Raw genomic sequence first — 72,089 nt, forward strand, 5'->3', positions numbered from 1 at the left:
AACTGCAGGTATTCTGATTTCACTTATGAATGGTTCATCAAGAATTTACAAATTGCAAGAATTGTGATAATGCAACATCCATCTACTGTAGTTCAGTTAGTAAAATAAGTAATAATACTAATAACTCATTGTTCAAGGTGTGTCCTCACTTTATAGGGAGGAATAATGAAAACAAAACTTAGAACGAAGCCAGCTCCCTGTGTGGGGGTGCTAGAGACACAGGGTTTGGACTGGGTGTGCGGGGGGATAGCCCAGAGTGCACCACATTGCCCCCCGCCGGCTGTTACCCAAGGGGCGCGTGACAGAGCCGGCCAAAGAAAACTAGGATTACACAAAATGAAAACAAAACTTAGAACGAAGCCAGCTACCTGTGTGAGGGTACTAGAGACGGGGTTTGGACTGGGGTGTGCGGGGGGGAGAGCTTGGCGTGCACCGCTGGCTGTGACCTGAAGGCCGCACCACAGAGCCAGCCAAACACAGACACCCATTCACCTCCAGTGATTTTTACCTCCGCCCCAGTGAATCACGAGTCCCTCAAACATGGCCCGGACCACCATTCACCTCCATTAATTTTTTTGGACTAGGATAACACAAAAACTACCAGACTGCTTTTCATGAAACTCGGTGGAGGGGTGTAGCATGGGCCAATTTAGAACCCATTCAATTTTGGTGTGCACAGAGCCATGAAATGCATTCAGGGGTGGAGGTATGTGCTCTCTGAGCTCTATTTCTAGTTAAGAGGTAGCATGCCCCACTTTGGGTAGATCCTTGTTGTGTAAGAGCTTGTGTAAGGTTAGGGTTTCATTGATCATTTATCAACCAAAAGGGAACCAAAAACCTGTGTTACAAGGATTGTGCTCTAGCATTGATCTTGATACATACAGTACAGCACCATGCTGAAAAAATGAGCAAGTTATTCTTATTTGGTAGCTCATTTTGTATTATGTTACTGTATTCTCTATTTGTATTATGTTACTGTATTCTCAGTAGCAATACTGCTACTGGTATGCAACCAGGCTACAGATGGTATTTAGTTCTGCAATGCAATGAGGCTTAGCTTCCTTCAAACGTTTATGCTCCACACTTTCTGCTGTGCCCCATTGCCTTCAAAACACCTGTCCAATCAATGTCTACACGTTTTACAGTCCACATTAGGTGACGTTTATGTCATACGTTTTATGCATGGTCAGGTGTTCAATCTGTATGTACTTTGAACCCTACAGAAGTGCTTTATAAATAAAATGCATTGTTGTTTCTGCTATTATTATTATTACTATTATTAATATTATTATTATATAATTATGAAAAACTATACTGCTCTTTCAGTGCACCATGTTAGCGCGCACCCACAATTAACAAGCGACATTTCTATGAATAGAACAAGGACGCTCTGAGAAGAAAAGCAGCAGGAAATAACTTTAATGCACATGTTCCAACATATATGAATACAAGATACAAATTACTATACAAGTGATGATCACAAGGATGGATACATAGAAAGAGATGGATACTCATACAATAAGGTGTTAACAGCCACAATGCATATCATAGTCTTTTTCTATACATTCAATGGGATGTGACACAAAGCTTCCAGATGCTCCTGCCATGAGCATTCAGGTTAAACAACAGTCTCTGATTGAAGTATGTCTGAGACATGATGATGGGTCAGTCATCATTATGAAGCTGTGAATCCCAGGATCCATTTGCAGTGCTGACATCTCAAGCATCTCAGGTTCGTCTTCTGAAGAAGGTGAGACAATCCATTTAGCGAGAGGCACAAACACTCAACTCCGGGAACGTGATTGTTGGCGCTGTGTCCAAAGCCCGTCTTACCGGGGAGGATTGTAGTTGTTAAACAAGACAATTCAAGTCCTGAGGTGACATATTGGAGAAAGAGGAGACAAAGAAAATAAGACCAATATGAAAATCACAGCATTATGAACTTACTGAAACTTTACCTTTTACAGGAGGAATCTAGTTAGGTTAGAAGCATCTCAAAGTTATTTTGGGGGCAATCAATAAATTAAAAAGGGTATCCATTTTTCAGCTGGCCTCCATTATTAGGGAGCTAAGGCCCACATGGGCTGGAACCCTATAGTTCTATAGTAGAGAGTTATATTGGAACCCTATAGTTCTATAGGATATATTGGCTATTTCAATGACACATGGCTTGAGCACTATGTTGATATCATATTAAGAGTACAAGGAAGAAAACATTTCAGTTTCCCTCTTGAACAAAAACATGGTGTATGAATGAATTAGAGTAAACCCACTTTAAAAACATTTACAGCTATGGAACTTTACATGGGGTGGGAATATAAATAACGGTCATTTGATACTTTGCTCACTGCAGACTTCACCATTTTGCAAATGCTATTATGCTTTTTTCTTTGTTTTTTTATGCCTTTACTGTGGTCAAGTAGCTTGACGTTGAGTCTTTCCACACAAATGGCACTAAACAAACTGGTGGCACTCTATGACACTTTAAATACAGACCTACACAGAACTCACTCAAGGATTGCCAAGTCAGTGTCTTTGCCAGCAAAACATAACATTGCTGCAGATTTGTCTGATAAGCAAGATCTACAACTAGCATGCCAGGTAACACACACATTTCAATGACGGCATTCACTGTTGCACATTTGGGACACTCATTTGTTGCCGATATTGAACCCTGGAGACCCAAACCCCCTATAGCCCAGTGACCATCTCTGGGCAGATTAAATGTATCCCTGAACTAAAAATAAGTCTAAGAAAGACAGGGGCCGTAGCTCAGGAGACAGCGTTATTTCTGAGTGCAAGCTTACAAATGGGTGCTACATTTACATTTACAGACACTTAGCAGATGCTCTTATCCAGAGCGACCTTACTGTTAGGGATCAATGTTAAAAACCATCAGTACTAATTAAACCAGGTGTCATTTCTCACCATCTTTCACCTCCATCTCAACATCAACATGCAAACTGAAAACCTCCAACACTGCCGTATTAAACTTAATGTACTGTATTTGACTGGAACTGTTCAGGAAACCAATTGATATTAATTACTACTAGTACTTTTTTGAAACAATATGGCCTTGTATACAGGCGTCTCATGGGAATGCTATTGGGATTATAGTTGGGTACAAGGTGCAAAGAAGAGGCAACACAGAAGAATTAAATGTTGACACGTTTAATAAAAATAATGTCCCAGCAAACTAACATACATAAGAACACAGTAGGAGACAAAACCAAGTGGTGGTGCAGTGAGTCGTCATACCATGCACTAAAGAATGCAATCTACTGGCTTTTTTTCTTTACACAATTCTGTCAATAAGTCCAAGGCTGCATCCATCCACTCACTCGGTTGATCGGTTACTGGTGTCTGCTACTGACGGCTACAACACAACGCTCCAGTCGACCTCCAAAACTCAACCTTAAGAACCTGTAAGGAACAGAGCGGACACAGGTGCATGCACACAAACTCTCTCTCTCTCCTCTCTCTCTCTCTCTCTCTCTCTCTCTCACACACACACACACACACATGCATGCATGTTCACACAAAAACACACAAACGTGCACGCACGCATGCAAACACATACACACACACACGTACGTGTACACACACACATGCGCACACACACACACACACATACGTGTACACACGGACACACATACACACGCACGCACGCACGCACACACCGGAGAGCTCTAAGAGATCCTTAGTATTCTGTAAAATTAATCTGCAATTATGTATAATTCCTTTGGAATACAAGTTTAACATCATCCATATTGCACCTACATACTATGAACACAATTTTGTAATTTCTATGCATTTTACACCCACCTTTGTGGCAACACCACTGGATACTATAGGCTGCTTTGAACAGTAATAGTGATACAGTCCAATGTATTTTGGAGCTATGGAGGATCATACCAATCCAAAGAGAGGGGGAATTCTCATGCCTGGACATTTAGTTCCTCTGAAGAGGGTGACTGGAGTGGGAAAAATAGATCCCTACTTTCAAAACAACTATGTAACATTTGCATGACGTCCATATGGCTTTTGGAAAAAAAAACATAATAGTCTTAAATATGAGGCCAGCTATTCTTATTCCCCTCACACACGCGCACACACACACACACACTCACACACACACACACAAACACACACACACACACACACACACACACACACACACACACACACACACACACACTACCATCCTTCACAACTCAATGAGGCCCCCTAGAGGTAGGCACATATGCAGTGGTGTAGTGGAGGGTATACAGAGTTATACGGATATCTTTATCCATGGACCCACGGTATACCCACTTCTTTAAACACCACTTATGTAAAAGCTAACATCTCTGCTACAGTATACCCACTTCTTTAGTCACCACTAAACCCCTGCCCATATGGCCCTGAACAACACTGGATAACTTGTTTGAGTTCTGCCTTGGAGTCTAAGTTTGGAATGCAAAGTCATGGTTTTCACATTTCCTAGAGTGTCCTTGGAGAAATTAAAATGATCCAGTGGTGAGTGGTGGATGTCATCAAGTGTGCTAATCAACAACAAGAGATGTTGGCCAAATGTCATACAGTAGCCTATCCATAAGTTAACTTTGACTAGCTTTTAACACACATGCTTAGATTAAAGGCTATATGCATCAATTGGTCCCCCTTGACATGATCAAATTGATTTAGATCATCTCACAATGAAATGGAAAGCACCTCACAATCAAATGGAAAGCACTTTAGGCAACTCTTGTTGTTTTAAATGTGCTCTATAAATAAAGTTGGATTGGATTGGAAAAGTGCTTTATAAATAAAATGAATTATAAAAAATAAAAATAAAAAATATTATTATTATTACTATCATTATTATTGTTAATAACAATAACAAATACAACAACAACAATAATAATAATTATAATAATAAAATCGAGGCATGCAACTACTGGTATTTTTTTCAACCAGGCTGTAAACCATTGTAGGAGCTTGGTGATATCTGAAGAGTTTGTTGGCAAAGGTAATGGTTGTGCTCATCTATGAGTAGGGTGGCCAGGAGTGACCAGTCTGACCACCTGAGCTGAAGATGTTGAAGCTGAAGAAGAATAGTGGCGATGTGTGGATACTGACAACTCAACATCACTATTCACCATAATCATTATCATCACCACCAGAATAATCATCATCATCTAAATTCCAACATCAAAAGTGTAAGACATCAATTGCTGTGCCATTTTTTCAGTGTTACAGTAACCAACATCGCATATTGATATTAAAGTTGGTTAGACCATATGGCATGGGCGATATTGAAATTACATCTATAAACCTCTGGCTCCATCTTGTGGCAAAGAGGTGTAACAATTTCTTTCCTCTATTTTTGTATGAGCCATTCCTGCTCTCTCTCTCTCTCTCTCTCTCTCTCTCTTTCTCTCTTTAATATCTGCACTGTGCCACGGCACGGTAGGCGAATCTAATCTGGATCTGCTTTAAGGCAATAAAGCTAGATTGCTTCCTTTAAATGAAAGCCCCGTTTATTATAGCGTTGAAATCCTCGTTTATTTGGAGATGAACACGATAGTGGATGATTTATGTCGAGTTTCAAATGGTCAGGATGACGATGATCCACTGGGACCTAAGTGCATATTTCCTGAAGTATTCTGTTCTAAGGCGTAATGGCTTTATCCAAGGGGGTGAACCAAGGAGGTTTCAATGTTGTTGAGTTTGTCCCTTTTAGCAATGTTCTCCCTTTATAAGCAATTTCAGATACAGCATTGCTACTGTTTTGTCAATGAGAAGCTGCATAAAGCTATTTTATATTGCTAATACAAATGACTCAAATGCCTAATGCAATTTTTGCATGGAAATTATTAATAAAGTGCATTCGTTAATATAGCCTACTTAATACTTTGCGGAAGCCAAGATGGCCTATAGGCTACAATCACTATATAATATATAGCCTATTAATCCAGCAACATAAAACATTGAAAGAGAATAATTGCTATTAGGCAATCACAGACACATTCCTATTGATTTCTGCTCTCCCTGACAATAGGCTATTAAACAACAAAATAGGCTCCCCTAACAACCCAGGAATCCATGTACGATATTAACAATTATATAATGTTACGAGGCTATATTATCAATGAACTAACGCAGGTTGGCATGTTCAACCAGAAAATTTACTACATTTGCGTAATTTGCTTAATTCCATAGGATATGTTTTATAGTAAACAATAGCTATTCTAAATCAAAATATCTCTGGAAAATGGAATCGATTATAGTCTAGGAAATTATTGCATGACGTCTGAAATTCCTGACTTTGTGCCCGCGTGTCATATATAGACTGCATTCACAAAACGTGTCAGATTTTTCCATGGAGCTTAGAAATGTGAACAGCCCTACTTATGCGACTCTTGGACAAAGCAAACAGGAAACAAGACTGTCTGAAATGAAGAGTTTTAAAATAGTTTGGTTGAACAGTGACCATACACTTTTAGGGACAGACAATAATCAGTCATTCAGTTGGGAGAATCGAGGGGAGAGAGAGGGGAAGAGAGACATGAGAGGGCCGTTGTTGTCATAGCTCTATCAAGGAAGAAGGACTCCCTGTTATCTGTGAATGGGGGGGTTCTTTTTTCCAGAATAGATATAGCTAGAATTTTTAATTCGTTTTTCTTTGAGAGACAACAATGCTTTATTTGAGAGCTGGACACAATTTGGGTTTTGTGAGGGATCCTTTTCTCCTTGCTCGAGCCCAGCTGTCCATATGGAATACAACGTGTGCTACAACGATCACAATGGCACCAACTGACAGCACGACAAAACCCCAAGGATACATCCCCTGACTCGGGGATGCACTGGTCCAGATAAAGGAGAACTGAATAGCACCAAGAACCTCACTATCCACACAGTCTGCATTCCCACTCTTGCTCCTACTTAATATGGACGCCTCTAACCTCCAGGACAATCGGCTCCAGGGCTTGTGTGTGTTTTTGTGTTGTGTACTGTATATTGTGCAACGATAGAGTGCACAAAACTGCCCAGTCACAGTGGTAAATCTTAGGGGACCGAGGTTAGGGCCACAGAAATCAACATGTTTTATTGACTGGGAGGAATGTAAATGATGCCGGAGTGCACTATAGCAAACGGGCTGCTAGAGTCAGAAGGGTTATCCATCGCCGTCTTGTTCTCTTTTTATACTCTCTGTGTAACAAATTTGTTTCATTTCGCGCATAAGCAACCCAATCAACCCGCATAAGATAATGTGTCAAATAAACGTGAATATATGATCAGAATCTGTTTATTGCCATGCAGTTTTTCATAAGGGCACCATCATTCTAGAGTAGCCTCTCAACAATATCATTCTCTAATTCAATGCAATTAATGAGTTTCAGCCTATTATTGTTCGTGCGATTTTCTTATTCCGAGCCAAACTGCAGTATCATAAACTTCGACGAGCCGAAGCTGTAAGGCAACTGGTTTTAAACCTCGGCATCTCCGCAAGGGGAAGCTTTTTTAATAAATCAAAGTAAATCTAGCGCAATAATATGTCACTGCTTAACCACAAAATAAGATCGTTGAGCAACAGAAGGTGTGGGGATCCTGTTTATCACGAACTCCGCTTGCTAATGTAAACAGGGTTGCATACATACAGCCCTCTCTAACCAGAACAAATTGAGTCTCTATATACTGGACTAAAAGCGGTGCCCCCTTGAGATACAATTCTGTAAATAATTAGCAATTCGTATCAATTTAGTTGTTTGTTCAATGATAATACAGGCGACTCTAACATCTGTTCTAAGATGTCCGCCCCGGAAGAACACAATGCATAAGATTTTGGACAGGTTATCATATTTACTCAAGATATCAACCTGAGTCTGATAATCGTCAGTGCTTTCTGAGAGTCACTTGGGCCCCATTCGCCCTTATGTGTTGGTTGCCTTTGATGTACCGTTTTTTCATACACTAGTAATCATTCAGCCTACTCTTACCAAATGAACACTGGTCAGCCCATCCATAAATGTAAGATCGTGCTTCTATTAATTTGATTGAGCTATAGGCCTTCAGCGCTGTGCGATTAGGCCTATTTGTATAGGGTAAGTCTATTGTATTAGTTTTGTTTATTTGTAATTTTTGACATTCAATATTCAGGCCTATTTGTGACGCTATGTAACAGCTATAGACAGACTTTATTCCATCATTTCAAAAAAAAAAAAAAGCCTATATATAGCCTACGCTAGCCACTTCAAACCGAAGGAGTAGGCCTACGGGAGTTGGATGTGAAAAGGAGAGCTTTTGACTCAAAAGCTTCTTAGCTGAAGAAGCCCTCTTATATTAAGTGAGTGGATTTTAGCCCCATTTCACAAGTGACTTTAGCCTCTTTATTACTAACGTGTCCAAATTCAGAAAAATTCAACGGATTAATTTTGGCTCAAAAGAGGGAATTCAAGTGTGACAGGGATTAATTCACACAGGCACACCTCCATTCCGTGCCACTTAGCCTATGCATCACGCATTGGGCCTTTACCTTTCCCCAATATGTTTACGCAGTCTATTCAAACCTAATCAAATCCAATGGGACGCAGTTAAGACACGCAAACCAAAAGCGTTATTTCTGAATCACAGCATTTTATTAAAATCCTTATAAAAACTGGGATAGTTCCCCATCAACGCGCGATGTAACTGTTATTCACATAATCATATGGGATCTGTTACGGCAGTCATGACATTTTCGTCACATATTATTCCTTTCTTTAAAGTTGGAAATATGTATATCTCCAGCTAAACGCTCCTGAAAGTTTTATAGGTTGCAAACAATTGCCACATTATATTTACAAAAAACAAAACAAATGAAAAAAAGCTAAAAGGCGCCAATGTTTATTCATGGCCATAAATATTTTCGGTCCATTGTAAAAGAAGCAAGAAATAAAATTTTCTATAATTATAAAGTGGTTTTGTACGTGCTGATAACACGAAGGACAAAAAGAAAACATATCTACAACACACAAACATACTTTACAAAATTTCACAAGAGCATTGACATTCTTAAATCTAGGGAGAGGCTGGACCCAGTTCTCGTAACGAAAACATGTAAACACGGCGCACACATTAGCCCCGAAAAAATGGTATATGGGTCAAGCTGAAAAATGAAAGTCTTTATTTTGTTGTGAGCTCCCTATCGTGTTCTCAAAAGGTAGCCCCGCCAGTCTCTAAGGGTTTCACCAAGTCCACTGTTGCGTTTGCACCAAGTGATGTGCTGGGAATTGTGGCGTGGTGGCGGCGCCGTACTGGGCATTATATTGCAAGTGTTGAAGGGACTGGGCGCTATACGCTGAGAAGGGAATTCCAGCCTGAAAAGTGGCCGCCAAGTCCTGAGCTTTAAGAGTATGACAAGGCTTTCCATCCCTGACTAAGACAGGCACGGCCACGCGCCGGGGAGAGGGGAGATGGGTCACTTCCATACCTTTTTCAGCGCGGGCTCTCTTCATTTTGTACCGATGATTCTGGAACCAAATTTTCACTTGAGTTGGCGTCAGACGAATCAAACTCGCGAGGTGTTCTCTCTCTGGTGCGGATAGGTATCTCTGTTGCCTAAACCGACGCTCAAGTTCGTACGTCTGCGCCTTGGAAAACAGCACTCTTCTTTTTCGCTTCTTCCCGGAGTCGCTGCCGTTGCTTGAAGTTTCCTTGTCATTGTCTGGCGATTCATCTGCAGAGGGTTCCGGGGACTTCACTGAGTCTTGTGAACTAGCTGATAGGCCATGCACTGGGTGGAAAGAAAATGTATATAGTCAAATACAGGCTGAAAGGCAGGCAATGTGCAACCTGTCAAACACTCATGAGAAATTAATATCTGCAGAGGTTTAAGATCATATCTGCAGAGGCTGAAATGCAAAAGTTCTATGCTTGTCGCCTACATCAAAATGCATAGCGTTTTCATTTGGTGTTTGACATGAGCTAGGTTGGACCGCGCGTAAAAATGATTTCCATCACAGTCTCCTTCAAGAAAATGATTCACTGGAGCAGCAGACTAAGCATTGTCTTCCCACAAATCCTCATAGAATGCAGGATCACATTTCTCAAGTCAAATCAGAGTTTCATACTGACCCACGGTTGTCTATCGATAACATTATAAGGTCACATTTTAAACTGCGTGTTATATGTGTGGATAACCTGTAAAGAACGGTTTCTCTATGGCGTTAACGCCTTAAGACGAGCACGGTGCACGGTGAATAAAGATGACTGCTGCACATTATCCAAGGACACCACTGAGCCCCGACATAGTGGAATCGATTCGGCATTCCATCAATCTTAGCTTATGAGAACACAGCTTTTCGACGATTAGCCTAAAAGCCAACGACAAGATCAACAGCTATTCAAAATGACTTAAGATTCTTAAACAGTAGCCTACTTACGTGAATACTGAATACTGTCCGTAGTGGCAAGCCATCTTGTGTAAGGGTTGTCACTACTATCATAAAAGGGGTTCTTTAAAGGCAGATTTTGAACGTTTTCTAGTGGACTTTGCACCAAAACTCCTGACGTTTTTGTTGTCTCAGATCCTTCCGTATCTTCCTCCGCTCCAGTGATAGATCCTTCTTCATCATTCGTGTCAGGGAGGTCCAAAATGTCCTTTACAGAAAAGCCCGTCTTTGTGCTGGTCAACGACATATTCTGGGTAAATGTTGGCAGGAAAGTTGTTGCACCAGGTTGGCAATCCGCTGTTTTAAAACAGAAAACACAATCGAGGTTTCAGAAAACGGATCACTTGCGGTGGACTAACAAAGCAAATTATGAGCCTATATCGATAACCATTGCCTAACGAAGTACCCGAGGAAGCCGTTCTGTAAGTCCAGGAAGAATGCCAAAGTGTCTGAAGTGCTATATCTGGCTCATAGATACTGTGCTACTGCCGGGTGCTAGGGGGAAATAAGCCATTACCGGTCCGATCAGTCCATATAAGGTTGGTCTCAACACATGAACCTGCAGTGAAAAAGCATTAAAAACGCTAAAGGTTGGCCACGTGTGGGCGGGTCTTGGGAGTCAAGTGGATGAAGACAGTGTTTGCAGATGTGAAATTGTGGGTTTTGGGGAGATCCGAGCCTCTACCATTGGTGCTTCAGAACATGATGAGTGGTATAACGTGTCAATTAATTACAAAGATGGGGAGGGCCTTCTTTACTCCTTATTTACATACAAAGGACCTCCAAGTAGCTTTATACTCCGAATACTTGAATGCGCGTTTTAACAAATTGCTCCTGAAAAGCTTTTGCTTTGTAGGCTACTCTCCGAATACAAAATATTGAATCAAGCGAAAACTTTTTTTTTTTTATGGTTGGTGCAACTCTGCGGCCATGCAGGAAGCACTATCGGTGGATTGTTTATTGCATAGCTTTCTAGAGACAACATTGTTCACATTTTAATGACTAATTTATGTAAACCTTTTGAGTCAATATTTTGGCCCAGGCTTAAGGACAAGGAGCTTACATTACATCTGAAGTCCTATTCTATTTGATTAAAAAACAATGACAACAATAACCATGCTTGGATCCCTATGATGACGATGAGGATGGGGATAATGATAATGACATTGACAATAATGCAAATGATATCGACAACAACAGCAAAACATAATAATAGCCTAATAATAATAATAATAATAGTAATAATAACAATGATTGTAATAATAACAACCATAATAGTCATAATACATTCGTTATCGAGTTAGACACTCGTCTGATGCATCTATAAAATTATTGGTCTAAATATTATTAAAAACAGTGTGCACCAATATCATTAACTTAAATTATAGTCTTAAATTAACATTCTCTTAAGCCCGTTCTAGTGCTCCATCGTCACCTCTTGCACGGATAGCGAAGTATCATTGTAGACTAGTTTATTTTCCCCCCTTCAAGGATTTATTCGCTTCTCCCCTTCTCTCTGTTTCTGCCCCTCTGCCTCCTATCTAGTATGTGATGTGGGTGACAATGTTTCACTTTTTTGCAAGTCCTCTGCGCATCCTGGGTGGTCGGACCCGGGCAAACACAAATACAAACCGATTGCTAAGCTGCAGACAATGGGGGAAATGTAGACAAATGTCCGGCTCCTGTTGGAAGCTTTTGTCCGGTCGCAGTTTTTGCATTTATTTCAGGGGCGAAATAATAGATGATTGACGCCCCTGCACAATGCTTTCTAACTGTTTGGAATAAATCTGAGCTTGTTCCTAGTTGTCATGGCATTCAACTGCTTTCAATGGACTATCTCTTCATTCAATCCTGAATCCCTCCACAATATTAAGGAAAGTCCCTTCATCTCAGCTCACACACAGACATAGCCAACACACTCTCTCCCTCCGTCTCTCCTCCTTCTGTACGACGCAGACGAGACATTTTTTTTATTTGGTGCCTTAACATGCCTTTTAGTTCACTTTGTTAAAACAGGCCCAGCCTTGTAAAAACAATATCCCAATATTTCCTACACTGCACAGAAGAATAAAGGTGTCAATAACAATATTGCCTAATAATACTAAAGATAACAGGAATAACCGTCATAACTAGGCTATAACAACCATAGACTATAAGCCTAATTGTAATAATAATGTTGGCATATTGTGGCTATAGTTTACATTATCATGATCCGTGGGCTATAACAACGCGGTAAACTCGTATCAGTCTAGACGGCTGACCTAAGGTAAACATTTCACAGTTTTGGTATTAATCACGCTGTAGTCTCGCCCACCTACAATGGTTCCATTGAACTGAACGGCGTATAGGCAAACTCGAGCTGTGACATAGCCCATGAAAGAGAGGTTAGTCCCTGACCTGTTCTACCGAGTAATAGGCCTAGGCTACTGCATAACTAAACCCGACGAGTGAGGATGTCTCCGGGGGCATCCATTCTGCTGCGTGTGGGGTAAACATGCAAAAGAAGTGGGGTTAGCCTATACCGCGGTGGAATGTTTTAACAACTACAGCCTATGAGCATTCCATTAAGAAATTCAATTTGGAATCTATGCTTTTTTTTTCTTTTTTTTTCTTCCATTTTTCTTCTTTTTTATTTATTTTATTTTTTAAAGCTCGAGTTATTTATTTTCGCAAAACTGTATGCACAAGCCTCTTTGTATTCATGGCGTTCGAATAATAGGCTACCATCCGTGTCATTCAGCTTAGCCATGCTTCTTTGTGGCAAAAAAAGAAAAGAAAAAAAAGTGTGTCGCTGTTTTTGGTGACGAGTGCGGTCTGTGGGCAGTTATTGTGGATGTATTTGAACAATTGAACTGAGGGTTTCGGCAAGAAGAGGAAAATGTGCACAGGCTAAGTGGCCGTACTTCACTTCGAGAGCCATCTCCTTGTGTTTACCTGTTTACTTTCACAGGTAACTCAAACAGGCTGCTTGCCTTTTCACTCAGGGTAGGCCCTAGTGGTTGGAAAAAACGAGTTAACGGAACCGAATAACTAGCCTAGTACTAGGCACAGTCCAACCAATCCGCTGCATGAGTTATATCAAGGGCAACTAACAATATTAGTTAGCTATAGTCTACTTGCTATTTACAGTAGGCTATTTGTTTTATAAAAGGTTGAATCAATTGTAGACTATTAAGGCTGGTCTATGGCAACAATTCGAATCGATAGCCTACAATTATAATGACAAGAACATTAGCTGATGATGATGGTTGTTGTTGTTGTTAGTAGCATATCTTGTCGCTATTAGTGTTGCCATAGGTCCTATTGGTATTGTTGTTGTTGTTGTTATTATTATTATTATTATAAAGCTATTATTATTAGGCTACTATTATTGTTACCAGGCTATTATTAATATTAGGATAGCCTATTATGCTTCCTCGGCTGTTATTATTTCTCATATGTAGCCTAAATAGCCTAATCATAATTATGGTAATAATCGTCAGACACATCAAACAGCCTAACTCATACGAAGACGTGTCCGGTACCGAAGAACGGTCCTTGCCACGCTAAAGGCGCCCATCTTCAGTGATGCTGGGTAGAACCATGGTAATGATCGCTGCTGCAGAAGAAGCGGCTCATAATGGTGCATCAAGGTTCAGCAGCCACGATGACACTTTCACTGTTCTGACAAAGATAGAACGAGAGCCGGCGCGCTTTTCGAGTAGACGAGAAGCCTGTTTGCTTTACCGCCCAGATGAGTGTAATTGTCGCTGAAGGCATGGGTAGCTACACTCCTGAACAATAAATTACATTTCCCAGGAGGATGCACTAAGATTTTTATTGAAGCATGGCTATTCATTTTGCCCATACACGTTTGGGTTAGCTTGTAGTACGTGTAACAATAGCACGTATAGCCTACTTTAAACTGGTTAGTATGATAGCTACAAAAGGGCACAGCAGACTGTATGGATTTTTCATCACCTAATTAATTTTTTAATAAATCAAAAAGACGTCGGACGAATATGGAGATAATTCTTAACCTTCCAAAATGTTAAAGAAGTATTGTTCACAAATGAATGAAGAAAGACCTTTTATGCACTTGATTAAATAAATCCTCCGATTGAATGTATTAGATGAATGCCGCAGGATGATGTAGCCTATAACCAGGCTGATTATTTCTTCCTTTAATCGCTGAATTTCAGCGAGTTCTGATGCCGCTGGCTGGCAGTTAGGCTTTGATAAAGGTAAACCCGTTCGCCTGAGGGTGCTCATGGTAAATGTTTTTGGTGACAAGACCCCTCTATGATTAAAAAGCCAGCCTATATATAATATGCAGGTAAACCTACATCCGGTTTATTTATAGGGCTTAGCCATGGCCCCGGGAGAGTGGCCCAAGGCACAAATCATTTGGAGCGGTTTGATTCCAGAAATCCAAGCACCTTTCGCTTCCAGGCAAACGCAGAGCCTTTATTCTTCTCCCTTCTGCTAATGATTAAACATGTCACACCGAGATTAGCACAGCGCCCGTGCCCCGAGGAGTTGCCTTCATTTGTTAAACCACCCGTTTATTTGTAACGGTGAATTTCATGCCGCACTAAGGCGTGCCATGCCTTTATCGGCGACGGTGAGACAAATCGCTGAAAGCTTTATTCTAGTTCCGCAATTCCAAAACACACAGACGACTGAGGAATAGCTTGCATCTCTGCGACCCGCTGAAATGAATGTGTGTAACAACTCTGTGTAGGCATCCACATTATAGCCTACGATTAGGCATAGGCCTATGACTACATGAACTTTACCCAAAGCAACTCCCATCACATGTACCGAGTTTCAAATGTCTCCTGCAATCACTGAAATATGGCATAGTCTGTGCGTGAGCACGACGTCCTTTACTGGGGAGCTTAATGGGCCGCTGATGTAGGCCTGGTTCGATATGTGCAATACTCTAGCGGTCTCTACTGGGGAAGCTGCGTAACTACAGGGCGCAGGGGAGGGGGGGGTCACAACATTGTAATGAAGGGACATCATGTCAAGCATTTCAGCCAACGTTTTGAAGGATACGCATTTCCATAACATATAGTTTAACTTCACATAAATAGTCTAAAGCTTTTCTGAAGAAAACCATGGACACATGAACACAAATAATTTATTCGCCCCCCTCCCAAAAAATAAATAAATTATCAAATCATGCAGGCCTAAACGCTATGTCCTTAAACTTATTCAAAGTAGCCTAAACTCTTAATTTACAAAACTGTTCTATCTCGGTGTGTGTTGATTTGACTTTCCGCAACACATAAAATATAGGCTACAATATTTTGTCTTTCTTACTTTTGCACGAGTCGTGTGTTACCCAGCGACAAGAGAAGACAATGAAGATAAAGATAATAATTAAAAATAATAGCTTTGTTTCATATGGGAAGCGCACTAGGTAAACATAGTTAGCCAAGTCTGACATTGTCTCGGAACACTAAAGGATATCATACCATTGTAATTCGAATTGTGTATTTTACATCATCTACAAAAACGAACCACATCCCTACATGAAGTTCAAATAATGTTTGAGTGACCTAAACACAAGCTGGCATAATCGTGAACCGTCTGCGTAGTTTTGCACGATGCTTCTTCGAAAAGGTGTGACGCGCACGCACAAACATGAAAACAGAAAATAAATAATCAATATAATGGGCTATTATAGAAATAATATCGTTCACAGTATCTCTTGAATTGAAACTAACAGTCTATTACGCTCACCTGGAGACGGGAAGGGGTTGAGTGGTGTTGCCAGCGTTAAGACAGCGCGCGCGAGTTAATGAAATATCTCCAAATGGGAGTCAGGAGTGCGTGCAGAGATAAGCCTGATGTGCTTTATATACCCAGAAAGCAAGTGCTCCTCTTCTGATATTGTCCAAGTGCGTTTGCATAGCTGGCCAAGTGGCTCTGCTCTTGCTGACTCGCTAACATCGCATGATGTTTGTTTTCCCTGCTATGACGTGAGACAAAATATTGGCCATATGTTCGTCGGCAATAAATTGGTCATGAGTGCAAACACGGCTCCCTTAGTGCTTTCAACTGATCCAACCAGATTTCCACGTTCAGATGGCTGCAAGGTTACTCAACAGTTTAAGGTGTTTCTTTTAAAATGTAGTTTTAATATGTAGGCCTAATTCAGTTGCAATGCAAAGTAAGTCGTATAACGTGGCTATCATTTGGACCGTGACTCGTGGTCTAGCTGGTGCACAGAGGGGTCTCTCATAAATCGCTCGGTAACCAAGAAGCGCAATGCCAATTGAGCAGATGTGGCATGTTAGCCACGCGACTCCGGCGTTTACATTAGATACCCTGAAGCAATGATTGATAACCAAGGTGACAATGATTGAAGTCAATTGAAAGTCATTTTCTCGTGATACAGAATCAGTAATAGGGGCCTAGCACAATACTAAGTTCTCACCAAAACTCTGTAAATATGTATAAGTTAGAATAGTAGTACAGTAGCTTATAAGAAAGGCTAAAGAAAAAAATAGAAAGAAATGATAGTCTACCCCATAACCGATAAAAGCCTCCGCTAATATACTTCAGTCTGAGCATCACAGAAGTGTCTGTTAAAATTGAGTTACTCTTAAGGAATTACAGACTAATAATGATATAATAATAATAATAATAATAATAATAATAGTAACACTTACTGCCTAATAATCATATTAATAATACGAATAATATTAGGCTAATAATAATATTATTATTAATAATAATAACAATAATAATAACAATAATAATATATATTCTACAGTCAAGATAACGATACGTAGAAATATTCTGGACAATCAATTAAAAGGAGAATTTAACCAGCCTCCAGTAGGCTATTAATACACTGGATCAACACTAGCTTTTATGAATTGTCAAAATCAAAACTACATCAGGAGTCTAGTTTGCCTAGTAACCTAACAAGCAAAACATTTGAATTACTACAAACATAATATTTGTTCACAGCAATCAAAATGTATGCACAAATTCAACGAAACTCTGATTCGACAGACAACTGCATCTACAGTAGGCTATTCAGAAGCTTTCCTTTTAATCGATTCACGACATGCGTTTTTATAAAGTTAGTAAAATGGGGTTTTAAGCAAGTTAGTTTTTCATTTCAGTGGGCCTATAACAGGAGAAGAGGGTTTGCGTGGAAAAGTACTTTAACCTGTCCCTAATGTCAATATAAGCCGAATGAGTTTTCATGAGCGATCATTTAAAAGTGGTTTCAAATAACTCATGAAATCCTGATTGATACTTCTATAGCCTACTTTCTCTAAGTTAGAGCGGTGAGCAACTAATGAGAAGCTTGGCATTGTCAAATTTTATCACTCTTCACACCCAAAAAACTCATACTTTTACCTAAATTAGGTCATCATTAAGGGATATATTTTTTAAAATAGGTTTATGTTGTTCAACTTCTGTCCAATAACAGACAGTTTCGTAGTATAAAACTTTTTGAGACAAAATTACAAAAACTGTAGCCTATTACATCATCTCAGTAGTAGCCTGTATAATCTACCTGTTGTTCAACAATTTCCCCACGCAGATCAATAAAGTATCCATATATCTATCTATCTTGCATGAAATGAGAAGTTTATTTAGTTAAGAACACATCACAGAGTATGGCAACAGGACTAGTTCATGTTTGTGGTGTAAAGATGATGAGGGGATGCCAGTGATTGCTTAGTAGATACTAATATGAACCACACATCAGCTGTGGTATTATGACACCTCAGGGAGGGACTACTTGAATCAAGGCACAATGATTTTATTGTGGGCAGTTTGGAATCTTTGCATGATAATATGGTGTTGCCTAGTACTGCAGGAGCGCCCATCAATCAATACAGAAGAATACATTAGTGATGGGTTTTGTGCAAGACCACTTTACTGATGAAAGACAGAGATTATACTCCCTACTATCACTATGTTCAAGACAGGAAATACAAATAAATAAACTGGCCTCATCCCAGGTTTCAAATTCCACATTAAGTCAAAGTAGTTAGTTGGATTTTGAATGTATTCATGAGCACCTGACAAGTGAGAAATACCTTCCCCTCACCCGCTCCGAGAATACCCTTCTGCTGTTTGAGATTCACCATAAGTGTTCTGGAGGCTAAATACTAGACCCTCTGAACAAGGATGTGTAAGACAAGCGCCGGTCAAGCTATTATCAATCCCTGGCCTAAAGCTTGATGACTAAGACACTTCAGATGTAGTCAACGGCCGCACAAAGACATTGATGGCACAGCATTCTCATATCAATCAGTTCAAGTTTTAATATATCGACCACTCGAGTAGAGCCGGGAGAGAGAGAAAGCTTCTCAGCACACAAATGTCAGGGAGAGTGGGGTTGATTTTCCACGGAGGATGCACTTTCAGAAAAAAAAAAAGTAATTAAACCCAAGGGCACACTTGTTGGGTTTTGTGCAAGTCAGCCAGAGTGGCTGAGACTCCTGATCCAGGAGTAGTTAATATACATTACCTTTGGTTTGGGTGATAGCAAGCCCTCTTGTATTAAAAGCCCTAGTAAATGTCCCTCCATCAATACATGCACTTAGCGAGGTGCAGTATCAGAAGCCTTAGCCCCTGGTACTGGGCTGGATGAATGGGAGTCTTTGGCTCATTAAGAGCCGAGAGACACAGTAGAAATACAGCCCTGTTTTTCTCAGATTGAGACAAAAGTGCTTGGTTCAAAAGATGGTTGGATTCAGTCTTCCTGCGTGACGATGGTCGAGAGAGGCAGAGCTGTCGAGTGTCGGGCGTAGGTCTCAACATTCTCGCCTCTCGTGGTCTCTCTTGGGAAGGGGACGACAAGGAGATTCTTGAGTTTGAGAACAGTTGAGAGGTAGAGGTTTAGCAAAGCTAAATTAATTTCAACACTTACACAACACGTCTGCCATTTCCACCCAAGCACCAGAATGAAGCTTTGCCGTTTTAGATGGATGTTTTGAAATGAGTAGCCTAAGTCACAATGCGGAATGTTTCTTGGTCAGAGCAACTGGCCTCGGCAGTACAGTATGTGTCAAAGACCAAGACCAATGAATGTGATGAACAGGAGTCTTGGGCCCCACATTACATAAAGCATTACATACAGTACATACCAGCCCCAAGGACATGTTAATGCCTTCCAACTCAAACCGAAGAGTGGGGACATTTTCTGGTTCACACCAACCTTTTACCTACAGAGAACTATAGTTCACATACCGTTCAGAAAAGCCAACAACTGTGGAGCGCGTTTTGCCATCGAGGTAAGTACCGGAGGTGCAAGGAGCATCAAAAGTAAAAAAAAAAGTAAAAGGACCGGGCCTAGAGGTACATTCATTAACACCATATCTGGTTGGAACAAAAGTACCTTCACATCCTCCCATTGAATCGACCGATCAATGGAAAACAAGCAATGCACATGCAGTGGAATGCTGAGAATGCTTCTAAGATTGTAGCATGGCGGTCAATAGCTGTAGGCTTTCAGGACGGCTGTATTCAACAGCCACTGCATAGGGAGCATTGTGCAGTAGTCTTTCATCACGCTGAGGTAGAAGGTCGTATCGACAGGCAGTTTCCATCAAGATAGGCCATAACCATCTCCCAAGGTGAAAGCAGTGGAGCGATATCAAGCCACGGTTACGACCGTCTCAACTGTGAAGCGCTCTCCATTGAAGAGGCCTTTTGAGCGGGTGGAGAAGTAGATTCTGGGGCAAATAAAATAGACTGAAGAGCGCAGATTGCCACGAAACGAAATGGAGCCGCTGCAATCTGACGGTAGCCTACTCAGGACATTTTCTACACAAGGCAACTTTGATCAATTCCGGAATGAAGCTATGCGGTGTGAGAGGAGGGAATAGAATAGGGAGTAAAGGAATGAAGAGAGAGCATAAGAGAGAGAGAGAGAGAGAACAAGATGTTCTCTTACCTGGCCTTCGCCATTTAATGGGAACACTTGCTTCTCCCAGGTCAAGGCCACATGTCCCAGGCAGGTGAGGATGTCTTCGCTCTCAGTCTCGCCTTGAGGACCCTTTTGGAGTTCAACTTCAAAAGATGGGCAGGGATCAAAAAGATTTGACTAAAGATTTACTTGCAGCCCAGGTGTTAATGCAGCTTTCATACAACACATAAACCCTCATACTGCGTGTGTGTGGTAGACATGAACTTCATGTTTAGAGTAGCAGAGGACATGTAAACTATGGACAATGGTCAGTAAAATGCATGTTTTTGTAGTGACAAGGCCAAATTCTGTTATGAAGTGGGTGTTGTGGGTACAGACGTTCATTTTTAAAATCTGCCTTCACCTTCACAAAACTGATGTTTTGTTCTTCCCTTTGATACTCCTCATCTTTATTCCTGGATTAACAGATGTGACATATGCATACATGAACACAAATCATTATGCAAAGAATAGATGCTTTTTGGTATTGATAATACCAGAATCACCGGATTCTTCTGTGGTACACTGTACTTTCATTTCCTGAGCAGAGATGGCAGAGGATATCGCCAGGATGGTAATATGGAAGCTTTACTCAAATGTTCATTGAGATGGATGCTTTCACTAGAGCCTAGATGGGTATCGTAGTCTAATTCACAGTATTACAAACATATAGTACACTATGAATATCATTTATCATTATTGTTTGATAATGTTTCATTTGCAGATTTGACACTCCAATTGGAGCACTTGTTTTGGTTAACTTGTGTGCTTTGAAGATATACAGTACTTAGTCACTTGATAGCAAAGTCATGAAACAAAAAATGCAATATCTTTTCCTGAATATACACATCAAAGAGTTTTGAAAAGTGGCTTCAGAGCTGTGGCTTATACCCTTTGAAGGTAGGAAAATACTCATAGACTTTGTTCCTTAATACAAAGGGGTGTCTCATGAAATGTTTCACTTGAAGGAAGATTAAGCAAGGAGTTCCAAGGGCCTTTATGACAATGCCCTAGTCCAGATAACAGATCATTGTTCAACGATGACAAGTAATGGAATACCATTGAAACAGCTCTACAGGGGGCCTGTGATCAGTTTGCCTTGTACTAGAGATGAGTCTCCAGTTTATGAGACCAGATCACATCATGGTTGTACAGTAAACTGTTGTTTATTAGCTGATGTTGACTTTATTTTCGTACTCTTTTATGTATTCTTTTTTTTTTCCTTCATAACACCTAAGACCACTTTAAAGCTTCCTCTAGTGATAAACTAGCACATTTGTTGAAACCTTGTAGTGTTGAGAACACATCAGAGCTTTGGGCTTAAGGTAAATGTCATGTTTCACAGTGTACTAATTGTCAAGGACATGTTTTAATGAACCAGTGATCACCACAGCAATGAACACTGAGCCACTGTAGACTTCCAACACAAACCCTGGCTGTCTGTGGGAAAGACCTGTGTGTGTGTGTGTGTGTGTGTAGGCAGAGGTGCAAATCTTTTAGACCCAAACAACTGCAGCGTTTTTGGGCAGCGCAAAACCTCCACCCACAGAGCACAATGGAGGCAAACAGAAGGGCCTAGAAAGATGGAACACTCACCTTGAACCATAGCACTCCTTGAAGGAACAGCGATTCTCCATCTGCACATTTCTGAAGCCTTTTGATTAGTAATGTGTCCAAAATAAAAGCAGAAAAGGATAAAATGCAATTTAAAAATTTCAAGGTGGTTTTCTGCAGATGGGTAGCCAACATATCTAGATAATTAACTTGTAGATATCCTCTTTATACAGAATACAGGGCCCATGATGGTAATTAACATGTTTTTGTGAAGGGGTGAAAACTTTTTTCGACGGTGGAGAAGATGGATGGAAAACCATTAGAGGAGGTCATCAAATTTGAGTCCTATTCTTATGCACTGAAAGGAGGCTTTCATAAGGTGATATCAATTGAACAATAAGCGCCCAAGGGCATATACATGATTAAGAACACATCTTTAATTAGCTTTCTATGTTCATAATACAACTCCAGAATAAAGCTAAGTCCCGTCCACGTTTCCATTGACTGTATGGTGCGCCTCTCTCGAGTTCGGGTTGCAGAACGCTAAGCTGTTGCAATGCTGACCAAAATGGACAATTTAGTCTCTTAGCAATCCTAATCTACAAATTGTGCACTCTAGGATCACCATGATCCCATCCAATCCATGCTCTATACCAGATGACAGAAGCAACTCTCTGAAGAAAACACTGTGAGTTTGAGCGTTATTTGCTATACTGTTTATCTTTAGCATTTTGCATGTTACTAGATGGACCTTGCATGCATCTACTTGCAGCACAGGCATTTCAGGTATACATAGGCCTAAGGATTGATTTTAATTGCAAAATCGAACATTTCCTTGTCCAATATAGTGTCATTATATAGCAGCAAAAGTTAAAATGGCAGTATGTTCATTAATTGCCTGTATCCATTTCCCTGTATAATCAGTGTTTTTACCCAGATGACTATGTTTATCATTATGGCAGCCCTGAGGGCCAAGGCCCCTCTCTGTCGCCACCTAATGGTGGGAGATTATTCATGGCGCCCATGCAGCTGAGGAGGACCGTGCACCACCACATCCTCCATCTATCCCTCTCTCAGGTAATTACGTCTTTTATCTGGCAGCCACGCACAGCTACTTTCACGTTGGACATTCAGCCGTTCTAATGGCCCATTATTCAAATAAACGGGGGGTAACACGGTGGGGTGGGTGACCCCCTCGCAGCCGCAGGGCCCTTCATCCAGGCACACCTGCTGAGACAAGGTAGCGTTTATAACTGACACCTTCGCGGGCCAGAGACAAAATGGCAGGCGGGGTCAGCGTTGGAGGAGCACGCGGGCTCTGTCATATTGCAAACATATCCATTTGGTCCAGCGTTGCTCTTGTGGTTGCCAGGCTACGGGCTAATATAGGGAGGCCGAGCGTGCGACAGGAAAAGAGAAGTAAGATGTTGACTTTGAGGTAAGTACCTCTTCAAATTAAACAGCGCCATCGCATTGCATTCAAAATAACATTTCCAGAGGTCGCCTTTAAATGGTGTCCCATTTGGAAGGGGAAAAAAAAATCATAGTGTTCTTTAAACTCTCTAAAACACCAAATTTGCATACCAGTGACGTTAGTTGGGGGCAATTAATTATTAATGTTTTAATTGCACGGAATGGAGGGGATAATATCACTGTACTGCAGTTTTGCGGTCTGTGTGCTCATGTCCACGGAACACTCGGATGTCTCCTTATTAAAGTACACAAAAACATAATTATGTCCTCGTCTGTCCAAACATTGTCATGGTGCTGCACTAGAGAACCACTGCTGAATTGGATACAGGAGAGGGTTAGGCCTTTTATGGTTAATGTGATCGGTCGCACATACAGTACACAGGCGTGGTCAAGGCAAGTGAACTCTGCCTCTCGCACCGTTCCTGGGTCTAGGTTCAGGCAAATTGTTTTGATGGTACTGATTGCACCACTAACTGTGCTCACTCGAGTGAGCTGGCCACCGGCCTGTTGTAAAGGAGCCAAGGCAAGAATGAGGTAGAGTTGTATTGGGAAGGTGAGTACGGAATTCCCCGCACCTCTTTTGAATGTTTTTCAATGTAATGGGACTCTTTAGTTAAATTAATGAATTATTCCCATTCTTAGTTAATGATCAGAGGTTTTCGACGGACTCTCTGTTCTGTTCTATTGTCGTTTTTGTTGTTGTTGTTGTTGTTGTCCTTAAAGCTATTCTCAGTGCCAGGACCCATATGCTCAGAATCCTCAGAATAGAAAACAGACCAGGTGCAAACAGTCAAATAGGCTCTAAAGCACACATTGTATAAGGGCTTTAAAACTGAATAACTATGTATCGGATCCACTGTGACTATAAAGCTAGCACAAACTCAATGCTATTTTGTCTGATCCGACTACACTGCACTAGGGTGTATGTCTGTGACTGACCCAGGTTCCTGTCTGCTGTTGTACTCAACACACCCTGGGTCTGCTCTACAATTCTGTCCGGCGTACTATTTCCTCTCCTCCGCCATTGAATCTTCAATACCAAATCTCCATCATTTATCAGTTAATAACTAAAAATTAGATTTACAAGACAGAAAGATACATACAAACGAGATCGATACAGTGATGTGTGTGTGTGTGTGTGTGTGCGCACACTTGTTTGTGTGATGGGGGTGAAGTAGCCACTCACAATGTCCATTCTGGGTTCAGGAGTCGGTGGTGTGACGAAGCCCTGTTCCCACCGGCTCTCTCCCCAGCCTCTCTTCACCTGGGACGGCCCTGCTGAAAAGACTGGCTGATGTCATCAGGAGGTGGTATTGATTGACTAGGAGAACCAAAGGCCAATGCAATTAAGAGACAAGAAAACATACAAGCTAAAGACTGTGTAAATAAAGAGACTCTGTAGTAGGGCCACACAAAGGCCAGACCAGGACCCATTCAGGACCTTCCCTTGTTCACCACAGGCCCAGGGTCTTCTCCAAGGATTGAGGGCCTGTGTGGGGGCTGGGGGAGGGGGGAGAGACGGTGTGGGTGTCCAGGGGAAGAGGGGGAGAAGACTGTGAATGTTGCTAGGATGCCTCTAAGTGGTCGTGGAGAGCAGAGCTCTCCCCATGTCCGGAACTATCCGAGGGTGTCAGGTAATTATGGATGTTCAGCATCTCAAGAGGGACCTAACAGAGGTAACTAGAGTTTGCCCCCTTCACACACACACACACACACACACACGCACGAACACACACACACACACACACACACACACACACACACACACACACACACACACACACACACACACACACACACACACACACACACAATTCAATGCTTTTGTTTTTCTACACTCTCGCTCCCTTTCTCTCTTTCTCTCCCCAATCTCGCAAACATGGAGCATGTGAATGTTGGTGAATCAAACACATACAGCGGGATGCAGCCCGGAAACCTTCACAAGACATTTCTATGCCTGAATAACAACACAGACAATGGGTATAAAGGGCTGTGGTCAATAGTAAATTAATTTAGAAACATTGCCAAAATCAAACAATTGCCCAAACATGATATAATTTCATCATTTATATACCTACAATACAATATAATTGTGCAATCGTGCTTTATCACGAGACACACCTAAATCCCGATATCTAAATTCAAATAAATCTAGTAGAAAGAAGGGCACATTCTCTGTTTCTCTGTCCATTGGAGATAACAGAGTGTATTGAATAGCAATTATTCCTGCTGTGGAGGGCTTTGGAAAGTGGAGCACTATTTTGACATGTTCAGCCAGGGTTGAGGTTTTGTATGCAAACACAAACATTTATATATTTTTCAAAAGCCATTCTACCTTGCTCAGGCTAGGCTGAATCATCCTGAATAATTGTGAAACTGCCTGTGAAATATAATGTGCCGATAACCCACGACTGTTGCCTGCACTGTAAACACACTCAGTGTTAAAACCAGTGCAACGGATCTCTCTCCTGTCTACCTTCTCACAGAGGGGAGCAGAATGTTGTGAGAACATTTGGGGTTTCTTTCAACAGGAATGTATTGACTTCAGAACTTCCTAGATGTGCAGAAATTGCAGGATTTTCTAGTTTATACCGCTGTATAAGTGTGTACAGTAACTTCAAATGCTTCATGCACCATGTTTTACAAGAATGTAGCATATACCCTATAGATGGTACCGAACCCCCCCCCCCCCAAAACATGGTCAACGACAGGATGGAACACAGTGACAGCGGCCTGTGTTCAGCGTGGAGGCGTTCAACTCTGAAGTGTTAAGCACGGAGGCGTTCAACTCCAGCACCGATCTTCATCAGTCATAATGGCAATCGACATGCATAACTACTGTAAGCACTTGACATCAGGCTGTTGTTCTCACTCAGACAGACCCTCCAGGCGCGCTACTTCCTGCGGGCTGCGTTTCGCAGGCTCCGTGTCGAGGGGAGCATCTCTCAGGTACTCCCAGAGACACAGGGACCCGATCGACTCCCAGACCCCCCCGCCTTTGATCCCCCCCTGCAGAGAGACCCCCCATCCAATTCAGGTGGGCTCACCGGTCCTGGGGGGGGGGCCTCGCCTGAGCTCCCCTCAACCCCGCTCTGAATCTGCACACATGATCACAGTCGTACCACTCTCATCTGCCCCGCAGGTTTCAACCTGAATGCGATTCCAGACTCGAGCCCCACCCCCAACATCATACTCTTCATCCCTTGTTTCTTCATCAAATGGAGTCCAGCGCCTGCCTCGGCGTCCTCGGCTTAATTAGCATTTTGCCATTAGCCCAACACCTTTCTCATTCAAATGTGTATTGTCGCCGCTCTTCCTCTCCACGTCGGTCGCCCCTTATCAACAAAGAGTCGGCGGGCGCACGTATCCGATTCATTGGCCACCTGAACACGCAGGCCCCGCCCCAACGCTATCTGCGTACAGGATGGGCAGCATTAGGTAGCACCTCCGCAGGGAGAAAGAGCGTGATTAGCGGCGGGCCACTGCTGGTGACTCACTAAATAACAGTCTGGATGAAGGAGCAAAACTAAGCGAGGTGAACGGCAACATTAAACCTTTCTTGTTTTCAGTCATTTGATAAAGAATGAATAGAATCCTCGCTCGTGGCTTTTTCTAGGCCTTTCTCGTAGGGTTCGGGTGTTTCCCTTGGTGACGTAAACAGAGATATTCTCCCTTCTGCATTCTGCCCAGTCTAGTACTTGACCATGATTTGAAAAGGTCTGCCACTTGACCATGGTTTCTTCCATGCTCTGCGAAACCATGAATGTGAAATGCGGCATTAACCATACATCCATTGAAACAGAATCATTCGAACAGATAGAATTGAGTGTTTCCCCAAAGATAGATGAGGATACCCATACATAGGGGGTATTTCGTCAGGACTATTCTGTCTTTGTCATTGGCAGTAGTATGAACTTGACATCCATACAGTGTAATGGATATTACATTGCTGGTAGTCTAGTTTGTTACTGCCAGGGCTGTCAACACTATTCGCCCATAAGTCTCAGCAGTCTGTCCAAACAACCAAATGAGTGATGTCATCCTGAATTGAAGTCCACACAGTGGTGGAGTTGTGGATGGATTTTAGGGTGGAAATCACAAAGCTACTTAATCATCCCAGTCAGACTGCGACTCTGGGACACTCTGGGAGCCAGCACTGATGGAGGGGGACAAAGGAGAACTTGATAGCTTCAGCTTCAAACCAAAGACGTGGAAGATGTGATCGGGTATACGGGAGGAGGTGGGTAATATCCCCCCTAACGTCTATCCAGAATGAATATATTTTTAATTTGTGCTCTTTTATTAACCAGCAAAATCACTTCAAAATGAATAGCACATTATTAAGTCCTCTAGTGGCTCTTACTGACGCTTTATCAGGACTTTGTATCGGTGTGCAATTCATCTCCAGCCAGTCTTCACGCTGAATATGTTTTATATGAGCTCCCATTCATCATGTGCTGTCAGCTCTCCATGCTATCATTATTCAGTGTAGAGTTATAAATTGGAATCATTAAATGTTTTTTCATATAATCTGATTGCAATAACTGCTCCCCCCTTTATTGGCTTGTGAAAAGAAAATAGTAAATACAATTATCTGTCAAGATCGCAGGCAGATAGTCGTTTCTCCCGGCTCAGATGAAATTATGCCAGCTGAGGAGGCTGGATCAATGTCGGCAGGTTTGTTCGACTTTCATGGAGGAGGGAGCAGAGTTGAGCCTGTGAATGAATGAGTGAAAAGGAGACTGACATGGCTCAACCTGACAAGAAATCCTGCCTTGGATGTCAATGTTTTTGTCATATACAGTGTCACATCAATCAGAGGTGTCTTTTCAACTTTTCGGCACAGTCCCCATGTAGACTTTCAGAGAAGGCTTGACATTGGGTGAATTCGATTAGATTTCCAGCTTCTTCTTTCTTGAGGGATCTGCAGCGATTCCAGCCTTTTCTCCATGGATAAATGCCTTGGATGTTTAAGTCAAAAGTAAGATTACACTTAAACAATCACAATACGAGTTCATCATTGTTGTTGCATAACCTGAAGAGACCAAGACCTTGACAACTACATTGAATCAGGAAAATAGGCTGCATCTCTTCAAGGTTGCTGAATGCTTCCATTAGTGATCCGAATCTCAAAATGGATGCTTGAACAATAAGTAGCAACTCGATACATTGACTAAAGGGGCAACTGATTCATCAGCTGTATGTAAGCACATTTCTGTGTAAATCTATTGATTTCACTCGTCTCTTGAATGGTACTCAAGTGCAGAGGACTTGTTAGTAAACTGACGGGAGATCACATCACGGTCAAAGACAAGTTATTGTAGGCTAGGCCTAGGCTGTTAGAAGAGATATATGGAATGTTGACTTGACAACAGAGTCCAATAGATATGGGGCCTCTGGATATAACAGAAACAATGCAGGTGCAAGAGAAGTAATCAGAGTTCTGGCAAAGTGAATTTTGTATTCAAAACCTGGTCTGCCAAGTGTCTTTGTCTCCATCATGACGACTGCCCCACTATACAGGCACCTTGGTTGAAGTTCAAGTCAGCAGCAGGATAGCAGGCAGTAGTAGGACAGTTGTGTGTATAAAGGGTAAAATCAAACTTACAATCTTGGTCTAGCTACAGGTTTTAAGGAAACATATCATCACAGCACACAACACCCAATTAAACTCATGGGTTCCTTTCCTTTCTTTCAGCCCATACAGCAGAGAGCAGTGCTGCGCCATCCATGCTCAGTGCATGATGAGTAAAGACTGCCACCCTCTGGTACGGCATGGAACTACACTGACTCCCCTTTTCAAATGAGAGGGTAAAATGCCATGTTAGTGTGTTTGTCTGTATTCTCCCATTTGTGTCGTACTTCCTTGACTTTAAAAGACGTCAGCAGTGGTGCATACAGCAATACTGAATTCAGCCCTGAAATGACGAATGGTAAAAAGAAAAAGAAGATGAGACTGGAGATGAGAAAGACACCGACCCATCACTATCCTTCATTAGCCTATGCTGCCCTCTACTGGCTCTGAAAGACCAGTGCAACACATCATGTCATACGCCATTCTCTGACCTAAGGTGTCCCATTGTACTCAGCAGAACCCTTGAAGAAGAAAAAAAAAACAAAAAAAAAAACATGTTGCCGTCTGTACAGGTAAAGAGGATGTTAAAGATAGAAACTTCTGCACTCGACCAGAGGGTGGTGTATTTGCACCAGGGAGAATGGTGGAAATGTGAGCCTGTAAAACTACTTTATAAATCAGAGCATCATACAGTAGTTGCCCCCGACAACCAAAGTTCTGCTTGTCAATAAAAATATCCTTCTGCAAATTATCTGTAGGCCTATGTGTTTTACTCTCCACACTGTCTTGTAACTGTATTCCCACGTTTACAAAAACAAAACAAAGTTTATATAATGTCTATGCAAGCAGCTCATGTTACGTGGAAGTCAATGTTGCGGATCCAATGCGTATGCAATACAAGATTCATCAAGTGTCAAACTGACAATGATGTCAGGGCTACGTGACAAAAGATGAGTGGACTCATGAGCGATTGTTCAAGTCCAAGTGTGTCTGAAAAATTCCATTGTTTGTGTGCTGGCTGAGATTCTATTTGTTTACCCGTATTCACCCTTATTTCCACCTGCATGTTCCAGGTGTTGATATGTAAACTGCCCATGTGGAGAGGAGGGTTCAGCCCAGGGCCTCTCTGTCTCTCTGGGAGCAAGGCCAGGTCATGCCCCCTCTCCCCTTCCCTCTCTCTCTTTCTCTCCCTCCTCTCTCTTTCTCTACTCCCCCTTTTTTATGCTACCTCATCCAGCCCCCCCTTCTTTCTTTCTCCCTCCCTCTCTCTCCCTCCCTCCCTCCCTCTCTCTCTCTCCCTGTAAGTGGAGTGTGAAGTGATAGCTTTGATAATGCTGGAGAGTGCTCTGCTAAAAGAAACCAGTTCAGTATGTTCTGTTCAATAGTTATTATGGGATGGTAGATGGTGAGGAGCGCTGTGCTGTATGTGAATCTTCTGAGGAAAATAGAGAGTGTAAGATGGGTGACATGTTCATTGTCAAGTTGAACAGATCGCCCTTGATTATTTCAACATTGTTACTTTGCCTGTCTGTTTCCAATTGAGCAGACACAGATGAGAATTCATGAGCTTGTAACTGTGTGTGTGTGTGTGCGTGTGTGTGCATGTGCGTGTCATCTTATCAGTCACAACTACAGTTACACACCTGAGCTACCTCATAAACACATGACTAATGGGTGAAGTGTTGGATCTCTCCTCCCTAATTTTCTGACATCTGGGGAGGAACATAGGGTCTGTGTCAAAAAGTTAACTAGGTGTCATACTTACAGTACCTGTCACAAGAGAATGCTGTTAGACGGTTTGGTTTAGTCATTTATTCAACCTGCAAGGTTCGTTGTTTGTAGTGCAATAGGCGTGTCTCTAATAGTCTCTAATCAACTAAGTAATAATTCAAATCAACTTTCAAATGACATTTCCGTAAATGTATGGATTATCTAAATTCATGTGTGCTTTCTTTGTGTCAAACGCCAAGGTGAGGCACAGCCTTTTTAACTCTCTCCACCAACACCTCCACACCAGCTGACCTCTGAACGATGCATTGCCACTCATCCGTGGCCTGAACCTCCTTTAGATGGGCTGATTCTGCATCGTGTCATCACCTTGTGCCGTCTTATCAATGCGATCGCAGCTATCTACATTCTCCCTGAGAACTTGATATGACCCAGAGTGCAGTGCAGGAGGGGTGGGTGTAGGGGTGTATGTGTGTGTGTATAGGGGGGGCGGGGGGGTACACCTTGGTAAACTATACACACAGATTTAAAGGCACAGTTTAAAGGGCTCTGGCTTTCACCACTGGTCCCACCTTGAGTGTAGAGGAGTCTTATTTTTCTTCAAATGGTATGCCTTTTTTTTGCAATGCGTGTGAGGAGAAAAGAAAACTATTAAAGCCAGCCAATCAAACGTGTCCTCCAGGACTTGCTAGTGCTTGCCTTGGCCCCAGCAAGAGAGGGGGGGAGGGGTCGACTGTAGAGGAGGAGACAGTGACAAATCCATTTTACCTCAAACATCTTGGCATTAGAATGCTAATAATGTCACGCTTGATTTAGGCCCGGCTGTCCTCTGAACACAACGCTTTCAACCTGTTCCTCCAGTATGTGAGCCAAAGAAGAGTCACGCATATGACTCCCCACACGGGAAGAAATATGACTTTGGATGGTGTATACTAATTTGAAGAGGGACAAATCTAAAACTGAGTGTAAAATGTCTATCTCAAAACTGTTCTAAGTCCTGACGTCGTAAGAGGAGGAGCCATGGCACCATCTGTCTTGTCTCGACTTCCTTGGTTACCACACAAGGCGGTTGAGACAGTGTTTGGGTTTGCATTTCTAATTACACCCTATTATCACTTTGCTTGGTTGTTCTAACCTCCTTGTTCTAGAAGGTGCGGATGATGAGAGAGTAACTGGATGCAGCAGAGAGTTGTACAGTAGGAGGCCTGGTCGGGCCTTCACTCTGAGGTTGCAGACCTGTTCCCATGGGGAATTGGTGGTCTATTATGGTCTGGCATTCATTCAAGCCTCTCTAGTGGGGCTCCTCAAATGTTTCCCCTCGAAAACTATGCATTCCTCTGTGTTACTGATGTTAAAGCTTGGCCTGTGAACGAACCAAGCTTAACCTGGCTCTTCTTATTCGGAGGCAGATCGATAATTTTCACACTGCCAGTCTTCAGAGACCTCAAGCATTCTTCTCTAGACCAGTACCTTCTATGAAGTGGGATTTGACAATCCATATTTCCATAGGCAGCAACACTTGGAAGATGTGTTTATGCCTGATGTCACTCATCAGGCATGTTCGTACACCCTCGGAATCATCGGGTTTCAAAATTTAATTTAATTTCATACTCGTAAAGCCCTGAGGTTTCCCTCATTTACAGTGTTGACGAGTTCACACAAATAGCCTACATGAATAACAACAGAACAAATACAAAATGACACAAAGACGAAAGGGACGGCATCATCATCATCATCATCATCATCATCGTCATTGTTATTTCCATCATCATCTTAACCAACATCTATCTTGCAATAATAGAGAAAGGGGATTTCAGACCTCAGGTCTTTCAGCCCACAAGCTGTTCCAAGCAGCCTCCAGCCTTGGCTAAGAATTACCCACCATTCCACGTCATTCACAAGTCCTTGCTGTTTCAAAGTGTGAGGGGAGCTCCCTCTATCTCACTGCCAAGTAAAGAGTTCAGCCTACTTAACTGCTAATCTAGTAATCAGTGTCTTGCTCCCTCTTGGAAAGAAGGTCTTGGACAGGTTCGTCTTCAGGGAGAGACACTTGGACTTGGAAGTCCCATCACCATTGAGGTTTTCGAAGGGATGTGCCAGCAGATTTTGCTCCACAGCATATGGGGACACTTTGAATCCCTTCATGAAAGCATCTCCTTTGAGGAAATTGCACTATGATTCAGAGGGGGGAAGCTTTGATTTAACAACATGATTGTTGACGTATAGTTTCCAATCCTTCAGGCTTTCCATTGATGGAACTATTCTTAGTATGAATGTCTATGAACTGCTGTATACCTGAATGGCAATAAATGATACCTAATTGATCTCTCTAAACAAATGTCTAACTTAAATGAGTTAATTACAAGGTAGCCTCAGCGAGGTGGTGGCAGAATAATCTGCTTGTTTTGCAAATTTCAGCCAAGGGTGTGAGCCTCCTCTAATTATCCCGGATGAAGGTAATCTCTCCTTGAATTTTCTCACGTGTTTTCAAAAAACGTTGGCCTACACCCATAATTACAGTACCTCTATCCCTATGAAGATAATAGCTTAACGAGGGGGGGGGGGGGGGGGAGTGGTCACCTCCAAACTGCATAATATTGACGTTTTGCAATCTCTGGTATTTGGGGTCTCTGTACAATAGGACACACAAAGAATTAAGCAATCACCCACAATACTGTGCTGATACGCAGCACATGGAGGAAGCAAAAGACCAGGTCAAGGTACGGTACCCCGGCAGGGTTTGGAGCAGGTGTGCTAAACCAGCGCACCTCATTGCTTTGTGCACACAGGTTGTTCTCTGTGCTCTGACACTGACCTCGGGTTACTTCCTCCTTCCTGTGACATCACTTCCCTTCTGCCAGCACCCCACTCCTGCCTAGGTGTTGTACACATGGGTGATGGCGGTCAGCTCCACAGGCAGTTTCTGTGAGCCACCCATGCTGTGTCACCACAGACGTGCACGGGACACAGAGAACATACTGTATGCTGCGCTAGCGGCCATGACTAAGAGTAACACTGTATGACTAAATGGCATTCAGGAAATCATTATCTCTATGCATGTTGTGGCTCATAGAGTATATTTCCTTGGCAAAAGTCCTGTGTGTTTGTGTGAATCAGCAGATTTCACAATAACTTCTTTACAGTTGATTCTCTGTCAAGATAATCATTGGTCGTCACGAAGTCTGTGTGTTTGTGTGTGTGTGTGTGCGCGTGTCAGAGAGAGAGTGTGTGTCAGTGAGTGAGTCTGTGCATGCTTGTGTGGGGGCAGGCCAGGGGATTCTGGTGGATATGGGGGGCTTTTTCTTGGCAAGCATGTCCAGGCTTGGTAGCAGTCCTGTCTGTCCATTCACTATCCAAACATGTCAGCCTTTTCACCACCAGTATGAGTGAACTTGAAGTTCTCTCATTCCGGTTTTGACAGATTAGAATGAGATCCTCATCAGCCACATTCTCATGCTATACCAGCTTATTATTAATATGACTACAAAAATAAGCAAAATAAAAATTCTAATTAAAAATCTACTTTGCACTGGGCCACACAACAGGAAACATTTACAATGCGCTGTAAAATAAATAAATACAAATTAAAATCAACTAGAGAAGTTTTAACATCTAAAGGACATTTCCAAAACTGCCAAAAATAATAATAATTTTGATGTCGCAAAATGTAACCAAAAGTAATTAAGTAAGTACATTCGTCTATATTGACTTAAATGCTCACCTACCCCAAGGTTAAACATATTTGAGGTTAAACTGTTGATTTTGCGTCCATGTGACACTACACCTCACAGAGGAGGGACGCCTAGTTGATTAATCCATGTGTGTCAGGACAAACAGGTCTCCATTATACAGACACTGGACTTAACTTATGCAGCTTTCAACAGATCAGCGCCATGACAGACGACCGCATGCAGGAATACATATGCATTTGCAGGAAGTCAGTGGTTCTCTTATGAGAAACGTGAGTGTGGCTCTGGCTGGAATACAGTGAGAACACCCAAAACAAACCCACTTCCAGGCCCAACTGGCATCCACACAAGGATCGAAATAAAGGAATGTATTTATGGGCGTCTGGCAGTGGTTCACTGAGGTCCACACACAGACACAAGCCTGGATGCTGGGACCCAGACTCCTTGCATTCAGACTCAGCTGCTACAGCTTTTATGCGTATCTGTGAACTTATCCAGGCTTCCCATACCTCAGGTGATCTTCCAACCAATCTCTTCTGTGCACAGATCACACATTATTTATTCTTATTATTTATTCTTATTTCTGTTTGATGTACTACAGTAGCTAATATGAGTTAAAACCATGAAAATATCACCATGTGGTTTCCTGTTTTTGGACCAAATCAAGCAACATTACATTTTCTTGCCGTTACTTTTTTTTCTTAGTACAATAATGGAAAAAAAAGGTGAATTTTAAACTAAACATTCTGCTATCACAGATGAAGGTCAAATTATGGAAGAAAAGAGTTTGTTGGTTTTCGGGCCATAGAATCATGAACTGACTCCAACAAGACTCCTTTTCTCTCTTTCATTTTCACACACGCACACACACACACACACACACACACACACACACACACACACACACACACACACACACACACGCACGCACACACACACAGTTGAGGTGAAGCTCTGTTGTGACATCAATACTCACTCTGTCTTTTGGATTCCCATGTCAGGACTGTACTATTTTGCTGCTGGTAACAATGACGGATATCGAGCTTGGCTTTTGGAGGAAGACACACGGTTTTCATAAGCTCATTAATCTTAAAAGGAGCAACTGTCAGGAAACATACACTGCCCCTATCCCTGACATAAAAAAGGCCTGTCCAAGGCCTTGATTTCTGGTTTGGCGGAAAACGATATCACACTGCCTCTCGATCGCAGTCCTTGAATGTATCAGTTCATACTTTTCCACTGTGGCCTTGGCATTCTTTTATGTACGAGGACAGCGCACACTACCACCACACAAAACAATGTAACACACATACCATTGTAGTAGGAGCTCAGAAAGGATCCTTTCAAGAATCACAACCGACGATTGTTGCAGGTGTATATTTTTGTTTTGTATATATTGCTTAAGAAAACTATAGTTTCAAGTGAGATGTGATTGAAAACCTTATATATATACATATATAAATATAGATAGATAGACAGATAGATAGATGTCCCAGTAGATGCTGATTACGCATAGCCCAATAGTAAAAGAACAGGAGAGGCTATAATGCTCATTTTCATTTGTACTATAAGTACCCTACTTTGTACTATGGGTGCTCTACTTTTTTGGATGAGATCCAAGTAGGGCACACATGAGTCAGTAGCCATGTTTGGAGTTTTGAAGTGTTCCAAACGTAATTAAGGCCTCTCCAGTAATTGAGAACAGATCCAACGCACACCACTCCAACCCAAGCATATCGCATACAGTGCCAAATGACAAGTCCAACAACGTCACAAAATGCTAAACACTATGCTCACACTAAGAAAGGTCCAGGGGTAAATTACGTTACAAGATCATATCCCTACATTATGCCTGTGAGGTTCCTTAAACATGACCACTGTTGATGTAGACAGACACTGGGCTTATAGAGTTGGTCTCTGTTCCAGGAAAGAGAGAAGCACCCTTCCCCATGTACTATAAGGTTCTTGGAATAGGGCTTCAAGGAAATAATGTGTTATACAGACGAGAACCGGTCGTACGTGTGTGGGGTCGACTGTACGTGGGGTCGACCACACGTATGTCCACGATTATCTTGATACAGTGTTGAAAATGTACACACTACAGTCCTCTATACACTCTACTGTATAGCGTGTGCGCGTGTGTGCATGCACATTGCATGCCACCTTCTGGCTGATGTGGGGAGTGCTATCACTCTCTCTAATTGGCTATTTATTTGGCCCTGTTTACCAAATTAAATTTTTTTGGCCCTGTCACCTTCTGTGTGGTACCCCTGCCAGTACCCGTGCCAAATATGAATGATGTCAGGTCGACGGTGTTCAAGGAAAATGGAAACAGACAGAGAGACAGACAAGAGGTTTGCTCATGTATTAGATTAGACAGATAGAAGATGGCTTTAATGCACTGTGCAGTCAACATGTACCATGCGTATGTATCTATGTGGTTTATGTGTGCATCAGTGAGTTTGACGGATAAAAGCCTATGATGTACAAGTAGTCATCATACAGTATACAGTGATGTGTGCATTACGCCCCTTCTGCCCTTCAGATCAAGAAGAGATAAAGAACAGGAGGCGTGTCTACATAAAACAATGTCTGACCCATGATCAAGGCTACAGAGACAGACAGACGTCTCGGCCCTTTGTGCCATGGAACGTTGTGAATTGCATTCGAGTGCACGTTACCTTTTACATTCTGCCCCACGTTGATCCCAGTGCGCGAAATGCACGCAATCTAGACCCTGTCTAACAATTTCCATATCGAGCTATGAGATCACAAAACTCACAAACATTAAATCAAAACCCGAGGCACAACAGGTCTCCAATAAAACATCGAGACCCATCCAGTTGAAGAAAGCAAATTGAAAACATATAAGCCTAGAAAATATCTGCTTTTTCTACGTTTAGACGGCAGTAGTTATCTTGACAGCCAGCCAATGTATGACGTTAACATTCGTCAGTCTTATTCCTCAGCACCCCTGGACGTGCAGTGTCACCTGTGAAGTTGTTTGGATCAGCGGACAGACGCTGTCCGGTAAAAAGTAGTTCCGTGTGCGTGGATCCCGTGCAGTGCTACGGTCAATCCAAAATCCATGATACCAAGGGATGGATTACCAGCTGGTTTACAACGGTACCAGCTAGCTAGCTACAGATAACCTGCCATTAGCATCCTAGCTTACTGAAGGAATAAAGGAAGGTCAAAATAATGTTACCTAACAAACAGAATGTTTGATATTCAGTGTTTCCCCTAGGATAGCAGCGTAGGTGATGAACGTACGCACGTACGTAATCATGTACAGCTGTTGCATGAAATTTGTCGTCTTCCCCTTGGTCTACCGGTGAGTAAAATCAGCCAAATGTCAAGAGGTGGACATCATTGGATTCCTCTTGGCCTACATAATCTAGCTATCAGCTTGTGAGCAGATTGAAGTCGATTACTGTCGTTATAAGCACTGAAAATAACCAGCCATTGACCACCATTCAGTTGGTACAATACATTTCGCCATTCAAAACTGCTGATTGTTTCCAATCACAATTCCACTTCAGACACACTTCTAGAGGACCCCAGGTAGGGCGGGTGCCACAAAGCCGCCGAACACAGCCGCCCATTCACCTCCATTCAATTGAACTTGGGCTCAGGAGCCCAACATTTTCCCCATTCATTGTCAATGAGGGGAATGAAATGGCCATATCTTGATGTGGGAAGGTCACAGAGACACGGGTTTGGACTGTCAGAAAGATGTTTCTGTCGAACCCCGCAGTTAAGGTAACATAGCAAACCTACTGTACAGAAGTGGAAAATGCTAGATCAGATTTATAAACGGGTTATTTTTTGATAAACTGGCAACATATTGGGAATCTACACGGTTACTTTCTAGCCTAAAAAATATTAAAACATAATAATGTTTAACAAAACTAATGAAATAATAAAATAATAAAATTAACAGTCATGCAGACACAACTGTTCTCCATTGTTGTTCTTCTTGTCACAGAAGTGGAGTGGGCACACAGGATTGTGGGATATCTTGACCAACGAAGGAAGCTGTATATGCTGCTTTCAAAATCTGCCTAGTTGGAGGCACCTCAGCAGGCAGCACTTTTGTAAATATTCAACTGAGACATGACTTGATGCTAAACCAGATGGTTTGCTTTGCATAACCATCTGGGAACTCGCCACTGCATACTGTTTGGAGAAAGGGCAGGCACTAACTCTAACCCTAGCTTGGCAGGTGATTGGATGAACTGTCTATCACCATCTATTACGCGCTAACTTCAACCACTCCTTGCTGTCATCACACCTAAACCCGCCCAGCATAGCCGTTTGTATTTCAATTTCTTCAGAACCAACGCTGATTGGCGAGATCATTTTCTGATCTGGCACAAACGGATCTTTATGGAGTGTCCAGACTGATTTGTGAGAGAAATCGAATGTGAGCTCGTGAAATCAGGATGGTCTCATGAGGCTAACTTGATGCCTCCCTGCCTCTGAATGCAGCCTGAATAGGCAGCAGTTTAGCCATTTATAGCCAAGGCTATAGTAATACAAACACAAATACCACACAGCCACACTAATACAAACACACACAGGCATACACACAAACATACACGTAGACACTTGAGATGGGTTACATGTTGCAAATAAATTAGCCTAGGCTCTGAAAACTGAACAGTTCCATGCTAGCCAGCTTAACATCAAGATACTGTAGATTCAGCTTTAAGATTTATATGTAGCAAACACAATTGTAGGTATGTATTCCATGTATTTTACACCACACACTCACACACACAGACACACACACACACACACACACACACACACACACGCACACACACAGGACAAAAACTCTGAAATACAGTTCTCTGACAAAATGTTTTTGGATCCCAGACAACATGTCTTTTATATTGTTCTTAATATGTTTCCACTTTAAATAAAAGCCAGGCTTTGTCCCCAAATACAGCTATTAGTTGTCATGAGTTTCAAGGACAGCCAACCCTTAATTTTGAACAAAACAATTCCAATATTTTTGAGCGTAAAGAGCATCCTTGTTTAATTAGGAAAGAGTAGCTGTTGAGTAACATGCAAGAATTTGAATTATGTATCAATAATCTGTTTCATTGGTGCGGTGACTTCAACCACAGTATATTAATAAACACCACACGGTGAAAAAAAACATGCATGGTTTAACTAACCCTAACCCTTCACACACACACATACACGTTTCTGTGGTGAACAACAATACAGAAATGTACAGTACGTTCCTTTCCGACTTTGTTGGGCACAGCCAGGGAATCCAGAAAGATGCATATCTGTTCAAGGCTAGTCAAGGCTCCCACCCCCACAAAAGACACATTTCATAAAAGGTCACACAAGCAATTACCAAGCCTGGTAAAAGCTGACATGTCTCACATGGCACTGACTGACTGCACACACTCATTAGGGCATGCTCTGCAACCTATAGTGGGGCTGTGGGCTATAAAAGCAATGAACCCTCTGCTTTCCAAGACTTCTCCCTAATGGGCAGGGACCCATAGCATTAGCAGCAAGGGAAACTCCACATCATCTCTAAATCAGACATGGAAGGCAAAGGAAGGAAAGCCAAGGATGAGGGCCTCCTGTACATTAGTGTCTGCAGCATCTGCCTGAAGGAGCTATGGCATTTTCTCTGGCATGATAAAGCTAGGCTTGGTTTGTTTGTATGTATGCAATTTTGTAATATGTATTAGCCTGAATTTACAACAATTCACAATGGTGAATACTGTCCAGTGGTGTAGTCCGGGTGTTCTTGATGTAAAACAAATCAGAGTATACCCACCTCTCCAGTCACTACTACTCCACTGATGCTCTTTCTATGCATTTATTTTGCTATATTAGTTTGGATACCCGTTAGAGCACGCAATCAGTAATTGGCCATTTAGTAGGCCTGTATTCACGGAAATGCGTTCACAGCAATACAGTGTTGAAAATGTACACACTACAGTCCTCTATACACTCTACTGTATAGCGTGTGCGCGTGTGTGCATGCACATTGCATGCCACCTTCTGGTTGATGTGGGTAGTGCTATCACTCTCTCTAATTGGCTATTTATTTGGCCCTGTTTACCAAATTAAAAAAATGTGGCCCTGTCACCTTCTGTGTGGGACCCCTGCCGGTACCCGTGCCAAATATGAATGATGTCAGGCCGACGGTGTTCAAGGAAAATGGAAACAGACAGAGAGACAGACAAGAGGTTTGCTCATGTATTAGATTAGACAGATAGAAGATGGCTTTAATGCACTGTGCAGTCAACATGTACCATGCGTATGTATCTATGTGGTTTATATGTGTGCATCAGTGATTTTGACGGATAAAAGCCTATGATGTACAAGTAGTCATCATACAGTATACAGTGATGTGTGCATTACGCCCCTTCTGCCCTTCAGATCAAGAAGAGATAAAGAACAGGAGGCGTGCCTACATAAAACAATGTCTGACCCATGATCAAGGCTACAGAGACAGACAGACGTCTCGGCCCTTTGTGCCATGGAACGTTGTGAATTGCATTCGAGTGCACGTTACCTTTTACATTCTGCCCCACGTTGATCCCAGTGCGCGAAATGCACGCAATCTAGACCCTGTCTAACAATTTCCATACCGAGCTATGAGATCACAAAACTCACAAACATTAAATCAAAACCCGAGGCACAACAGGTCTCCAATAAAACATCGAGACCCATCCAGTTGAAGAAAGCAAATTGAAAACATATAAGCCTAGAAAATATCTGCTTTTTCTACGTTTAGACGGCAGTAGTTTGGGGGAAAACCTTTTCAGTTAATATTTTTGCTTTGCAGTTAAGGAAATATCGTTTAAAAACAGTGCGTGATGCGGCCCACATAATGCATTATGATGTTAGTGCGCCATTGGATGTGGATTATATCGAAATATTCTAGCCTGATTTTAATCGCAGACCATTACAAGAAGGCAAGAACACAATGGGACATATGCTATATAAATGAAATGTAGTCTTTTGTATGAGCTATAAGTAAACAAACTTATTCAAGATAAACAGACGTCTACAAAATACTATTAAGATCGCACACACTTGAAGACAGGAATCCTTTAATGACACTTGAGACACAAATCAATATTGACCGACTAGGGTCGTTGCACCTGCAAAACTGCAAAGTGACTTGTATCTAGACAAATGGCTAGGGTGGATATCCTACATCGTCGTTTATTACCGTCTTGGGTGGAAAAAACAATAAGATGACCATGTATTTCGTTATTCCTGTGAGAGGACAAACCATAAATCAGTAAATCATAACGGGTTGTAGGTAATCAATCAGTTTATAATGAAAATCATAGGCCTAATGATAGGCCTAATTCTTTTTTAAATAAATGTCTTAAATTGCAATTACTGAATAGGTAGGTTAGATTAATCAAGCAGCTACAGTAAGACTATGGGACCTTGGGGCTATTATATATATATATATATATATATATATATATATATATATATATATAGGCTATATATATAGCCTATATATATATATAATAGCGCCAATGCCCCATAGTCTTACCGTAATTTATATATATATAGCCTATATAGGCCTATATATATATATATGCATATAGCCTATATATATAAGGCTAGGTTTTAATGTAGCCTACATTTAGGTTTACGAGCACATCTTATGTTTTAAGAGCACTGCCAACAATGACGGAAATAACACACATATTAACCTATATTTTATATTACATGTATTATCAACAAGCTCCTCAAAGACGGTGGTGTAAAGCCAACCAAGCCTAGCCAAATGCCTCTCAGGCTCCTCAGTTGCCCTAATGATGTGTGACCACACAGAGGTGACATGTCACTAGCGGAGGACTCTTGGGTTCCGACCCAAGTCACTTTGGCCCTAAACCGCCAGCCGCAACTGTCCATCAAGAATGATAGAGTTGAAGAAGACAAGAGTGCATCTACACTTCTGAGAAACGTAAATGTGAACATTCATTACGAAAAACGTCACACTAATTATTTTATTTTGGGATCGAAATAAAACCAACGGATTGTGCACTAAATGGACGTTTATAGAGTTAAAGACACACTACACATTAAAACAGATGTGTAATCGACGCTTGTCATTTGTTATTTGATGTCTATGATCATCTCAAGGCTATTAATAGAAAGTGAGCGCGATGAAAACTTAAACAAACCCCATTCAAATACAAATGATGTGGGTCCTTTCTCAGCGAGCACGGAAACCACGGCATTATGTCTGGTTTTGTCATGTGGCTTTTGCGAAGCCATAGTCCAAAATATATGTTCAACTTGAAAATAGGTAGACCTACAGGCAAAGTGTTTTCCAGACGATTTCTCACATTGCCTTTCATGTATCAACAACATAGCTGACATAGTTACCCATAGGTCACAATAAGTCTACACCGGCTATATTAAGGCCTACCTACGTAGAAAAACAATTATGTGGTAACTATTGAGGGAAATGTTTAAGTGTTTAATTTTCATAAATAACATTTGGGCGTTATTTGAGCATGGACATGCTCGATAATAGGCCATATCAGCAAATTTAAATTCTTGGAAACTCCTGTAGCCCAGGTATATTTTGCTAAGAAATAGCCTAATGCAATCACACAAAAAGTTGAATTTAATCGAATGTAGTAATCTGAACACTGCAGCCTATTATCTAACGTAATTGTCCGTTCTCTTGACAAAGACGGTTGAATCTAGTGATGCGTAGGCTATAGGCATTGTATATGATGCCAGGTGATTCCATGAGAAGACATTTAGTGCAGTTTAAATACCCTCAACTTTTGTTTATTTTCTAAATGTGTGTAGACCTATGTAGCTTTTATAGCCTATATTCTCCTCGTGCAATCTATAATTAGTTAACGATAACTGTTTGGGGTTTAGGTCTTCATAATAGGCTACTTGGCCTAGTAAGATATTTTTGGACAATAATTTTTGTTATCTCTTTTGAATCTACACTGTTAAGAACGCATGACAATTAACATAAATTGTCACTTAAATATACAAAATGTTTTAATACATTTAATACCAAAGTGTTCTTCAACTTTTATTTGAAATGGTCAGAGAAAACTAAGCTTATTCATAAGCCCTGCAATAGCCTACCTACAGTTAGGTGGACGGAGTCGTCTCATTACCAGTGTCAAAATCTATCCTGCTTCCTCTTTCAAATGCACCTTCCTCGAGAAGAAGGATAGCCCTCTCTTAAATTACATTTTTCATTTAGTATTAATATGAAATTATTTACAACGAATCCCTCGTAAAATAAAAAATAAATTTTAAAAATCTAACAAATGCACTTGAAACACTGTAGCCCACCTGTTTCACCTGTTGCAATTGTTCACTGATCGTCTTTTGCAAAGGAATCTTACAAGGACGTGTACAGTGGGCCTGATCTTGCAGAGCCGAGTACAGTAGACTTCGCCAGAAACATTTAAAAATGAATGGAGCTTGCTTCCAGTCTCGGGGTATCTGATGCAATTCCTACATTGTCCAGATGAGGGAAACTTGGTACTCTGTATTATATCCCTGGGAATGTATGAGAACGATTTAAAAAATAATTCCACAGTGTGAGCCAAAGACACAGCCAGAAGCTTCATTTTAAAGGCCGACAAGAGACGAGGTAGGCATATAGCTTAACATTTCATTACGAAATTAGAAAATGCACCCTAACAGTTAATAACTATTAATTACATCCAAGTGTGACTAATTGACCCCCATACAACAGCTGTCTTGAAAATGGTGAAAAGGCATTCCCATGATTTACACAGTACTATTTCATTCACAATCAAGAAACGAACTCACTCTCATCTCATTTCGCGTGCATCCTTGCTGCTCTGACCCGATCTGATGGATTCCATGTGTCCCGTCTCAAGACCTGTTGTGAACTGGACAGGGAGTGAGGGGACAGTGACACTGCACCTTGTTACCGTTGGGTCGACAGTTAAGTTTTACAAGTGACATTTTGCGAGCTTATAAACGATACCTTCTAAACTTCCACAGGAAACACCGAAAGCATGCTGCGATAATGTTAGCCTCTGGAATTCAGTCAATACCCTATAGTCTGGGAGCATTGCAATCCACAAAGGTATCGATTACACGACCCCTATGCATGTCTGATGCTTAAAGACGGACAGCCGTGTAAAAACTTACCAGTTACCAGTCTCTTGGTCTCGGTTGTATTGCCTAATCGACGGTTTACGAGACACAGTTTTGTTCTCACTGCCCTGCTCTGCCGTCCCAACCCCCGCTCATCACGCCAGGCGCGTCTTGTTCAGTTTTCGGGTGTCACGGCTTATCTGCAATATCCTAACACAATGGAGGCTGATTATTTGCATTATTTCTTGAGTATTGTTTCACAGACGTTTGTAAATATAGTTGATCATTATGCACTGGGTATGACAATTGGATGGTCAACCATAAGCTCATATAGCCTATGTCAAAAAGGCATTCCCTATGTTTTGTTGACAATATCCTCCTTTCTCTCTATCAGTCTGTATTGGATAAGACGTCTCCCCTCGGCCACTTCCCCAACATATGCAAAGCAAGCCTGAGAGGGGTTCAAATGCTCTAACCGGATGGCGCATAGCCTACTATGTTACAGCCTATCCAGAGCAGGACGACCAATGAAATCCAACCAGAGCTTTAGCGTAACTGATAAAATTGACGTGGAGGACGCGTCAAATTAATCCCAGCAAACTTCAGCCTCCGGGATAAGTCAAATTTGCGTTTATCGGATGAAGATCATTTCGGTGTCGTTGCGCCTATCGCAGTTTATTCCACGGTCGTCTTACAGAAGAAGGAGTAAGAACGTCGGGAGGAGATTTTTCTGAAGTCTCTTATTTTCTTTTGCAGTCTTGCTTCCTTCGTTCAGAAGGAACCCAACGTATTCAGCCATTGAGGGGCAACTATTTCAAAGCATCTCGAGACATAGGCAAATGGGTAAGCCTGGGTTAACATCTGCATGCTCCAGTGGCTGGAATCTTATGGAAGCATAACTATGCCCACCACGCCTGCATAACGACAGAAACAACCCAAAAGTTGATCTCCGGTTTGAGATAGGCAGTAGACACATCCTTTTGTGAAACGAATTTGGAGGGGAAGTTAGCAAAAGGCATGAACTCACAAAGCTCGTATTTGTATACTACTCAATGTTATATGTAAATGGCTTAATTGAATACAGATACAATGGAACTGCATAAAATGTCAAGACGATGGTAACTTAACCTACTGTAAAGGGTTAGGACACGTGAATGGTGATTTGTTTTAACCATTAAAACTAGTAATTTTTCGTGCATTTGGTGTGCGCGTGAAGTGAACGTTGTCATCCCCATACCACAGTTGAATTTCTATTTCTCTCTATTCCATACAGAACAAACCTATGGAGAGGTGAATCAGTTGGGTGGTGTGTTCGTCAATGGACGACCACTGCCCAACGCCATACGACTGAGAATAGTGGAGTTGGCCCAGCTCGGAATCAGACCCTGTGATATTAGTAGGCAACTTCGCGTCTCTCACGGCTGTGTGAGCAAGATTTTAGCAAGGTACAACGAAACGGGATCCATTTTACCAGGTGCCATCGGTGGAAGCAAACCACGGGTTACCACACCGAACGTGGTGAAGAACATAAGGGAATACAAACAGGGCGACCCAGGAATCTTTGCCTGGGAGATCCGAGACAGGCTTCTTGCAGACGGAGTTTGTGACAAATACAACGTCCCTTCAGTCAGCTCAATAAGCCGGATTTTACGCAACAAGATTGGAAATCTCTCCCAACCGAACCAGTACGAGAGCGGCAAGCAAACCCCAACACAGGCCGGGCTCTCTTACAACCACATATACCCTTATTCATACCCCAACGCCATGTCACCCACTGGGACCAAAATGGGAAGCCATCCCGGAGTACCCGTGACGGCCGGACATGTCAGCATATCGAGGGGCTGGCCGTCGGCGCACACCGTCAGCAACATTCTAGGTATAAGAGCCTTCATGGATCCTTCAGGTGCGTAGTGTGGATAGTGTATCGCCAGCCTCATGTGTAGGCCTTCATGGGAAAATCGAATCATTTCTAAAATAGTTCATATATATCAGGCCTATTACAGATTGTTATTGTTGTGTTATTGTTGAGAACATGACTATAACTTGATTAATCGTATTAGAACATTTGAAGGAGGACAGTTTCTAATTAATCATTGTAGGCCCCGCTCTCGCCCTTAAGCAAGAAAACACTTTTGGCGTGACTCAATAGGCCTATTCACGCCAAGACGACTAGGCAAACACCTTACTTATCTGCTGTCTGTCTAGCCTCCTTTCTCCATGGTTTAGGCTACACGATTAGCTTAATCTTGTTCGTGTTCAGGTGCTTTGTTTAGGCCAAGTCTATTAATATACTGAATGAACTACCTGTCATTTATAGAAGCAGATTTTGCCTGCGCTGTTTGAAACACAAGTGTCTATGTGTGTGTGTGTGTGTGTGTGTGTGCTTTTTATCACAAAAAACGTTCACAGTGATTAGCTTGATTCATATAGCCTATCAGAATTCCACAGCTGCCAAATTTAGAATTTATGAATTATAATAGGTTAGGCTATATAAATAGGTTATATAAATATAAAAATGGATAGATATACATGTATATCTGAACTAGCCTAAGTGACAACATCCCATGGATACTGTGGACGATACAATTTTTGATAATAGCTACAGTACAACAACTTAATCTTATCTCTAGATTAGGTTAGCCTATTTTATCTTTTAGATTAATTTCTTTAGATCCTGGACTTAGACATTTGATTATTCAAGACATAGGCTGCATTAAAATATGTAATAGCCTATGATATTATTTAATTGAGTAAAAATGAATTTTAAAAAAAATAGAGCAATGATAACGACGTTCTCAGTGAGGCTACGTTCGATAGGATAGACTATGCCTAATGTAAGATAATTTTCCATTTGTTAATATCCAGTTTTCTTCTGTTTAACCACATTAGGAATTGTATAGTTTTTCCTTTAATCATGACATTGAGTGTTTGTCATGTTTCCTAATCAGCCATTGCGGCAGCAGAAGGGTATCCGCCGAAAATGGAAGACTGGGGTAATGTCAACAGAGCAACATTTCCCACCGCTCACGCAGTCAACGGAATCGACAAATCAGCCATTGATGGAGACCTAAAATACGCACAGGTAGGCCTAAAACAAGAATATCTATGAATGCAGTAGGCCGACGGGTCGTTAGTCTAAATTTTGAGTCAGGCCCGTTTCACGCTGTGTTGAGCAAATCAGTCCTGCACTATGATCCTTCATATTAGTTTCACTCCAAGATGTGCATCATTTGGTGCACCATGAGGGGTGTGTTCAATTATCCTATTAAATCCGTAGGCCTTGATCGCCTATAATCTATAACCTAGTAATAGGCTGACTGACTGTAGATGTGTAATTCTAGGAGGCAAAATATATTTACTCTTGCATTGTGTGTTTGTCTGTGTACTTACAGCCTTCGTCAACATTGTCCAGTTATGTCCCAGCTTGTGCATACTCCCCATCAAATCAGTATGGCGTTTACAGTGGACCGGCAGGTAGCTATGTGACTCCTGGGCATCATTGGCAATCACAGTCGAGCTTATCCCACCCAAGCAGCGGGATGACGATGCACGCAGGCGACATCCATTCCATGGCATTCAAACATCCACCGAGAGAAGGTAGGCCAGATTTCGTGTGATTATGTTCCTTTCTGATCAGAATTGCGATTGGATAATGTAAGATAATTTGGAAATTGGTGACAGCTGGCCCTGCAAGTTTCCTTTAACCCCGATGGGAAACACAACCGCTGTCACGTTTGATAACAGGGTTTAATGACTTGCTTTCAGAACATTTTGTTGTGCAGTGCATCACACACGCACGCACGCATGCACAGGCACATAGCCTACATACACACAACACAACACACACACACACACACACTGGAAATTAATAACATTATACGATTGAATAGGCCAATGCCTCTGTGGTTATTTTGGAAGACTCGTTTATTGAATGTTCGATTAGTATGTTATAGGCCTATTTGTATTATTAGGCTAATATTTTTCTTAAATATGATTCCTATTAGGCTATTAGCCTATTATAATTATAATTATTATTGCAACAACAATAATAATAACAATAATAATAACGACAATAATAATGATAATAATAGCCTAATAATATAATAATAATAATTATTACAATTATGGTGTGTTATTATGTCGTTGTTATAAGGCTGTATTACTAGGCTTTGTTTTTACGATAGGCCAATGAGAAATATATATTTTCCCGTGCTGATTTTTGCTGAAGTTAAGAATTACGGCATGTGTGCTATATAAACGTCTCTTGTTTGTGTTCTGCAGGAGACAGAAAACCCCCGAGTCCCCTAAGCAAGCAGCAGCACGAGGCCTTAAACAGTCACGGACTCAGTCTCCCTACCTCATCCTCTTAACGCCAGGTCTCCAGCGCCTTAAGCTTTCGGACTTAATATGCAAGCAGCAGATCCTTATAGGCCTAATTAAGCGCATTTCAAGAATTCGAACCGTAAGTGCAAGCACGATTCATGGATGATTTGCCGAGGTGTTTCAAATGGTTAGCCTTTTCTTTGCACACCCCTACAATGCCGCCTAGAATTGTGTCGATCTGTGGCCATTTGAATGTAAAATTATGAGGATGCTTGTGTCTCCTGTCCTCATGCATTGACGCTGGTGGTTGGTGGTTTTGTATTGTTTTCATTGGGAACAAAATCATGTATACTTTAGACTGCAGGTCCTAATTGCAATAATGCCTATCATTGATGTTTCATTAAAAACGTTGTAGTCTATTCAAGGGGTCACTTTGACAATGGAGTTTAGCCTATTCTCAACGCGATAAATTATATTATCTTGATTGGTATATCTCGATTCTGCAGGCATAAGTCTCAATGATGTGAATTAAGTAATAAATTGTAAATGTAAACTATTTAGCAAAAGCTTTAATTATATATTTTTATAAATCCACTGTAAATATGCTAAATAAAGGCTTTGCAAAAGTGAACTCTTCCTTTCAATATGAATGTTAAATAATGTTCGAGACATTTGCTTATCATTTCCTAGCCTATGGCCAAATGTTTTTGGTGCAACTCTTCAATTATGAGCTAGTAGAAGGTTGGTCCTAAATTTGCATACAGACACAATGACAAATAGGCTTTCAGGGGATATGAAAAATCACGTCAGTCGCACACAGTTTGCTGGACGTCAACTGTGTGGCGTGATGTCTGTTTCCCTCTGAGGCTCAACCCTGACAACGAGTGGCGCTCTACCTAATTTGGCGTCTTAAGTGATGCTATCTGTACTGATTCTGGAGACATGCCACCCAATGAAGAGCTTCCTGCTTTTTGCAATAAAGGTCGCATTGGAGCATACGCTGGAGCCATAGGAACGTTTAATTCACTTAACTTTTTAAAATAATGTCACCAGGCCCAACAATATTTTTTAGCTGGTCCTTAAACCTTGTCCTGAAGGTTCGTCCATTACAAGCATGATCATGTAGGCCTGTGAGTGGGGAAAACATGGTAAGCCTTAATTTAAGCGCATATCCATCATTATTTGTCAAATCGCCAAAGCCTAAAATTGGACCGAGAAGCATTAGGCTATAATCACGAATTCACATATGGCATGCCGTTTATTTCCCTTTCAATAAGGGCACAGCTATGAACGAATTATAGGGTTAATCGCAATTATGGACGGTAGCCTACATCATTTCAGATTGGCCTATACTGAATGCACTATTCGGTAAATGGCTCACTTTCAACTGGTCAGTTGAGGTTGATTATTGTTCATGTTTTAATTACCCCAAAATGTCCGATGCAACATTCTGCTGCATTGTCTTCTTGCTATTTTCAACTATTTTCTCACGCACGCACACACACCCACCCACTTGCGTGCGCACACACACACACACACACACACACACACACACACACACACACACACACACACACACACACACAGTTTAAAGACCAGTCATGTACGGTATAAATCTCAGTTATGCATTTCATAACAAAGAAAAATAATTACAGAAACGTTTGATGTTGGCTGAATGGCTAAGTAGGCTTGGACTGTTGTCAACCATTGCCTTTGTTATTCTCTAATGTATAGTATAGTATAAAGAATATATAAAGAGCAGACCTCTAGTTACAACTTTTAAAAGCAGATCAAGTCATCTTAATCCACCTGCTCCACCAAATCATTCTCACACATCTGTCCAACGAAATACATTAGTTATACATACATTACATATATATATATATATATTAATGTTGGATTGCTGCGAGTTTCAAACGAGCTTCATCCCCTCAGTCTCTTTCAGAGAGATTGTGTCTTCGTGCTTTTGTCCATCTGATTAAAATCAGGACCAGGCTTTACTTGTGTTCATGTATCTCAGCCAGTCCTGCACAGGGTTTCTCTGAGAACACATTGTTCACCTCAAAATCAAATCTGGAATTCCATATCTGGAAAGACTCATGAATCCCTACACGCGAGTGCTAATTCATAAGGGTTAACTTCTACCTCCATCCCAGCAGAAACCCCTAGTGACTCGACATATCCAAACATTAAGATGGCCTCTGCGTACACATGCTCCCTGACTGGAGTCGGTCTTGTTTTCCCGGATACCACTCGGGGTTCAGAAAACACTCCTTCATGGTGGCGGGGTTACTTCCTGCAGGACCCCGTGGTCATCAATCAGTGGCACAAGTGATGCCCCCCACCATGTCTTTTGCAGGACCTCTGTGAGGCCGGGGCAACAGGTGGGATGGTTTCTCTTGGTCATGTCCCATCACAACTGTTTGGATCAACACAATTTGAGGGATATCTGCTAGAATTTGAGACAAACTAGAGGCTTAGTGGGCTTTGTGCATGTGATATTGCATGCTTTGTGGCCTTATCTACAAAAGCAGATAAGCCAGTTGGTGTATTTTGTTATTCAGAGAAGCAAAGCCATTTGTTTGAAAGTGAATACGTAGGTACATAAAGCACACATTCTAAATGTAACATCTGGAATTAGATTTCTAAGAGGCAAAGTTAATCATCTAAAAAAGAACAGACTTATACTAAATGAAGGGATGTTGCTAATGCAGAGATGGTCAGTCTCAGAAGTATCTTGATATTGAAAAGATTTTCTAGTGCTGCAAGCTTCAACAAAGACTCTTGATACTAATGGCTGTGAAATTAAGCACCAGGGATCATCCAAGCATTGGAGAGAGAGAGATCCCTTTTAAAAAATAAGAACAAGGAAGCTTGTATCTTCAACTGGTGTACTGTAATTCGTCAATGTCTTGTGTGTGTATAGGACAGATTGGGCCGTCTTTGTACAGACAAGAGCTGAATTTATGTACTTGACACTCTGCTGGGTATGATTTAAGACTTTCTACATTGTCCTCATATTTTTTAAGTGGGGAAACTACCTTGAGCTAGCCAGAAGTCACTCAGTCAATATACAATGCTCTACCTTCGCGTGACTCGCAGTCTAGAAAAGAGCATCTTAGAACGAGAGATATAGCAAACCAGACAGCTACTGGAAAAATAAAAGAATGTTACATGAGGTACCTTTTATGGAGAGAGTGGCAACTTGGCAGCAAGTCAACTCTGAAAAGGAGCTCTATGTCAACTTGGTGATGTCTTCAACCTAATTAATTATTCTGACCATTGTCATGGAAAGAGTGTGCAGAGTGCAAACATGAACTGGAGTGGCAAGATATGATTGTTGGTAGAGGTTCAATAAAAAAATTATGGATTTTCTTGTCATTGAAGTCTGTCATCTACAGTATGTCACTGAAGTCTGTCAACTACAGTAGTTTGTGGAAATCTATCCTTTATCTACTCTATGTGGCAGTTTAATTTAGCAAGTTCAGTAAGACCTTACAACAATACAACACCTATCTACATGAACAATAATCCTAAATGAGATGGGTGATATTATCACCCCAAAAAGTACAATACAAAAGCACTAATTCCCTAATGGTGCCATTATTTTAGTGCAATCATCATTTACTGGTTTTCCACTGACTGTCCACAGGATTTCCAAGCTGGCTGGGTTACAGCAGCGCTGCAGTCTATAGGATGATAAATGTTTCCCTCCCATGTACTGACTTGCTCTGCCAGCTCACCACATCAACCAGGCTCTCGACGAGCAGAGGGACAGAGACATGATGATGACATTTGGCTTTTCAAATGAAAACGTATCATTTCACATTCGCTCAGACCGGCTCTTGGGGGATTCCGGGGCCTGTTTTTGGTCCTTAGAGCAAAGGCAACGCAGCAATAATGGCAATTACCACAGGATCACTCTGAATTGCAGAGTCTTGGTAATGATTATTACATACAGATGACTAAAGCGGCATGAAATTATGACAATTAACATTGTTCCCTTTTAGACACTGCCATAAATCGAAGAGAAAGTTTTCGCAAACAAGAATTATGCTTGCCATTTCTGTACAGTATTAGCAGTGGGTACAGTATGCAAATAGAAGCATATTTGACATGTGTCAGCCATCAAAGGGGGACGGCTCATGGGTATTTCCTCCACCCAAAGGAAAATATCAACTTTTGTCACATGGTCAGACGTTTTCATGCTGTGAAATTCTCTTTGCTCTGAGTGGAGAGCAGAGAAAGAGCGAGCAGGAGACACTGGGTCCAGCAAGATTCCCTCTAATTTGTAGAATTAATGTTCAGCTCCACTGCCCAATGTGCCCATCTGTGACTTATTTGAGTGTGCTGAAATACATACTGTGCTTAATGCCTCCACACGCATGCCAAATTTGACCAGCGAGCTGTGTGGCATCAGATTTAAGGCTCGCTCTGAAGTTAATTTTTGGCTCCAGTTCGTATGAGGTGATAATAGGAGGATGACTCTCCTCACAAAAAATGCATGGGCGGTTAGCCGCTGTACTGTCTCTTGGTTTGAGCAGGAAAATATTGTCCCATTTGAACCAAGAGTGCTCTGAAAGTGTAGTAGTACATGCAAGTGTGGTTCTAAAGGATATGTTAAAAAATGTACCATTAGGGACTACATCTTGCAATCAAGGTCTTCCTTGACCTAAGAAGCCATTAGCACATACCATACAGTACCTACATGTACTGTAGAGATCCCCTACCCATATGACAAGGATGGTTGAAAGATACCGTGTGACCAGGAACAAAAGAACAAAATATACACATCACATTCAATGTACTGTACATTGCTTGTAACTAAATAAGATCTATGCTACGGTAACATAATGACCTTACAGTACATAAATGAAAGACTGCATAAGCGCTGAAGGGTATTTTCTAAATCTCTGCGTCTCCCTCAGAGTAGCAATTTAAAGACAGACTGTATATGTATAGGCCTACGGTTACAACAAGACCTCCCTATGCATCAAGGCCTCTCTTATAGGACAGAGATGTAAATATATAGTCTGTTGTTATGTATACATGGCACAGAATATAGGTATTTTCAGAGAGAAGAGTAGAGAGAAGAGTAGAGAGTGTGGATAGACAAAAAAAGATACAAAATGTTTACACATGCACCAAATTCTCCAACTGTAAACACATTATTCATGCCAATGAAAGAGCAATGTAATATTGGTATAGAACATTTAAAGGACAGACAGGTATCATGGCTACCATGTTTTGACAGTGGCATTGCTATCGCAATATTCATTTTGTGTATTTACTTGTTGCATTGTTCTGGTGTGTCCAGACTGTGATTATGCAATTACAGTAAAAGTGTTAATCACACTTAACAGGACTCTGAGTTGGGCAATCTACAGTCAACATAAGGATAACTATATGCCAATATGCCAGAGAATGTGAACGTTTGTATGATCAGTTGGAGGCTTGGCGTTCTACTCAGATGAAAGTCACAAATACAGGTTAAGGCCCTGGCCTGGGATGAGCAAGCGATGGCCAACATATTGTGTCAATATCTGTCTGGGAATCGTCCTTGTTCAGTGGAAGACTGCGGACAAAGAGACAGGAAGTTGAGTGGTCTAGGTCTATACTGAGTGACATGGGGTATGCGGAACCTGTTACTCTGCGTTGGAGTACTAGGTACAATGGCGCCTGGCATGAACACTAAACAAAGCAGGTTTCATTAATCAACAATTTGACAGCTACTTGCTCCTGCCACATAGCCACACCCGTGGCATTTGTGATGACCAAGCCAGCTAGTGTTGCCAGCCCCTATTGGCTTTGTGCTTTAAGAAAAAGAAAAAAAGATAAATGCTAAAAGTTCACGCTGTCTGATAGGCTAGATGCTATCACAGCCAAGCCAACATTCACTCGGACGATCTGTTGACTCTATTAACAGCTGGAACATGTAAGTGCATAGAGATACGAGATAGGGAAAGTAAGCCATCTGCTCCTTCCCCCATAGATGGCAACCAGTCAGTCAGGTTCCTACCGAACGCTGCGCAGAACTGTATGCTGCTACTACGTAGTCGCCCTCTGAGTGGCTCAAGTAGCCTGTCCTGGTAGCGAGTGTGTGGAGCTGGGCATACAGTCGGCAGACCAACACGCGCACGCACACGCACGCACGCACGCACACACACACAGCAGGGCCCTTTGATGAGCAGCGAGCGTGGCCAGCCACGGAAAAGTGTGTGTGTCACTCTCGTTCGCCCCTCTCACTCAGACTAAATCAGCATCTCCCATCTAGCCACTCACGCTGAGCTTTGACCCGGAAGGCGGCTGTCAATTTGCCATGGCGTAAACAAGGGTTACCGTGAGCCGAGGCGGTGTGGGGATTGACTCGAAATAACCGTTACCATGCTCAGTGAGGAGGACTCCGCACCAAGCAAGTTTGGTTGAGCTTTCACTAGTACCAGGTGCTAAAAGTAGGAGGAGAGTTTGTGCTAGAGGAACAGGAATGCATTAGGGAGCGTTGTCTCTCAAACCCTGTGTGATTTGTCTTTGTTTCCTGATATTCTTGCGACGTGTTTCAGTATGAGAAGAGAATAGAAGAATAGATTTGTTTGTCACAAAAAGCTGATGTGTGAGAGTGGATGCGCCATTTTCATCTGAGGAATGTTGAGCGATGTAAACCATGGCTGCACAGTCTGCTAATGTGGTCTTTGTGTTAGAATTTTGACAGATGGGAGCTCTTGCTTCAACTACTAATTTATGCTACACAGAAATAACCTACAGTAAACATTATATTGTATAGCCTAGTTTATTTCCTCTGACATTGTTTTATGTTTTAGTTTTACTTATATTTTTCTTCTAATCTTTTCTTTGATAATATATTTTAGCATTTTTGGGGGGATTCTTTTTTTTGAAACACTGAATTCCCAATCATTTGTGCATTATCAACTCTATAAAAATGATATTCTTATAATTTCGGTGAATGTGGAGTCTTAACTTTAGTTGGTCAGTACCTTTTCTCTTAAAAGTCAAACAGCCCATTTGCTGAAACCAATTAAAGAGAAGATGCAATATGATCTACAAGCAAATAGCTTTATTTGAGCGAGGAGATACTACTGAGTGGATCTTTATCCCATCAGGAACACGCCAACAAGGATCAGGACGGCGAATGTTACTTATAGAACTATGAAAATTGATGTGAAAATCCCTCGGATAAACTATCATACAGACTTTTTTCACTGTCCCAATAATGAACACCATTATGGAAGTATTTCTTGCTCATCTTTAATATTACAGAAAAGATACCTGATGGCTGTTTAAAGTTGAGACAATGTCAGTCATCATCTGCCTCCACAGACAAGAGTCAACCAGCAGTCAACACCCATTTCCCAGTCACAATAGTGAAGGTGGGCCTCAGAAGAAATGCTCAGACCGCCTTCAATTGTCTGGTGAGTCTTGTCTTTCAGCCACAATGCCGTGTCTGTCACGGAAAGGAAATGAGATATGCATTGATGTTGTTGTTTTTACTTTGTGAGGTGTGTGATTTACTAGGAGCTGGCAATGTCTTCTAGGAAAGTGTGAGCGTGTGTGTGTTTTAGTATGTAGTAGGACACACTTGAAATACTCGTCTATGAATCTTTAGACAATTCTATTCGTCCAAGTTTCATTTTTGTATGTTAAAAAACATGCAAAAGAAAAATCAGTTTGGGACACAAAATATAGACGACAAGTCTGAAATGGATGCCAATGTACAGTATTACATACAGCACATTAACAATGTACTAACATAGAACATACATTTGGATATTAACCCCAAGCAATAGACGCCACGTCCGTTTGTACAATTATGTCATCTTTAAGGTATTATATATTGTGTGGTCAGATGCTTTTTAGAAAAACTTGGGGATGGGAAAGGTAAAGAATGTGCTGCCAGCCACCTCCTTGGACACTCACAGTTTTCTGCTAGCTCACATCTCTTTACTCATTCTCAGAGAAAGAGACAAAGGGTGTGTGTCAAAGTGGTGGAGGAAGTTCCTTTTCTCAGTAGAGTGAGGAGGAAGCTCTTTCTGAGGAGGAGAGCTATCCATCAGCAGGTGACCAGGTCTCAGGTAACTCTCAGTGAAGTCCAAGTCTGTCCGTCACCATGAGGAAAAACAAATAAATACCGCCGAGGAGCCTGTTGAGATTTTATTCAGTATCGATCTGTGCCAAAGAATGTTGAATTTTCTTCCATGAAAAACATGACACTGTATGGATTTAACATACTGCCCTCCCTTTTCAAATAAAATAGACAAAAAAGACAGATTCTTGTATGAGGTTTAGGTAACGTTTCTCTCTACAGAATGTGCGCTTCTGCCTGAGGTACCGGCGCCTGGCCTAAACAAATCAAAAAGGTAAAACCAACAACAATCTGCCGTGAATCTGTCCTAACAAATGATAGAATCGCCGAATGTCAGCGGAATAATTGCACATGAATATTTGATCATTATGCTAATGACTTGGATGGAAGGCCCTCATTTCCAGTGATAAACAAATAGCAACCAGAGGTCTCTCCCCCTTGCGCCGCCTCCTCCTGTGGACTCCTTACTTTCATCGCAGCGGAATAACAGAGGTCAAGAGACCGGTCTCTCTAGTTGCTGTTGATGGGGGGATAAAGGAAGATGGATGCCCCCTGCCTCATCATCGCAGGTGTTTGCTTTTATGACCAGCGTCTTCCACAAGCAGTTTCTTATTACACACTGGCAAGCAGGAGGACCTTCAAGTCTCCTGCATTCCTACAATGCTCTGAGGAGTGTGTAATTTTGGAGACTAAATTTAGGGGGAAGCAAATCAGTTTTTATTCGAAGCAGACCTGACTCAAACGGAGATTCACCACAGTGTGGTCGGACTTCAAAACCAGCTCGTTACTTGCCTTTTTTCATGTTCAGCCTGCTGTAAATCTCCTATCCCTCTGAACACAGAGAAAAACTGTTATTTGACTGTTGTTAGTTTTTTTCATCATTGTGGTAGACAGATCCCCTTAACCATTTGCACATTGATGAGGCAGAAGCTGATGAATAATTTGTCAAGAAATATTGTGTAAATGTATTTGAGATTCAACTGATATCCACTTAGTCCCTGTCCCCATGGGCTTTTAAATCTTTTAAAATGTGACCCTTGCATTCCATAATAAACCTTAACTTGTTGAATAATACAGTTTGGTACCATACAGTTGGTTTTTATTTTACTATTCCCTCACAGTTATACACAATACTGCATTTCTGGGGACCAAAGCAAAGATGAAAAGCTTCTCTTTCCTTAAGGGTTAGATTTCACCGTAAGTGTTAATCCATCAGCATTGACACTAAAGGCAAGAAAGAAGGTAGATGAGAGCGTTTGGTCTCCCTCAGAATAAATATTGGTTTGTCCAGATGTGCTGTAAGGGGTTTACCACAAAGCTCAAGGTACACAAGAGTCTCGCCATTTTATCTGAGGAATTGTTCCCTACTCTTTGTTCTTGTTTCAAGGCAAACATCGGCAGAAGGCTCAAGTGGCAGAAAGTTTCAGTAGATGATCTGGCCTGCCACTCAGGTTGGTGGAGAGATGAATGGGAGGGGAGCTACCTATCCATCAGTCTCTGGAATAAGTCATAGAATGAGAATCCCCTTGATGCTGAAATTAAGGTTAGAATTAGTTTTCATCTGATTAAGCATGTTTTTTTGTTTTTTTTAAACACTGTATGCACAATTTTTCAAGTTTACAGCAGCTTTAAAAATCATAGATATATCACTAGATATTACTCAGATTTAGACAATTACTCAGATTTAGACACCAGAAAAAAAGACCATCTTCAAAGAGCTCTTAGCACCATGGGACGACTCAGCTGTAGAATCAGGCCCTGGGGGTCAGAGGGGGAAGCGAGCCCTCCGCTGCTGAGTTCTACCACCAGATAGCGCCGCCCTCTCCCTCTGTGCTCATGTGCGTAATTACAATGTGGCAGCGTCAGCTTCTGTTCGCCGGCGCTACTGTAACTCCTGCCATGATGAACCAGGAAAAGCTTCCCGCTTCACTGAGCCCACACGGCATTGTTGCTCATGTGCGGTAGAACACAAGTCAGAATAGGCATATCAAAAATTCTATGCTGCATAGAACCTGGTTATAGCTGGTTACAGCTATAGCTGTACTGCACAATTATGATAATTCTGTTGTATATTGGAATAGTAATCCAAGACAAAAAAATGTCCCCTTTTCATTTGACTTGTATTGTGACATGGAAATAATAAACTGTGCCTTAGAACTAAACATTCAATTGCATGACTGTGAGAAAAAACCACAAAGCCGGGCTTCATCGGTGGTGCAGAGAGGCACGAGCTGTTATATGAACGAACCTAGCAGATTTCCAGATGCAAGGCAGACTAACACAGCAATGGAAAACAATGTCTGTGTAGATATGACATCCACAGAGATAATAGCAGCTTTCCGCTAGACAGGTTTAAAAGTGAGTTGAGCGCATCTAATTCCTCACAGAAACCGCCTTTGATCTTGTGAGGTATTGCTGTGTTTATTTGTGGTGGGGCGTTGGGGCGAATGGGTGTCCCCGTCCGTACGCCCTAATTGCAGACTCCCGGTTGGCTTCTTTCTCTTTACTGTGATGACATCACCAGAGCCAAAACGGTGTCTCCCATGACCTGGGTGGCTATCTGAAGTTCGCTTGAATGTCACGAAACAATACAGAGTGGTGCAAGGCAGGGCCATTGATCTCGCCTCACCAGCTGGCCTTGAAAACATTGCTCTCACATACAGTCCCGCCGATAATCATCTTTAATGAATAGTTGTGCGCCAGGCAAGAGTGCTCGCTGATAGCGATCATGTCAAGCAGGGTAGGGTTCGAGTCTCTTAAAAAAAAAAATCAGGGAATTCCATCTTAACCATCTGGATGTCTTCCATAATGCCACACACTCGGTGATCGCTCTTGGAATGGACCTACACTGTAATACAACTTGGCACCCACTACAGTGAGCCTTCTTGCCCAAGCCTAGCCTGACCCCCACCCCACACCGCCGCAAACACACACATACACACACCTCAGCGTTTCACTGCTGTCGATGTGTACTGTATACTGCCTTGGTAAATCTCAACAGTCCTTTGTTGCTGTGTTCTGATCTCAACTAGAGATAGCGAGCGCCGTGTGAGCGATAGCTGTATAAAAGGCGGGACGCCGGTGACTGCAGGCACAAGCAGGGCTCCCTGTGAGTGCGTCTGAAAGGCCCAAATTGAACCATTTCCCCCCTCCTCCAGGGAGGGCCTTATCGTCTGCAGAGGCCAGAGTCTGTGTATAATTAGAAAAATACTACACTGATACTGCAAATGAGGTTTAATAGCTGTTGAGGCCCACTTAAGCATTTTAATGTTCGTGCTTTCTGATAAGCAGTAGCACACATGTTAGCTGAACAACAGAGAAGACTTCATCAATCAGAAGCTGACAGCTGCCATACCTTTCTGATATTTGGGGGATGGCTCATCGTGACATGTCTGAGTAATTTGACATGTTGTACAAAGGGAAAACTGTTCTTTCTCCTCCACTCCCCCAAGGGTAGACAGGAACTATAATTACCCTAAAGTTTTACTTTGACAAGCTGTCATCTCTTTGATTTATGTTGCTGTAATACTGTTCTTTGTAGCGCCTTAGGCTCGACTTGCTAATTTCTTTGTCAAAATGGTTACAATAAATTCAGACAAATTGATGGAGGAACATGCAGTTATCACTGTAATTATGGTCACTGTTGTCACTACAGCAGTCACTCATAATAGAAAATTGCAAACAACTTCCCATGAAAATTACATTATGTGAATAACGTTGGAAATTGATGGAAAAAAACTGAAACAAGTGTCTAAATAACAACACTATGCTGCAACATTGAATCAATACTTTCCCATAATGCATGTCCCAAACGTGCCTAGTTTCCACTCTGAACTCTGCCTAACAGCAGTTTCACTATACGGTTTCTCAAACACCCGTTACAGATTGGGCCTATCTATGGAGGGAAAGATTGAGTGCAAGATTGGACACCTCTGGGAGTGCAGCTTTACCAATGAGACAGGCGCTGACCTGCCCGAAGCTCTCCGGGAACATAGACTACTGATATCCCACTCTAACCTGCCTAGCTCATGAGGGTGATGCGCTTCGCAGCAGAGATACGGCTCTGAAGAGAACAGACCCACTCTGATGGCCTTGGGTTCAGCAGAGGTTAAATTAAGTGTATAAGGCAAAGGCAACCGCTCAAGACCGACACAAATTAAAACACTTTCCTGGAATATCTATTAATCACTGACATTTGAGTCACTGAGATTATTCTAAATATTGCCATAGAATATCATGGTTCAAATAAAAAACAGCAGAGAAAAAGCTAGCGCCATTTACTTTGTCCCACAAATCACTATTGAGTTCCTGTATTGATGAGGCCAGAGATATAACTGAGTCAACACGATGGACATTGATCAAGGAGACCTCAGATCACATTATCATCAACTGGTGAAAATGGATACGTTGACCTGTCCGGCAGCACAAAGGCCCAGAATCCATCCTCAAGTGAGATATCTGTGGGAACATCCCCCTGGATCCCTTAACTAAATATTGTGAGTGTCTCTTGTGATATCCTAGAGCCTGGCTATTTACCTTCAGATCCTGGGGATTAGGAGATTACAGGCAGGTGGTGAAACTCTCAGGTCTCAGATTAACTGGGAATATGAACATTTACCTGTTCAGGTGTGAGAATGTAAATTCTTATCGATATTGGATTAAGAGTAAAAAAAAAAGAGTAAGATGGTGGTAACTTTAGCTTGGCAAGATGGATATAGGAATCTTTTTCAAGAAGAAAAAGGATTCAGGCAACGATCAGGCAAGGCTAGAGGAGGTGGAGGACAAGTTTGTTCCTGTTGATGAGAAGTCCGGTGAGAATGCCGTTACAAGCTCAGGTTGGTGCAGGCTCTTTAGCTAGCTAGCTAGCTAGCTGGCATTAGCTTAGCTTTAGCTAACATTACTGTAGCTAGTCAGTCAGTGCTTCTCTGATCCATCATCAAAGATCATTAGCTGTGTTCAAAACCGTTAACTCGTTCACTCACTCACTATTCCCTATGTAGTGTTCCCCATATAGTGAATAATATAGGGAACAATTAAACGTTTTTTCGGACACTACACTGAACGCCATTGCATCAGACATTCATGGATGCAAGCAAGCAGTACGTGCCCAGTATCATATAAACAAACCGAGCACTGATGGCAGCAGGTTGAAATGTCAGGAAATATTCAGTTTCCATGTTCAGTTTTGAATGTTAAATCCCAAATAAATTGTTGAATGAATGCTCACGAGCTCACTAGTATAGCAGTAGCTTTCATAACATTAACAGTGGCCGTGTCCGAATTGCATACTACTTGCTATATAGTAGGCGAGATGCAGCATGCTGCATCAAAACTGTGCATACTGTATTTCGCCTACTATATAGTAGGTACTATATAGTAGGCGAAATCGGCGAAAAAATGGGCGTAAATGTAGCATAGTTCAGAGCATACTGTTCCGGAAGTCGAGAGGTGAAACGTCACTGGGCTGTGAGAAAAATAAAAAAAGATGGCGAACGAAGAGATCTCCGGGACCGCAGCGGGAGTTTTCAAATGTAAGTATTGACTTAATTTGTCGATGGAAAAATTATTTTTCCGGACAGATATCTTAGTTATAACGACACAGAGCTACAAATGCAGTTTTGTGTATATAGGTGGGGTAGAAATGACATTTCGAAAAAGAACGTCATGATAGCTAGCTGCTTGCATTGATCTCTGTGGTGGACGTTACGTTAGCTAGCTAGCCCAGCCAACGTTAATAGGCTACTAACGTTACAGGTGTTCAGACGGCTCTTGCTCAAAACGTATTAATGTCATAGCTTAAATGTTATTATAGCTAGAATCAAGACAAACAGAGTAACATTTCCATGTAATATGACCATGATTGCTTAAGAAATGTATAAGAAATGTCGAAATTGTGATGAGTTGTTAAATGGCTAACCTAAGCCACCGAGCCTAACGTTACTTGAAGTTGTTTAAACAATTGTCTGTTCATTCCGTGATTTAAACGAGTTCAACTGTTCATATATCATATATTAGTATTCATTGTCCCATAATACTTCTGGATGTATTACAGGGACCAACGACCACACCAGGGACGATGATCCTCTGGAGGACGGCTGCATGGGTGGCCCCCATCGCCTCTTCCAAGACCCCGTACCACTTCCACGAAGCGGCTGTGGCCTCCCCTCCCTCTGTGCTGACCCCAGTTCTGGGGCTCTTTAGGTCCTATGAGGTTAGATAACAGTTTTCTAGTGTCATACAAACTGTGAGTCCCTATCAATATATTTGCTATCATGTAGCCTGTAGATCAAAATCACCTTGTACATGACTACAAGGTTCTCTGTGTGCTTTATCCAGGCTGTCTCCGTCGTCCCCTGCAGCCCAGCTTCTAAGATGTAGGTCCTACATAAATCAATATTCAAAGTAAACAGACCGCTGGATTGCTTCTGAACAACAATGCATACGTTAGTTAACTTACTCCAAGCCTTTCAGCGTGGTGTTTCTCTTCCCCGTAAACAGGGAAGAGTTGGCCGTCCTCCAGAGGGAGGACCGGCTGATGTTGAACGGGGGAGAGAGAAGGCAGAGATGAAGGCTGAGTGGAGGGAGGAAAGGGGGTTGTTTAAGGAGAGGGAGGACCGGCTGATGTTGCTTCTAGAAGCCTCAGTCAAAAAAAACTGTTTTATCTTGTTCCATTATTGTTTTTGTTATTTTTTATTAAATGTATTTTCTTGAATTAAATTGGTGTTTGTGTGTCATTCCTTGTAATGTATTCCCAGTCAAAGAACAAATGTCACTATACCTAAAACCAGTCATTAGAGTAAAAGAACATTCCTAATGGACATTGTAGTTTGCAATTAGGCATAAAAGACGGAACACACATGTTGGTTCACAATGCTTCATTGGAATTATTCAGAGACGGTTATGAAAGCATCACTGTTTAATGTGTCTGACTAACGACTACTTGATAAGGGAGTTACATGTCCAAAGCGCTCTGCGTGTTGTGTTAAGACCTTCCAAGTTACTGTACATGACCTGTACACATATCAAGACAATGTGTCTGATGTGTAGATATTACACTTTGTTGAAATGTTAATACATCAAGAAGTAACCTTTACATGTATAATGGAAGAAACACAACCATAAACATTTCTTGGATATTTTTATTACACAATGGTCTTCAAATATACTTTTGACTTGTTTATATTTGGTCAGATCATTAGCTTTCCTTGCAAAAGGTACTGACAGAAGAACGCTGATCTGTTGTCTCCCCCTAAAATACTTAAACTGATTACTATGTACAGTGTTACACATAAATTTAAATACAAATACATTTAAACAAATGCCTCAAGGCTGCCTATAACCAACTGATCGGTGTTTAAAGCCTCAAGGCTGTCTATAAGGAACAAGGCAAAGCACACTCATGAACTGATAGACTGACTACTTATGGCAGGATGGGGGTAGTCGTGCTCACCAAGAGCTGCGATCCAGGCAGCTTGTGCTGGTGCTGATGCTGCCGCTGCGAGACACTTTCTGAGGCCATCTCCAGGGTTGGGATGATCTGCAGCAGCAGGACCATGGCCACCATCAAGGTCTTCAACCTTTAAATGGTTAAATGCAATTAGGCCTACTGTAAGTCGCTTAGCAGACACACAAAAGTGTCTGCTAAATAAATGACTAAGGTAATGCTGGACAAAAGTGTCTGCTAAATGACTGATGTAATGTTACCTCCAAAGACTAGCACCTGTGTGTGAATGACAAGACCATTGTAAAGGGTGAGTACTGAGAAAAGCTCTAAATGCAATGAATTATTATTGTTATTGCTATTATTAGCACCTCCATGGTCTTGCCCCATCCTCCTGACCATCACCAAGGTTCCTCTGTGTCGATTTTGACAATCTGAAGTCCCTCCTTGTGTCCGCGCCGTCAAAATAGGTCCTCAGCAGGGACGTGGAGGTTGACTTGGTGAGGACCTCTGTCTTCCATGTGAGCCTACAGGGGGATTATTAGGGCAAACTTTAACTCATTTGTGCGTATGGCATATACTTGTCTTTACAATATGATAATAGATAGATGTCATTATCTGTAGAGCTAAAATGTAACATTACAAAGCAGGCGTGTAGTGATGAGTAAACCCAGGTAAACTCAGTTTACCCACCTCTTTAAAATGAGTTGAGTTTTATTGTTTTGCTTACCTGCCTCTCAGAATCTATTTACTATAACATCCCTGGTACAAATGTAACAGTATAGCCCCAAGCCAGCACATGCGGGGCTATCAACTAACCTAGCTAACTAGCGTAGCTAGCAAGCTAACGTTCAATATTTACCTCAACTACAAGCATGTCGAGAAGATCTCATGACGGCTCTTCTCCTTGCAGCGTTAACACGTCTTCTCCTGGCGGCAGCAGCAGCCGCACATCCCATGCCAGGAAAAGGCTACATTTTTGTGGATAATACACAAAATGATCACAGAAAACACCGGATAATTGTACCACAGCTTCGCGGGAGTAAACAGTATCGTATCCCGTCACTTCCGCTGGATGACTCGAGTAGCATGCTGTATTTTCTCGCATACTACACGCGTTTTGTGGAACAGTAGGTACTATATAGTATGCAGTATGCATACTATATAGTGCCTACTATATAGCATGTAGCAGGTAGTATGCAATTCGGACACGGCCAGTAGCTGTCGGTGGCTAAAGCAGTTAGCTAATACTACAACGATGGTCCCTGTAGCTATTTTGATGCTCATGGCTCAACTTCTGTTTCTCAGGTATAAACGGAGGCAAACTCAAACGCGCATTTGAAACCACGGGAAACCCAGGTTCAAATCCACCCCTGTGCAATAAAAACACAAAACGCAGACAGGTTGAAATTGGTCACATGTGCATAATAAAGGATTTATTAACCTTAATAAGGCACTGTTCTCACTTTAGATCCGGTAGCAGCAAAATGCATAGTAACGTGCATAAGACGTGCATAATTAACGGCTAATACGTATGTATAAGAAACTAATGCTGCGTTCACACCGGGCGCTGCGAGAAAATTCGCGCCGCCAGTTTGCCCCAATCTCGCTGCGGGATCCAAGGGGTTGCCACGTGAATCCGCCGCAGAAAGTTCCAAAAATTGAACTTTTGCAAAATCCTGGCCACCGCGCCGCCGGGTTCGCCTGATTTGCGCCGCCCGCCGCCCAGTTCGCACGAATTGTATTGACTTTGTATGTAAATGCCGGAAACATTTGCGCACGGTGTGAACACAGCATAATAAGGCTTTTATTAACATTCTTAACAGTTAACACGTTTCTTCTAAATGTCTTATAATCTAACAATAAACATATTTATAATAATAATACATGTATTATTAACAAATCTTAATGTTAATAAGCATCTTATAACGATCTTATTACCTGTTAACTAATGCTTAATAAGAGGACCTTAATATTAAGTGTTAACATGAAATTATCTGTTTGATTCAAACAGGTAATTGGCTGGTCACTCTTCAGTAGATTCCATTGATCATCACTGTATCCAATTAAATGCTTTACCCCAACATTACCCATCCTGCAATTACTCAATCAATCAATCAAAGCTTTATTTGTATAGCGCATTTCATACCCAGAGGCAACACAATGCGCTTTACAGAGAACAAGGGAGGTGGGCATATGACCCACCTCTACATATTCCAGAGGGAAGCAAAAAAACAGTAATCACCCGGGGGCCAGATAAGTGAGCTGTAAAAATTCTTCCCTGACCCCTCTCAACAAGGCGATCGAGCAAGCTCCTGGAGTATGCTTGTCTACCGGCTAAGAACATTTATAAAGCAGTACATTACATTAAATTACATTTCAGAGTAAGAGAGGCTAAAACTGTTGTGTTACTGTTGTGACTTGGATTCTGTTCTGTAATGACCCAGCTGAATTGGACTGTGCTGGAGTGTCATGAAGCCAGCCAGACGAAGGCTCACATCCCCTCTGTGGCCAGAGACGTTCAACGAGCCAAAATGAGAATTAGAGTAAACTTGAACATGTCAGCACATCCTTATATTATTTATTTTTCACTGTTTTGGATGAATGAGAGATTATTTTTGAACACCCCCTCTCCTCTCCCTAGCTTAATGTTAAATTATCTGCTGTGCCAATAGAACTGTTTGGTATTCATACAGCTGTGCACCAAAACTGGATTATCGAATGAGACACTATGCAAATGCCCTATTTATGTGAAATAGACAGTAAAAAGCTTGTTGTTGAATCACCTGTATTCTAAAATCCATGTTTTATATTTGTACAGTATATCCAGTCTTTTTGATTGAGTTCATATGTAGCAGTGTAAATATGGAAAAAGGGACAACTGTAGACATACTTTGTTGGTATAGTTACTCTTATCATTGATCTCCTCACAGCCAATGGAACGCCGCCATGAAGAGCCTGCTCTCCCCAAGCTTGACTATTCTGACTGGGTCCTTGGCTGGACAGACAAAGTGCAGGATTTGTCCAAATGAGGGCACATTGACTGTGTGCACTGAAGGGAGGTATCTCAATCTATGAGACAGCCACATGGGTGGTAAAGTGGGCGGAGCAGTGAAATGGTTTGTGCTGCACTACACATGAGTGCAGTACAGTATGAGTGAAATGGTGTGGTATATGGTAGTTTATGGTGTGTACTAGTGCACACAGGACACCTGAATCAGCTGATCAATTAGGCAAAATAATTTATTTTAATAACCCTGAACTTAAACCTAACCCTCTAGCCCAACCCCAATAATTAGCAAAGTCTTTAGTGAACTTTCTAAAAACCCCACACCGTAGACCTATTATATCTTTAACCCAAAAGAGCACTACCCAGAAATACATCCAATGGAGCTCTTCACCTCAGGATCCTTCTGACTGGTGCAAGGTGTGGGTCCCTCCCAACCGTACAGCTATATGTTACTGCTGACCTTGACATCTGTCTCCAGAGGGGAAAGCACAATAGTGGGCCTATTCCCAGGCAATGACCCTGTTGTATACCGCTGGCCCAATGCAAACGGAAAGTGTCCGCTTCCAACAGCTGCCCTGCAGAAGTAAACACAGACAGAGAGGGCCTGTTCACGCTTATCTCTTTACCTGACATCCGTTTTTTCACTTTCTCTCCTAAGGATTTAGCTCAAGCAAAAGAGTCCCTGTATAAACAGACTTTTTGTTCCGCACGCGGATGGAAAGTGTTATTGACGTCTAGATAATGCCAATTTTCGGAGTGTACTTTTTGGAACCCATCTAGAACGTGGGTATAGAAAGAGACATATTATAATTGTGGTTTAGAGCACTGTACCAATATGATTACTAATCCTAACCAAGAACCATTTAGTTGTGCTTGTTCAACTGTGTTGCATGCAAAGGGAAAGGACCAAAGACGTGGGGTACATATCCTCTGGAACACACCAAGCGGCCAGTGTTGTGCTGTGAATTTTTTCCTTTACTCTTGTGGTGGGCCCTTTTTTCCAAGGACGTTTAGCCTAATCCACTTCAGCTGCCTTCATTCAGGGCTGGTAAAAGACACCCCAGCACTGAATCTGTTGGTGTAACTGGGAGACTGGTTTTCATAAAGCATACATATCTGCTAAGAGTCTGGGTATGATCCACTTTTATGAAATGATGAGTAACATTTCCTTATTGCAGCTTGCGCCCCCTGCCCCTGCTGTGAGAACTTGTTCCCACAGATATGACTCTCATTACATTTCTTGACAGAAGAATAGCAGTGAGCATTGAAGTCCGCAAGAGAAAAGCTCACCATCTCGACTTTCACAATAGGAATATTTCCACGTCCCTGCAAATGCAAAACATGCTGCACAATATGATCTCCTCGCTTGTGACAAATATGTGAGTTGTCGAGCTAATAGAGTAGACATAAGCAATTGTATGACTGTGAAAAACATAATTTCCCACCTTTGTGAAATTTAAATTCAAATACAGTATGCTGTGGAACATGTAGGAATGGAAATATGACTTTAAAAACATTCACAATATTAAACTAACACTGACAGTCGGATGAAAAGGCACATTGAACTAGACATTGGAATTCAAATGATATTCAATGTTTTAAAATTGGGATACGATAATGATACAGGGTTCTGAATATTATCTCTGGAAGACGGCCAGTTTTCACGCATTATCAACTGTGCTGCCATTTGTCATTTTTGAACATGTTAAATAATATACACACCTATTACAACAAAGACTTTAAAAATAAGCGAATATGCGGCATCTTCATCCTTCAGGATTTCCTGTCAAAGCTGTATGGACAGCTTTGCCATGTAGCCTATACTTCCTGAAAGCTCACTAACCGCCCTGTTAGCTTTCTCTTGTGGATTCTTCTGACTGCAGCGCTCATTGGGTACGACACTGCTGGGTATTCTACCAGATGGATACTCAGTATGAATCAGGGCTAAGTCTCAGCCAAGGCCTGAATGTGTGTGTTGGACTAGGCAGCGCATTTCTGAAGACCACACAGGTTCCATAGCATGTCTAAATCTCACTGCTGCCCTCTATCTTAGTCTGAACATCTTCCCGTGGGACCCGGGTCACAAGTTCAACACCAGCAGGGTACCTTTCCACACAATCACCCCTCCCGAAGCCCCACACCCATCAGCTTCTAATGACAGTTGTGATGGATTCTAAATATATATTTCCATATGTTGTTTATTGGAAATTGGGATTTTTTTGTTGCCATATTGCATTTATAATAACAATAACAACCATAATAGTGATAATAATAATATTTATTATCATTATTATTATTATTTTTATTAAAATGTATTTATTTTTCTGCAGAATACAGAGGGCAATGGACAATTCTCCCACTGCCTGAACCAATCAAATCATTCCAATTTGGGGTTTAAAAATGTAATTGATTGACAACCCTAGTTGGCGTTTCACTCCTTAGTGACGTTCACAAAGATACTGTTTCTGGCCCCTGCTCCAACCAGCATCTTGTTCATTTAGAGTATGTCGCCAACATGTGCTCCTGACTAGCCTCCTCTCCCATATATTATCTCAACAGTGTTTATCGGCATGCAGGAGAGCAGCCTCAGCAGAGTGTGAAATGACCCCCCCCCCCCTCTCCCTCTACGCCAGACATCCCACAGCAACAACAATGTTCCCCAGTCCATCGTATTTCTGCACAAATACACAGATAAACAGATGATTTCATAACCTATGGAGCTGGGGCGTCTGGGCAGCCAGAGAGAGAGAGAGAGAGAGAGAGAGAGAGAGAGAGAGAGAGAGAGAGAGAGAGAGAGAGAGAGAGAGAGAGAGAAAGAGAGAGAGATATATATATATATAGAGAGAGAGAGAGAGAGAGAGAGAGAGAGGAAGGCACAAGTGATCTCATCCAACGTGCTGAAGCCTGGCCATTATAAATGAGTTTGTCATACCACCATGGTCGGCCATAAATGACCTCACCAGACGTGCTGCTGTAATAAACTAAACTAATAAGAACGTGCAGGAAGAAAAGCACTGCCTGCGGTGAGTACGACTACTAAGGACAGGGGACCCGGCTGCTAGAAACATAAATCCTGCCCGGATAAATCTCGACGGACGGCTGTCACTTCATGTGCCCGGCGAGTTGGGGCGAAGGGGGTAGGAGCAGACGGGGGTGGGGGTGGGGGGTCAACGGGAGATGCTCACACCCTGAACATCCGCAGCCACGGAGGAAGGCCCCCTCTGCTGAGAAAAGAGACTTCCATATGTACTTGTACCTTCTGTGGCCCTTTAACCTGGAACAGATGTCCACAATAAATATCCCTGACCCACGGAGGCGTTTTCGGCGTGCGATCGAAGGACACTTTTTTGTACTTTGCTGGTATGGATCCTGGCTGGTCAACACCTGACCAAACTGTCAGGTTTACAATATGAATGTTTAAATGCTCTTTCGTGCAATCCTGGGCCTAGGCTAACTGTTTCGTTAACGAAACAGCAATACATTAAAATATAATTGGGTAAAGTAACAGCTTCGGCTGGCTCCTGTGGGAACCGTGTGTGAGTTGTTACAATCTGCCTCCTGTTACAAGGTCTGCTACTAAGTTATGACCTATCAACTTGCTGTTATAATCTTTGCACAAACATCTGCAAGGAGAGATTAACATGTCTTGGAGTAATGGATTGTGACATCTCTTTAGTTTTCTGTCTGCTTTGAAAGAGGAGCTGAGCCTATCAAACATGGCTTCTCCATAATAGTGTCACGAAGATGTTTCTGCTTATTGTCAGTCATAGAGAGCCTGATGTACACACATTCATATCCTGGATCACCCTGTTGATTTAGTTGTCCCCCCTAATGCCACTGTCAATATTAACAAGGCAGTGATGGTTCAACTGGGTAGATACATGTGTGCTGAGCTTTCCTTGAAAACACATGGTTAAGATAGTTAGAAGGTATTGAGTCCTCACCAAAGAGCTGGCTTCTGATGAACACCGAGATATCTGTGTTCATTAATGGCGCATTACAAAAGACACAAACAAACATTGCTAGTGGAGGAACTGTCTAAAGGGTGGTCTCTGTCCATCAGCCATGCGAGATGACTAAAGACATGTTCACATGCTATCAAACAATGTCCAGCTCCAGCTCAGATAAGTATGCTAATCTACTCAACATGTAAAGTGTTTATTTTGTGGAGGAAGCTCAAACAACTAAAACAATATTAAGAGAAACTGCAGCCAAATATTCTGCATGTTTCCCAGAAACGACAACTAGCTCGTTTATCTCGAATTCTCAGGAGTAAATTGTAGTCCATGATGTTAACTTCCAACTGTAATGCATGAAGCAAATGTATTTTCAAATGAAACAACAACAACAACAACAGCAGCTAACTAAGATGGAGCAAAGCTTTAGTCTAACTCAGAGGACACTGAAGGTGCTGGATTTATTGGGTCAGTTGTAACTTACTTAGTTGAACCTACCCATCACCCGTATAGTTATGTTACAGTAACTTACATCCGTGATCCCAGCATGTTGCATGCTAAATAGAGGATACCTTGGTGGTCCGTTGTTGGTCACTATTAAAACTGCATTATTTTTGTTCCCCTTGACCCTTGGGAATGTCTACAACACCAAGATGCCCCCTCTTGGTAAGCGCAGCTGTGTGTAGTTACATAACAGGAAACAGCTGTCAGAGGCAATCCCCATGCGTTGCTCAGAAGGCCTGAGCCCAGACTCCTGTGCAGGTTGTGCTGTTTGTTTTG

At 41.8% G+C, this 72,089-nt stretch overlaps 2 protein-coding genes and 1 long non-coding RNA gene across 3 annotated transcripts; 1 reads left to right on the top strand and 2 right to left on the bottom strand.

Annotated features, from left to right (window-relative positions):
* Window positions 1-9,209: 9,209 nt before the first annotated feature.
* Window positions 9,210-10,662, bottom strand: nkx2.2a (NK2 homeobox 2a; the record flags this gene model as incomplete). Its single annotated transcript, XM_084438106.1, has 2 exons — window positions 9,210-9,757; window positions 10,407-10,662. The coding sequence occupies 2 exons, from the start codon at window positions 10,660-10,662 to the stop codon at window positions 9,210-9,212; spliced, it is 804 nt and encodes a 267-aa protein (XP_084294232.1).
* Window positions 10,663-24,940: 14,278 nt separating this feature from the next.
* On the top strand, window positions 24,941-48,851 carry pax1a (paired box 1a; the record flags this gene model as incomplete). The annotated part of the gene is made up of 6 exons (XM_084438393.1): window positions 24,941-25,004; window positions 26,292-26,407; window positions 45,724-46,384; window positions 47,430-47,563; window positions 47,874-48,078; window positions 48,763-48,851. 6 exons carry the CDS (start codon window positions 24,941-24,943, stop codon window positions 48,849-48,851), a joined length of 1,269 nt encoding a protein of 422 aa, XP_084294519.1.
* Window positions 48,852-64,119: 15,268 nt separating this feature from the next.
* Window positions 64,120-65,363, bottom strand: LOC311309227. The gene is made up of 3 exons (XR_014630458.1): window positions 65,206-65,363; window positions 64,715-64,870; window positions 64,120-64,479 (listed from the first exon to the last, which is right to left on the bottom strand). It is a non-coding gene; the product is annotated as an uncharacterized lncRNA (long non-coding RNA).
* Between the last annotated feature and the right edge of the window lie 6,726 nt (window positions 65,364-72,089).

Source organism: Borostomias antarcticus, assembly GCF_949987555.1.
Source record: "Borostomias antarcticus genome assembly, chromosome: 5".
Lineage (NCBI taxonomy): Eukaryota > Metazoa > Chordata > Actinopteri > Stomiiformes > Stomiidae > Borostomias > Borostomias antarcticus.